Source organism: Eleutherodactylus coqui, chromosome 8 (genome assembly GCF_035609145.1).
Source record: "Eleutherodactylus coqui strain aEleCoq1 chromosome 8, aEleCoq1.hap1, whole genome shotgun sequence".
NCBI lineage: Eukaryota > Metazoa > Chordata > Amphibia > Anura > Eleutherodactylidae > Eleutherodactylus > Eleutherodactylus coqui.
This window is the reverse complement of record NC_089844.1, coordinates 16,558,392-16,630,480: the sequence shown is the minus strand read 5'-3', so window position 1 is coordinate 16,630,480 and position 72,089 is coordinate 16,558,392. Positions and strand designations below refer to the sequence as shown.

The 72,089-nt window shown below is 50.3% G+C and overlaps 1 protein-coding gene across 1 annotated transcript; it reads left to right on the top strand.

The window, feature by feature from the left end:
- Positions 1 to 39,427: 39,427 nt before the first annotated feature.
- On the top strand, positions 39,428 to 70,785 carry MMADHC (metabolism of cobalamin associated D). The gene is made up of 8 exons (XM_066575196.1): positions 39,428 to 39,517; positions 46,414 to 46,451; positions 49,925 to 50,069; positions 53,654 to 53,871; positions 58,245 to 58,353; positions 64,438 to 64,568; positions 68,712 to 68,798; positions 70,277 to 70,785. The coding sequence occupies exons 2-8, from the start codon at positions 46,443 to 46,445 to the stop codon at positions 70,469 to 70,471; spliced, it is 894 nt and encodes a 297-aa protein (XP_066431293.1). The 5' UTR covers positions 39,428 to 39,517; positions 46,414 to 46,442; the 3' UTR covers positions 70,472 to 70,785.
- Positions 70,786 to 72,089: the final 1,304 nt, after the last annotated feature.

The window sequence follows — 72,089 nt, the reverse complement described above, 5'->3', positions numbered from 1 at the left end:
AACGACGCTCGGCGGCACAAAGCATAGTGGCGCCTGAACAGGGGAATCCCTTCCCCTTTGCCAGCTCTTCAAACTCCGCACCATAATGCAGTATAGCGGCCGCCTGATCCTCCTCGCACGTAGTAGTCACTGGGGCGGGTCCTGGCTTTTCTCAGCCGCACAATTAACAGGCGAGAATCCTGATGGTGAAAATGAAATCACTAAACCCCATTGATATCAGTGGTTTCGTTTTGTCACGTTAGACGGTCGTGATTATCACCGCCACATAAGGCGAGAAAACAACATTGGTTTGTGTCCGCCCGTCAGTAGCAGACTGGGCTGTTCGGACACGTTAGTTGGAGCTCCAGCGTTGTAGTCAGCTGACTGTGCAGCCTGTTGGTAAGAACGATTCCTGACATCCTCCTCCGACCCCTTTCAGTGACAAGTTAATCTAGCACCGATAACCGCTTCTCGCTGGAAGTCGCTCCGATCGCTGGATTTTCCCATTTAATGTGGATTCACACTGAAACTGATCCACGGAAAACTTGTCACGTGATTTTATGCGGCACTCCGGGGTCACGGGGAGAATTACCGTACAGGGAAGCGCCAATCATGAGGGCTCTAATAAAGGGCGGATGTTTCTGATAAAGGCTGCTGTCTCTAACAAAGGGGTGAGGGTTTAATAAAGGGCCATTCAGTGCATTTTCTGTTACTCCACACCGCCTCTCTCCGCACTGCACAGATAAGGCAACCTTAAAGGGGTATTCTGGGACTTTACTACTGATGCTCTGAATCCCTGCCAGGGAGGGGGAGGAGGTGAGCTGTGACATCACCTATTGTGAATGATGGATCCTGTGTTATCTATATAGGCGTGTTTCCTCTCAGTGTAATCCTGGCTGTGATGATAATGAGGTGACAGATGAGAAGTTTTACAGTTCCATGTCCCAGTTACACGTTACATTGGGCAAATTACTTTTTCTAAGCAAAATTGTCTCCCAAGTGTAAAACAAGTGATTGACCTAATAGATTCCTATAAGGCAATAGCTTACAATTTAATTACCTAACGTAGAAGCAAACAGTTACTAATGAGGAACCGGCCCTTTAAATGAGTTAAATGGGTTTTACCACAATAGACTTTTATCATATATCAATAGGAGATAGATGATAAAAGTCTGATGATTGTGCAGCGTCGTCCCGTATGGTGACTCAGGACACGGGGCACGCGCTGAGGAGCTGGGAGGGTAAAGCTGTCACTTGTCACGGTGGCACTTACCAGACTCCTCCCCAGAGGGACACGCAGCCTCGGCCAGAGTATCGCTGGGCCTCTTCTGGACACCCATAGGGGAGGGATGGCCAATATACATGCCAAAGAACTGTAACTGGTCAAGTGACGCCACCGTTCCTTTACTCACTGGAGTAAAGAGAATTCACACATGTTTTTGTGTTTAAGTACCTCAGTCCCCGGGATCGGTCAGGGCCTGGCAAAACTTTACTGTAAACTTTAACACTTTACAATTCAATAACACACAGGTGCAGGCAAGACAGAAGAAGTGAGGTCAGGGAGAAACTCAGGATGATGCCGGCTTTACAGTCCTCGTTATCTGTATAGTACCGCTCCTGGAAGGGGAAGGGCAAACTCTCCACAGACACTCACTTATGAAAGTACCTCTGCACAGTGGTCTTGGCCTTCTCTACTCCCCTCGCTCTCTCTTAATCTCTCTTTCTCCTTACTCTCTATTGGCTCCTGGCATTGGGGTTCTCAGGAAACCTCTCCTTCTCTTCCATTCTCTTCACTACATGAGGGTTGAAAGTACCCCCATGTGGCTGGCATGCTCACTCAGGAACCCAGAAGATGATAGACTACCCTTTCCCACTCATATTTATAATCTCTGGCAGACCACATGACAGGACATAAATTGATACATTTGTAGGCATCTCTTAGTCCCATGCAGACATTAACCTCTCACCCGCTGCAGCTGTGCAATACATATAACGGGAGACAAGACACTCAATACAATCTGACGTCCCTGCAGGTAAGTGCAGGGATCCCGCAGTGAGGAGTAGAGGGACACACAGGACCCACATTCTCGGGATCAGCAGAGGTCACAGCAGTGAGACCCCAAAGATTAGAATTGTACCACCTAACCAATGGATAGATGATAAAAGTCTTTTTTGGTACGCCCCCTTTAATATCCCAGACAGGGCGTGTTATTGGTCCATGGGGGTTTGTCTGGCCAAGAATGGGAGTGGATTCCATCTCACATCACATATAAAGACCCCAAAACTATGAATGAACTCTAATTCAAACTCCTTTTCTTTCTTGACCCTGCATCCCCTTTAAGGGTTCAGCTGCCCTCAATATGGCGGAAAGTTACATAAACATGGAATTAAAGGAAAAAACGGCAAGATTGGGTAGAAAGACTTATTTACTAATTCTGGTACACATTCATTGCATGACGCTTGTTCATTATAAAGGCTGGTCTCTGTTTCATCAATGGTTCCGTCCAGCGGTTCAGTCTTGGGGGGTTTAGATGTAAGACCTGACGGAAAATCCCGTCCCTCACTGGGTTTTGCGCTGCACTTTTACAGCAGGGTGATGGGACCAGCAGAGGTTTCAATAGAAATGAACTAATAAAAGGGAAAACTACGGTGACCGCAGGGTGAGGATTGACCGCCATGGCTGTACTCAATACGGCGCGCCGCAACATGACCCATTGTTCACTGGAGACAATACAATGGCTGCAGGGAAATGAAACATGGGAACAAAGATGGAAGCAGAATGTAAGAACCGTAAGAACAAACCTGAGCTGTTACCTCAACAAAGGACCATTGTGTGACGGCCAGCGGGCGGATATATAGAACACAATGCAAGACGCCATCTGGACGCGATATATTATACCAACAGACCGGAAAAGACCGAATATACAACGTCCTCAACACGACAGGACGCTACAAGGTAACGCTGGAAGCTGTCAAGGGTAAATGTAGTTATTAGGGTAAAACACATTAGATGGGAAAATCCAGCGATCGGAGCGACTTCCAATGAGGCCGGTCATCGGTGCTGGACTAGCTGGGACCGTAACGCCAACCGCGGGGGGTTCTCATGTATCGGTGTGGAGAGTATACAGAGAATAGCGCGATCGAGGAAAACATCCAGTGAAAGAGGATCCTGTGGACGGAAATAACTTGCCACCGAAAGGGGTCGGAGGAGGATGTCAGGAAGTATTCTAACCAATAGACTATACAGTCAGGAGCAGCCGAATACAACGCTGGAGCTCCAACTAACATGTCTGAGCGCACAACTCGCCGTTTCTTATCACGGATGGACTGTAACAGCAGACGACCAGTTCCAACACCATTGTGTGTAAGAGAAACAGAAAGACGAGACTCCAGCGAGCAAAAGAGCGCAAAACTTGTATCACTGAGCAGCGGAAAAACATCCCCTGGTCAGATGGAGCCAGATATCTGTTGCTTAGTGCTGATTGGGGAGGGAGAATTTGGCGCAAGCAGCATGAATCGCTGACCCCTTCCTGTCAGCTGGTGGAGGTGCAGTAATGGTATGGGGAAGGTTTTCTTGGTGCTCCCTGGGTCCTCTGATATCAGGGATGGCCACCACAAAAAATTGCCATGGTTCTGAAGGCCAAAGGAGGTCCAACCCGCCACTAGGTGGAGGTCTAATAAAGGGGCCATTTGGTGTAGAGAGATAGATTACAAATCCATAAATGCAGCAGGTGACGTGCGGACGTTTTGTTTCCTGCCTCCCGCCTACAGCGGAGTCGCACGTAGCGGCACACGTAGCGGCATCGATGACACACTGTGCCCCTCCGGATGACGGTCCTTCTACATGTAAGGCACATGAACGTCCCGTACAGACCCGAATTCCCTGCTATCCTTCGCCTTCACATTCATCTTCCCCCTCGCGTCTTTCCTACCACCCCGCACGCTCTCTGTAACTCCAGAGGAACAGACATCAATGGTTTCTGTAAAATATTTGCGTTTCCTCCGTTTTCACGACTCTGGCAGGAGTTCCAGGATACGAACCCCTCAGCCGGCCGTGGGTTTCAGTCGGTGAAAAATGTAATTTATTTTATTTAAAACCACAATATAAAGAGGTCGAGGAATTCGCTTTCGACTTCAGAGGCGTTGATACTTTTATTATGACAGATGTGGAGGGGGTGCAGTACGGTTTTCTGGCAAATGGTCAAACTGCTATAGTGGCCCTTCTACAGGACTAGAGGTGCGTGCAAAGCAATGTGTGGTCAGTGTAGGTTGCAACCATTGGGGCACAAGAGAAACATTACGTTCCTACAGTGCTGGCCTTACATTACATGGCACCTTGGGGAGAACTTTTGGAGGGTTTCCCAAGAAAACTATATATATATACATATATATATATATTGCACTGATAGGTACTCTGCCTGCGCAGAAAGTAGCAAGTTAGCAGCATATCTATACCAGAACAGCTCAGTACATAAACACAGCACCAGAACCAGGCTCAGTACATAGATACAGCACCAGTAACAAGCTCATAGCATAAATACAGTAACAGAAACAAACTCTACATAAATACATCACAAGTATCAAGTTCATAACATAAATATTGCACCTAAACCAAGCTCAGTACATTCATAGAACACTAGAACTAAGCTCAGTGCATAAATACAGCACTAGAACCATGCTCAGTGCATAAATACAGCACTAGAACCAAGCTCAGTGCATAAATACAGCACTAGAACCAAGCTCAGTGCATAGATGCAGCTGCAGAACCAAGCTCATAACATAAATGCAGCACCAGAAACAGGATTATAACATAAGCACAGCAAAAGAAACAAGGTCAGTACATAAACACAGCCCCAGAATCAAGCTCCTAACATAAAAGCAGCACCAGAACTAAGCTCATGAGATAGATACAGCACCAGAAAAAGTTCAGTATATAAATACAGCACAAACCAATCTCAGTACATAGATACAATGCCAGAAACAAGCTGATAACATAAATACAGTGGCAAAACAAAGCAATTGTGTTGCAGGGGTGCCATTGGGCTAACAGCTACACCTCGGAACCTCATATGGGAAGAGACAGAGCCAGGAGGAGGAGGATTCACGTAGATTCACAATGCGCTGTAGCACAGACGATGTAGATCATCTGGTCTGGCAAACCTAAGGAGACGATTGCCTCCAACCTGCTGGCTGGTGCCCCCCCTTACAAGTTGTGTCCACCGCTTTGTGCAACCGCACAGCTCGCACTTAGCTAAGACCGGCCATGCTCTTCCAGTAGGCAGTATACATTGTATCTCACTCAGCCAATCAGAACCTCACTTTCTACTGACGAGGGGCAAGAACTAAGAACCACATTGTCATGAGAGGGGTGTCTCTGGTCTGGCTGCCAAGTTTAGTCCATGTTCCTTAGCTGATATTGTCTGGAGTGGATGGGAAAAACAAGGACAGAGCGCCTTCTGGGGCCATGAGTGATGTGATTAAAGGTGTGCTAATTGGATTTTGTAATCAGGTGCATATAGAGAGTATTGGTGCATGAATGATGGAGGTTCTGCCAGCCTAGATTCATCACACAACCCATCATGTACTACAGAAGAGTTTACCATGTGAAACTACAACTCCCAGTGTGACCTTACAATGGTAAGAAGATGCGGAGAGGTGTAGTATAGAAAACCAGAATGCTGCAGACTAGAGATGAGTGAGCATGCTCGTCCGAGCTAGATGCTCGATCAAGCATTAGCATATTCGAAAGTACTCGTCACGAGAGAGAGAGAACCATCCCCTATGCCGAGCATGGGGCACCTTGAAAAATGCCTGAATCTCCCATTGACTTCAATGGGGTTCGTTACTCGAACTGAGCTCTCGAGCATTACAAAAAGCTCAGCTCGAGTAACGAGCACCCGAGTATTTTGATGCTCGCTCCTCTCTACTGCAGACCCTACATATGAACGTAATACTAATGTGACGCCATCAGAGCCAGAACACACAATCACACTGAGTGACTCACAGGTGAAGTTCTCTGTACTTCTTCCTTTTCTTCTCTATCTGCCCCAGACCGTCATGACTTCTTCCAGCTATGACTTGTTTCTGTGGAGTGCCTGGCCCAAATGTCTTTGGCTTCTTTGAAAATAACAGCATCACCCACTGGTGCACCTGAAAATAGCACAACTCATCTACACTGTGCCCCCCCAAAATCATATAGTGTGCCCCCAGAAATAAATGATCTTCTTTTCTTCTCTATCTGGGACAAGACTGTCATGAAGACTTCTTTCAGCCACAACTCCTCCACAAAATAGTAATGCCACCTATTGTTGCTCCCACATTAGATTCCTCTCTTCAGGCCCCCTCAGAAGATTCCCTCATTGTGGACCCCGCAGTAATTAGATTACCCCTCCACTGTAGCCCTTACTATACTTAGGCCGGCTGCACACGAACGGATTTGCATGGTGGAATCCGTGGTTGTCGTCCGCACCGCAGAGCCGCAGCAGATGCCGTTCGGTACATGCTATGTAAAAGTGATTCTTCTTGCACAATAGCAATTTCCACGAGTGGAGGAAAAAAAATCGCAGCATTCTTCATTATCCTGTGGATTCCACATGGACGGCTTCCATTGAAGTAAATGGAAGCCGTCCGACCCGCGGCCCTTCCGTAGTTGACATTGTGGAAAGGTCCCAGATTCCATATCATTGCTTAGTGACAGCGCAGGAATACAAAAGATTTTGAAAAAAAATCTGTACCGGGCACCTTGCATTTGCAGGCGGCCTTAGATCCCCCCACCCTACTTCCATTCTCCATTTGTGATTCCCACAGTAATTACAATCCCCACAGTTATATGATTTCTCCTTGTGCCCCTCTCACAGTATTTCAGTATTAGAACCCCCTTATGCCGCCTTCTCCACAGTACTCAAATTACCCTTCTGGCTGCCCACAGTACTCAGACTTTCCTTGTGGCATTCCCTTCCTCCCCCCCCCCCCCCCCCACCCAGTGCTCTATTTCCACTTTGTGCTCCCCCCCAAATGCGCTGGACCTTTAAGAGAGGGTCCGGAAGCTCATGATGTGAGCCCCACAAGAATAGACCTGAAAGCAAGCAGAGGCATAGAAATGCTATGTACCATGCGAACAGCGGCGGCATCCAACCGCAACTCCGTGAGCAGTTGAGATGCACCATGTAGAATCCTAAACCTGCGTCATGGTACCATCTCCCGCAGCGGGAAGACAATCACTGGGATTCTGCAACATAGCACAAAGGTAATGCACACAAAAATGTCACCATGTACCCGTGACCTCACAGCATTGGAATATAAACATATAATGATGTCACACGCTGGAGTAGAGCAGACATGATGTCACGGTGCAGGATTGATGCAGAGAGTAATGCGGCAGGCAGAGAATACGCGTCCATGGGCGACCGTAGTCATGACATATCACCGTACACCACATCGTACACCGCTGTCTCCCAAGGGTTATCTGGTTCATTTTTCTGCTCGTAGGCAATGAAAGAAACATTGTGGGGTTATGTGCAGACAGACACACCTCGCATGGACATTCCTGGCCAGGAGAACATTCACTATGATGTTTAATCACTCTGACAACACATGAAATGCGCGGCTCCATGGAGGATACTTCACAGCTCCACATACTTCCACCCTGACATATTTCATCTCTGCCCAAGAGACTGGGAGGAAAGAGAAAATACGGAGGAGAATTTTGGGAGAAAGTCCAAAAACAATGTAACTCAGAGGCTCCGGTGGTGGAACTGAAACGCGTTGCCTGAGGAAGAGGAAGGAGGCTTTCACCACCAGATAGTGATCCACATAGGAGGTCTGGAGCTGTTGTTACAAATGGTACTGACTGAGGTGGACGGGGGAGCTTTATTTTATGAGTCGTCACCATAACACATGATGTTAATCCCAAATGGGCTTCTATGTAAGTGGGGGGCACGGAAAACCATTTTAGTGTCCAATGGAGAAAAACTGCACTTGAAAACCATTCAAGAGCTGAAGGTGTTATCTACAGGTTATGCAGTGCTGGATCGGTCATTTAAAGGGGTTTTACCACAAAAACAAATTGCTCAGATGTAGCGAATTTTAATGCTTTATGACAGCATGCTACAATGTACCATGTAGAGGGGCAGCCCGTCGGCATTCTGACCCAGCTAGGAAATATTACTAGGAAAGGGCTGCCAACGTGTGAGCGGTCATGTTAAATATGTTCTATTTCTCTCAACGATATATGCTCTTTGTCAAAAAAACTAAAGCCCCCAGAAAAAGTTGTTTTAAAGCAAAATGCGGCATACGGTTCCATCTGAGGCAGATCTGTAAATGATGAGAGTTGTGGTGATTAGATGAACGGTTTTGTCACCTGAGACTCTAAAAGTGGTTCCCCCTTGGCCTATAAGAGGCTCTCGGAGGCTCCTTGTGTGTAGTGACCTCTTCTTCCTCTTGTAGAGCTTGTTGGCCACTAGACGCCTCGACGACGCAGAGAAGAGACTTCAGCCCGTTACCAGAGTCTGAGAGGGGCGCATTATTGGGAAGTGAGAAGCTGGATGGTCGTATCGATGAATTGTCCCCCACCGGCCGTTCTGACGAGACTGTTAGGAGGTGTTGGGACCAGTGGATGCGTGAGGCCACGCAAGGTGACCGGGCTCAGGATTCCCCGACAGACCCCAAGTAGAGAGGAGCATCTAATCGTTCGACAAGCACCAGCAGCTCCAACTGTTTTATTGTCTTCCATCCAGAGACGGGGCGCCATCGTTATACCCCTACGTCTGTCTGAACCATTTCCAGGCACTTGGCTGAAAGACATTTCGTCTCACAGCCCCCATTACATGTACCGCCTCTGACACCCACCGTCACCTCCATTTGCAGTGTTGTCGTGAATTACGAAACTTGACACTACGGAGGGGAACCACGTTGTCTTCAGCAATGAATCCAGGTTTAGTTTGGCCGCTGATGACGGCCGTGTTCATGTCTGGAGACCTCGGGGTGAGTGCCTCAAGCCTGCCCCCACTACTAGTGTGATGGTCTGGGGGGCCATTGCATAGGACAGTCGGTCCTCCCTAGTAGTGGTACGAGGGACAATGACAGCTTAGCGATATGTTCAGGACATCCTGCAGCCACATGTTGTTAGAGATGGGGTCACCACTAGGGGCGCCGGGGTCCGGTTGGTGCGGGCTGCTCATCCTGGAGCCTGGGGCCTGGGCTGGTGGCTCTGTCTGGGGTTCCCCCACTCTGGTGGTTGGTCGCGGTTGCCGGCGGCACGTCCCACGTCCTGCGGCATGCAAGTCCACTGGGCAGCCGCGCGGTGTTCAGGTGGGAGCGCGACGCCTGGGGGAGGTGGCTTTATGACTCCCTACAGTCATCATGTGAATTATCCCCGCCCGTCTGGGCAGGGAGGTTTGCATATAAACCCTGCTGGCCCAGACTATAGTGTGTATGACCTCTGCTTGCATTTGACTCTGCTTCTGTTTTTGCCCTCCTGTACTCCGCTCGTGACTTTTTGGTTTGACCCTGCCTGTTGTCTTGACTATTCTCTGGTCGGCGCATCGTTGTCCTAGTCAGCTCACGGTTCCCACCTGTCGGTCTCCCAGTCTCTCCTTCTTGGGGTCCCTGACACTAGTGCAGCGCAGGGTCTGTTGCCCAGTTGTCGCCCTGGGGCCTAGCCCAGAGGGGCAAGTAGGTAGAGACACGGGAGAGGGCTGGTGTAGGGATTCCCTGTCCATCTGCCCCTGCCAGCCGTAACAGAAACACTGGCCATATTATTGCTGGGAACCTGTTTCGACTTTCCCGTTTGAACCCAGATATAGAATATTTCCATTCTATATGGGTGTTTCCACCCTTTTAAGTGTAGGAGGTTTAGAGTAACATCAGCCAAGTAATAGTCCTCCTTCCTCTGGGTATAGACTCCTGGAGCCCCAGCTCCCGCGAGTCCCATCTGTTCAGTAGAGCAAAATGCAATAATGGAGGAGCCTCGGAGGAGGTCAGTCCATTCTGGAAGGGAAGAGGACATTGATTTCTATGACTCACAAGTAACATCACTCGGAGGAGAACGCTTCCAATTCCCTAAAAACATCCTGAGTGATCGACAACTTCCGGCAACCCAGATGAAGTGGTGAGGTCTTTACTGCTGATTAGCCTCCGCTGCTCGTGTTGTGTCATTATCTACATGATGGAGGAAACATTAGAATTAATCAATTATCCCCGAAGGTCCCTCTATTACTGCTAATCTGATGTCTTATATATACAGGATGTGGTGAAAAGGCCGGATCGGCGCTATATTCTGGTGTCCTACACGGAAATAACAATAGAGTACTTGAATAGGAAGACATGGATGCACGATACATGCATGGAGCCGGTGCTGGACCTCCGCTCATTCCAGGGACTCGGACCGCCTGCAGACGGTGATGACTTCCTGGATGATCTGCCGCTGTCCTAGTAGATGGAGGACACTTCCAGTCAACTTTCCTTACTTCAGTCATAGCAGCGGTACCCCCAGACTTAGAGAGACGCGGAAAGCAGAAAGCTTCTCACATGCTACTCCTTCGCTTTACAATATGGTTTTCCATGTTCTGGGGCCCCCAGGAGCCTGTGCGCCATTCCATCCTGTATCCATGTCTTCCTATTCAAGTACGGTATTATTTCACTGTAGGACACCAGTAGTGAGATATAGCATTAGATTTCTGACTACACTCTGTATAGAGGTAATATACACTGAATAGACCCTTTATTAGACCCCCGGCTGTTTCCCGATTGGCGCTTCGCTGTATGGTAATTCCTCCCGTGACCCCGGAGTGCGGCATAATATCATGTGACAAGTTTTCCGCGGATCAGTTTCAGTGTGAATCCACATTAGATGGAAGATCCAGCGATCGGAGCGACTTCCAACGAGGCCCGGTCATCAGGGCTGGACTAGCCGGGGCCTCACCGCCAACCACGGTTGGGGGGATGACGTGTAACGATATAGTGAGTGTACCAAGAATGACGCGATTGGGGAGAAAATCCAGCAGAAGGGGATTGAAATTGAGGACCACAATGTTTTGGGCAGGCGCTGGCTATGAACTCCTCTACAATTCCCTCTTAGGCAAGTTTCACACAAGGCGATCGCGATTTTCCAGCGAGGAAACCGAGGCAAAATCGCGTCCTTATTCACATGAATTTTGAGCATCAGCGATGCTTTCTTTGGAGAATAATCTCGCATGGCATCGCGGACGCATGATTTTTTATCGCGAAAGTCAATAGGGGTTCCTAATGTTAAATTCGCATGGCAGCGCGCGTTTGTTGCGCGGCGATTAAAAACAAGCCTCCATAAGGAAACATGGGAGGTAAAAAAAAAAAAAAAATCGCAGAAAGATAGAGCACGCCGCGATTTTTGTTTTCTCAACATCGCAACAATGAAAACATCGCAGATGGGAAGGAAAGCATTGTAAGTCATTGGTTTCATCTTCAGCTTTTTTTACTGACTATCGCATCAGGCGAAAATCGCGCGATTTTCTCGCCCGTGTGAAACCACCAAAGCAGGATGCCTTCACTCTTGCGATCGCGATATCGCTGTGTTTTTTTTATCCCAAATGTCAATAGGACTTTCTAATGTTAAAAACGCATCGGACAAAAATCGCAAGTTTGTGCTTTGCGATTTTTGTCCGATGCGCTTTTAACATTAGAAAGTCCTATTGACATTTGGGATAAAAAAAAAAACGCAGCGATGTCGCGATCGCAAGAGTGAAGGCATCCTAAGGGTCTTTTATATGGTTGGTAGTTTACTAATAATGAGCGCTGCGTGGCGATATAGCACGCCAGCAGCAACACCTATATGCTGCATTTATAATGCTCCCCGGTCCGTTCTTTGCTGCCTCCTCCCTCCCTCCAGGACGGTCGGCGGCGCAAATATACAGTAAAAAATACGTTGTGAATTTATATAGAGCTTGAAACGTAAGCCCCGCCTCTGTTCAGCTCAGAATTACAACCCCAAACTACACAGCTCCACCCCTGTTATATAGATTTGCATAAAATCCATCCCTTCCGCTGGTCAGTCAGCAAATAGGTATATACGTTGGAGGGCGGTGTGATTACAGACCCCCATCTAGTAGCGTTGGACTTCTTTGGCCTTTAGAACGGCAGCAATTCATCATGTGATAGATTCCACCCGGTGATGGAATGGTTCTGCAGGAATATCGGCCCCTGCGGACAGGAAGCTTCCTGTAGTTGCCGCAGATTAGATGGCGGTGCTGACATGTTCTGACCAGCTGACAGGAAGGGGTCAGCGATTCATGCTGCTTGCGCCAAATTCTGACCTACCATCAGCAACAGAAATCTGGATCCATCTGACCAGGAGATGTTTTTCCGCTCTTCAGTGATACAAGTTTTGCGCTCTTTTGCTCGCCGCAGTCTCGTCTTCATGTTCCTCTTAGACACAATGGTGCTGGAACTGGTCGTCTGCTGTTATACCATCCGTGCGGAGGAACGGCAAGTTGTGCGTTCGGACACGTTAGTTGGAGCTCCAGCGTTGTATTCAGCTGGCTGTGCAGCCTGTTGGTCAGAACGATTCCTGACATCCTCCTCTGACCCCTTTCAGCAATGAGTTGTCTTTGTCCACAAGAACCCCTTTTCGATGGATGTTTTTCCTTGATCACGCTATTTTTGGTATACTATTTACACCGTCACATGAGAACCCCCCCGCGGTTGGCAGTGAGCCCCCGGCTAGTCTGGCACCGATGACCGGCCTCATTGGAAATCGCTCCGATCGCTGGATCTTCCCATCTAATGTGGATTCACACTGAAACTGATCCACGGAAAACTTGTCATGTAATTTTATGCTGCGCTTTGGGGTCACAGGGGGAATTACCGTACAGGGAAGCGCCAATTGTGAGCAGGCCGGGGGCTTTAATAAAGGGGCTGCGGGCTTTAATAAAGGAGCCGGGGGCTTTAATAAAGGGGTCGCTCAGTGTATCTTTGCTAACAGATTCTGCTTATGTTTTTATATGTGAAATCCGCATTTTCACTGACATTTAATATAATAGACGTAAACTGAGATTTTCGGTAAAATATCTACAAGCAACAATCTGCTCGGATTCGGAGGCCACGGCGCTATTATTACTTTTCCATAATGTGATTCTTAAATAGTTTACAGGCAATTTGTTTTTGTCATAAAGCAGCCGCAGAGCGTTCCCCCCGCTGCCCCCTGCGGCGCCATGTTAATAACCTGCTTTACATTCCCATTAGAGCGGAGTGTGGCCGGAGCATCTCAGACGACGCGAGGATCTCCCGGTGTGATAAGATAGTTATCGCTCAAGAACCAACTATGTAGAATTCATTATGCTGAAAGCTTTTCTTCTCCGGCCCTTTGTTTTATTTGTACACATTCCCAGGAACTGGAAACCAGAGACGTGACCAAGAGTCGCCGCTACTAATAATTACATGATTGTGATAGCAAAACACAGCAAATGTCACCTGTAACCCCAGCAGGGTCCTGGACGGGCTTTATTAGCTACTTTATATTTCTACCTGTTAGGTAATTTGTAGGGGGATTAAGGGAAATGTCGGCTTTGGACAATCCCTACTAAGAAGGGTAATGAGCTGTTAGACCCCCAGTGACCAGCTGCCATCGATAGATGTGACTAAAGTTGTCACTACTAAGTTTTCATCTTGCTCCGAGGGATAGAATAGGATAAATATGTGTTTAGTGTCTTCCGTGTTCTGATGGTTTAATATCTCTTATATCCTCCTTCTTCGGCCCGAACTGATGTCTAGATTGGAGTTGGTGGCTGGAAGATAAAGGCATTTAGTATTAGTATCTGCCCAGTGTATTCATCTAGCCCCTCGGCTCTGTGCTGCTGGAGGACCAAACGTTTATAGAAGTTAGGCCGCTTTCACACGGGCGACAAAATTGCGCGATTTTCCCGCGATGCGACAGCGTGAGAGAACGCGTGATTGTGAAACCCATGCTTCCCAATGGTTTCCTTCCTTAGCAGCACATCGCCTGTCCCGGGACGGAGACTGTAATAGTAAATGCATGCACTGAAAGGCAGAGTCCCAGGACAACGACTACATCTATAAACCTGCAGGCTCATGAAAATTACCTAGTGGAATTAGGAACAATAGCTGTAATACAAAGGCCTCAGCTGTTCCTAATACACAAATTACCCCGGATAATCCAACCTGGAGGTCCATTTGCATGTTGCCCCACTGGCGGTATTTTTCCCAAACCTCCGCAGGGTTTTCTTTTATTGTTAATGCATGTAATTACATAAGTCCTGATTAACCACATTGCTACCGCTCTCAGCTACACTGCTGAGTACAGGGCCCAGGGCAGTGTGATTGGATGGCGCGGCCTTCTACTCCACCCTACCCCACAGCGCTTCAATGTATGAGCGAAATGCAACACGAGTCACTAATCCGAGAGATGAGCGTCCTCACAACCCCATGTTTGGGCAGCAGGAACTGCTTGGAACAGGAGCCGCTAAGCATGGACCCCCATGTGCTTGCTAGCGCCTACATCATGCTGTACATTATTGTCCAGCACTTCAATGTGGGCGCTGACTGTGAGTGTGCCAGTAGCTGCTCTCCGCTACACTGGTGAGTGGGTGGGCGCATCGTTTTCCCTCAACCCCCGGCTGGTGAATACAGGCCACAGCATCCTCTATAGCATAAACAATTGGGTGTCAAATCCCCTTCTATTGGCCTATATATACTCTTTGTCAAAATAAACCAGACCCTAGAAGAAGTTGTTATTTTGCTGTAAATCCCGTCCTGCGGTTCCATCTCAGGCAGATCTGTAAGTGATGAGTTGTGGTGATTAGATGAACGGTCTTGTCACCGGAGGCCCTAAAAGTGGTTCCCCCCTTGGCCTATAAGAGGCTCTCGGAGGCCCCTTGTGTGTAGTGACCTCTTTTTCCGCTTGTGTAGAGCTTGTTGGCCACTAGACGCCTCTACAACACTGAGAAAAGACCCCGCTACCAGAATCTGAGAGGGGCACATTATTGGGATGTGAGAAGCTGGAGGGTCGTATCGATGAATTGTTCCCCACTGATCGTTCTGGCCAGACTGCTAGGGGGTGTTGGGACCAGTGGATGTGTGAGGGCACAGCAGGGGACCGGGCTCAGGACCCCCTACAGACCACCAGTAGAGAGGAGCATCTGACCAGACTATTAGGAGGTGTTCAGACCAGTGGATGGGGGCACACAAGGTGGCCGGGCTCAGGACGCCCCCTATAGACCACCAGTAGAGAGGAGCGTCTGACCAGACTGTTAGGAGGTGTTGGGACCAGTGGATAAGGGTACACAAGGTGACTGGGCTCAGGACCCCCTACAGACCACCAGTAGAGAGGAGTGTCTAACCAGACTGTTACGACCACTGGACGGGTGAGGGCACACAAGGTGACCAGTCTCAGGACGCCCCCTACAGACCACCAGTGGAGAGGATCATCTGATCATCCGACAAGCATCAGCAGCTCCAACTGTTTTGATCTCCTCCATCCAGAGACCATCGTTACACCCCTGTATCTGTCAGAACCATTGCTAGGCGCTTGCCTGAAGGACATTAAATCTCACAGCACCAATTACATGTTCTTTAAAAAAAACCAGCTCGCCCCACTGGTGACATGAATGGCAAAACTGGACTGCTACGGAGTTGAACCGGGTTGTCTTCAGCAACGAATCCAGGTTTAGTTTGGCCGACAGCCGTGTTCGTTTTGGAGTCCTCGGAGGAGCACCTCAATCCCATCTTTGCTGTAGAATGGCACGCTGCCCTCACTGGTGGTGTGATGGCCTGGGCGCCATCATATACAACAGTCGGTCACCCCTCATCCCAGAACTGAACACAGTATTCCAGATAAGGTCTGACTAAGAAAGAGTAGAAAAGGGATAATTACATCTACAGCTATGGGCAGTATTTGCTGCGGAATCCAGATTCCGCAATGCAAATCCGCCTGTGTGCAGCCGGCCTTACCTGCCAACTACCATCGAGTTCAGTATTTGTAGTGCTCTCTGAATGGGGTGACGTTTGGCCATGTACTGTAGGTGTTGCGGTAAAATTGCATTTTGTCTATTGAGTCTGCCTTGATCATCAGGATCGCAGGATCAGACTACAAAAGGTTTGTTTTCAGCTAGCTACCATGGAGACACAAAGCTCTGTATATAAGCTATAGACACAAAGCCATTATATATTTTTAATTAAGTCTGTTTCCACAGTTGTTTGAATTTCATAAAATCTGCTGTACATGTATAGCGGGTGTCAGAGTATGGAGCTGGCTCACGGGGCCATCACATACAACAGTTGGTCACCCCTCATCGCAGAACTGGACATAGTATTCCAGATGAGGTCTGACCAAGGCAGAGTAGAGGGGATAATTACCTCCCGTGATCTAGACTCTATGCTCCTCTTAATACATTCCAGAACTGTGTTTGCCTTTTTGGCTGCTGCATCACATTGTTGACTCATGTTCAGTCTATGATATATTAGTATACCCAAGTCTTTTTCACATGTGCTGCTGCTTAGCCCAATTCCCATTCTGTATGTGCTTTTTTCATTTTTCTTCCCCAGATGTAGCACTTTGCATTTCTCCTTGTTAAATACCATTCTGTTAGTCGCCGCCCACTGTTCAAGCTTGTCTAGATCTTTGTTTCCTCTGTCTTTTCTAGTGTATCCCTCTTAGCTTTGTGTCGTCCGCAATTTGATCAGTTTCCCTTCAATTCCCTCATTGATGAATCTAGGTTTAGTTTGAGCGATGACAACATCCGTGTTCGTGTTTGGAGACATCGGTGTGAGCGCCCCAATCCTGCCTTTACTGTGGAGTGGCACACTGCCCCCTGCTGGTGTGATGGTCTGGGGGGTCATCGCGTACGACAGTCGGTCCCCCCTAGTGGTGGTACGAGGGACAATGACAGCTCAGCGATATGTTCAGGACATCCTGCAGCCACATGTGTTCCTCTCATGGCGGCTTCCAGCAGGATAATGCTCAGCCGCACACACAAGGGGGTCACAGGAGCCCCCACAACATTGTCACACTTCTGTGGCCCACTTGGGCCGCCAGATTTATCGCCAATAGAACATATACGGGGCCATCTGGGACTACAACTTTGACAGCCTACAAGTTTTCACTGTCTAGAGGCTCAGTTACAGCAAATTTGGTGTGATACGCCGCAGGATAACATATGGAACCTGTATAACTCCATGTCCGCCTGTATCATATCTTGTATCCAAGCTAGAGACGGTACAACAGGCTACTAGAGCCGCCATGCCCGCCTGTATAACATCTTGTATCCAAGGTAGAGGTGGTACAACAGGCTACTAGAGCCTCCATGCCCGCCTGTATAACATCTTGTATCCAAGCTAGAGGCGGTACAAAAGGCTACTAGAGCCTCCATGCCCCCTATATTGGATCTGGTTTCCAAGATAGAGGCGGTACAACAGGGTACTAGAGCCTCCATGCTTCTCGTATCACATCTTGTATCCAAGCTAGAGGCGGCACAACAGGGTACTAGAGCCTCCATGCCTGCCTGTATGACATCTACTATCCAAGCTAGAGGCAGTACAACGGGGCACTCGAGCCTTTATGCCCACCCATATTGCATCTTGTATCCAAGCTAGAGGCGGTACAGCAGGGTACTAGAGCCTCCATGCCCCGTATCACATCTTGTATCCAAGCTAGAGGCTGTACAACAGGGTACAAGAGCCTCCATGGCCGCCCATATCACATCTTGTATCCAAGCTAGAGGCGGTACAGCAGGGTACTAGAGCCTCCATGCCCCGTATCACATCTTGTATTCAAGCTAGAGGCTGTACAACAGGGTACTAGAGCCTCCATGCCTCCCGTATCACATCTTGTATCCAAGCTAGAGGCGGTACAACAGGGTACTAGAGCCTCCATGCCCACCTGTATCACATCTTGTATCCAAGCTAGAGGCGGTACAACAGGGTACTAGAGCCTCCATGCCCACCTGTATCACATCTTGTATCCAAGCTAGAGGCGGTACAACAGGGTACTAGAGCCTCCATGCAGCTTGTATCATATCTTGTATCTAAGCTAGAGGCAGTACAACAGGGTACTAGAGCCTCCATGCCCCCCCATATCACATCTTGTATCCAAGCTAGAGGCGGTACAACAGGGTACTAGAGCCTCCATGCCTGCCTGTATCACATCTTGTATCCAAGCTAGAGGCGGTACAACAGGGTACTAGAGCCTCCATGCACCTTGTATCATATCTTGTATCCAAGCTAGAGGCGGTACAACAGGGTACTAGAACCTCCAGGTCCGTGCATACCCGGCAGGCGCTGGCTATAAAATAAGGCATCCCAATCAGCCACCCAACGACAAGATAACAGGATATTGTTCAGTTGCCATGGCAGCCTGGACCGTAATCAAGGCACCCAGGCCTGCCATGGATTTCCACCCACTAAGCACTATCACAGGTAGGGCTTAATAGGCCGACATAAAATGTAGAAAGTATTGCAGTACATTGTACAACTAATTGGACAATCTCAAGTTCAAGTCCTTTATAGGACCTAAAAAAATGATGTGGTCCGAAGATGGCGACTGAAAGCTAATTTTTTAACTAGAGGTTTTTTGTAACTAGAACAATGTGAAAATAAACTGTATGAATTTGGAGTCTCTGTAATCCTACGGACCCCCAGAATAAAGCTAACACCTTATTTTTACTGCACTGGTAAGTGAAGTAGAGGCAAACATTGTTCCTAAAGTAGCACATTTGCATTTTCCTTAGATTTCACCCCAATTTTTTTACGTTTTTCAATACAGATGTAGCAATTGTTAGCATTATAGGCAGTTTAACTACAATGTATTACAATGCTGTAAACTGAGTTATTGTAATTGCAAGTTATGATTTTATTGACAGCGCATAGGAAAAAACTACCAAAAAAAAGAAAAATGGCCTGAGCAGGAAGGGTTTTCAAATTTTTTTACCCCTTCCCACCCCAGGACGTATGTTTATTTTCTGGCTGGGAAGAGGTTTCAAGAAATGAACGTAAACTTAGGCCCCCTGTCCACGGCAGTGATTTCGCCGGCAGTAAACCGCCGGCAAATCGCGCCGTCTGCAGCTTTCCATAGCATTGCTATGGAAAGCGCCGCCCCCCTGTCCTCGAGCGGAGAATCATTGCAATTCTCCGCTCGCGGCCGGCAATTCACAGCATGCGAATTGCCCCGATTCTCCGCGGTCAGCCTATCTATCAGATTAGGCTGATCTGCAGAGATTTGTCTGCGGCTCCTGCTCCCGGGTGGTGGTTCCTGTGGCGGAGCTCCGCCGTGGGATACCGCAACGCCCCTGGACAGGGGGCCTTACTCTGAAACTAAGCGCGTGCGATCTGCAGGGGGAGCTGTCTATGACTGACAGCCGGCCTCCAGCCGCAACAGTGGGAATAGGTGAGAACATTGTGTAATCATGGAGGGCCGATGAGTTGCAATAGTAACTGGACACCAGACAATGGCCTCCCGGTCTGCCGTGGCCTGTAATCCCTATGAATGTATTGTCAATGTGATCGTAGGATTGCAGGTTTGAGTGCCCTGTAAGGGTGTCTTCACACGAGCGTTTTGTGCGTTGTGAGGGACTAGCATTTAGGATCGGTAGCAACCTGGGCATAAGCAGTCAGAGACAGTGACACATAGGATAAAGTCTTTAGTCCAGGCTTTGCCTGGGTTTATTTCCAAGCAAACAAAGCAAAATACAGGCCTTTACATCAGGCAAACATAAAGTAAATCCTGCTCGTCTGAGCACTTACTATACATGTAGCGTCCTTGTCTACGTACTGGTAAACAAATGGCTCCTGCACACAGCCAGCCAGGACTCTCAGACCTGCAAAGGTCTCAGCTCTCCTGCTAGGCCCTGTAGGCCCAGGCTTTATAAGGCCTGGTACCAGCCCCACCTGGTACGTGGGAGTGACCATCCCACCCTTCACTTTGGTCACTCCAGGAAAAGCCGGCCCGGATTATGCGGCTTGGAGCCACCTACTTGCTACAACGTGTTAGTAGCTTAATGCTACTAACACTATACTGCCGGTTTCCTCCACTGAGCCCAGGCTGCTCGGTGGCACGTATCTGCCCAAGCGCTCCCCAAAGCAGCATAGGAGAGCATCCTAGACGAGATATACCTGCCCTCCAGCACCTTGCCGGTCACCGTCTCACAGCGTACATAGGTGCGTACATAGGTGCGTACATAGGTACATGCAAAAACTCGCGTGAATGCAGGTCTGTGCATTTTTTTCAACAGAGCCGTGGCTGCTGCCGGCAGCTCCATTGAAAACAATGGTCTGCCGGCACCCCTGCATTCTTTTTCAGGGAAGGGCTTTACATATAACCTCTTCCCTGAAAAAGAAACATTTTAGTGTAAAAATAAATAAATAAATAAAAAATATACTTACCCCTCCGCCACTGCTGTGTCCCCTGCGGGTATGAAGGACACATTTGCCGCATGCGGCAGATGTTTCCTTCATCCCTGCTAGTTAAAAGAATTCCCTGCTGCTACATCTGCTACATCTGTGACAGATGCAGCAGAGGAATTCTTCAATTCTCTACCGCAGCTGTCACACATGTCAGAGGACTCTGCTGCCGGCAATTGATTTCAGGGGAGGGCTTTAAATATAAGCCCTTCCCTGAAAATCAAGTAAAAGTAGTTTACAAAACAAAAAAAATAGACACTTACCTTGCTTCAGCTGCCGGGGCTCAGCCGTGTCTTCTCCTGCTGTCCCCTGCACTGTGGTGCTGATATATCAGCAGGCGAGGATTTAAAATCCCCGCCTGCTGAAAAAGCTGAATGCGATTGGCTGATATGCTCAGCCAATCACAGGCAGCTCTCCCCGAACGAATATATATATATTTTTTATTTAACACTAATATTTTTCTTTTTCAGGGAAGAGCTTATATGTAAAGCCCTTACCTGAAAAAGAATGCAGGGAGGCGGCAGACCATTGTTTTCAATGGCACACGCCTGTAAAGCACGGACATGTGAACACACCATAGGGAATGCATTGCTGCAAATAGAAGTGTGTTTTTGTGCATGCGTATGTACGCACAAAAACACGCTCGTATGAAGCCATCCTAAGGACATAAAAATATTTTTAAAAATAAATAAAAATGTTAAAGAAATAGAATGCAAAAAACTTTTTGTGCACTCTCTCCTCTTTGTTTAGGGAGAAAAAATTGAAAAACCCAAGTGTTTGGTATCGTCACATCCATAACAAACTGAACAGACTTTTTGTCCTGTATGGTAAATGCTATAAAAAATATTAAGAGAAGAACCAAAGTGCTTTTTTTGTACATTTCGCCTCCCAAAAAAATGCAATAAAAATGATTAATAAACCATATGGCTCAGGTAGCGGCTCAAGGTTGACTCAGCCTTCCATCCTTCTGAGGTTGGTAAAATGAGCACCTAGCTTGGTGATGGTGAGGGGGGGGGGGGGGGGGGGGGTTAAGGGAAGACTGTGGAAGGCAATGGCAAACCACCCCACAAAAATAGTCTGCCAAGAAAACAGCACGAGGTGACATTGCCCGAGGAGTCGGTCATGACTCGGTGCTCGCAGCAGGGGACTTTACCTTTGTCCACCCCAAAATAGTACCTTAAAAACTACAGCTTGTCACGCAAAAAAACAAGCCCTCACAGAGCTCCGTCCATGGAAACATAAAAAAGTTATGGGACTTTGAATGCAATGATGCAAAAAAAAAAAAAAGTCCCAAGAAAAAACGGATTTTATTGTGCAAAAGTTGGGGGAAAAAAGGACTTTTGGTATTGTTGTAATCGTACCGACCCGCAGAAAGACGTGTGATGTCATTGATGCTGCATTATTAGCACTGTGATGTCATTGATGCTGCATTATTAGCACTGTGATGTCATTGATGCTGCATTATTAGCACTGTGATGTCATTGATGCTGCATTATTAGCACTGTAACAAGAAAAAAACAATGGCAGAATTGATGCGTTTTTTCCCGCTGCCGTTCAAAAACAATTAATAAAAGTTGTACAAAAATTAAAATGTATCCAGAAAACGGTACCAATAAAAGCGGCGGCTCGCCGCGCAGAAATGTTTTGGCTTTTAAAACGTGAAGATCAAAATCACGAAACAATCTCCACATCTATAGGACCAAACTAGGGCGTGTCACTAAGGGGTTAAACAGATCTTCCCACCGGCGATCCATCCTTCATCTGTCACATCCTGCCCATCAGATTGCGTTCCGTCATCCTGTATGTGGCGGCAGGAGCCGCGATTACCTTTTTATCCTGCTAATCATCTGAACAAAACGAAAACCGTACATTTAATGAGCGCCATCATGACATCTCGTCCCGCCTGTCAGGTCGCATACGGTTTTCTGCCCATATTTATGAAGGGTTGGGCGGCTAATTAGAACCATAATGATTTTCAGGTGGTGCCAAGATGTCTGCGCTGTATTTTGTGATGTATACATCTAATGGAAACCAGACGCGTCCGTGAAACATGTCAGCCGTCCGCGATGTGCGCCGCGCCACAGCTTACTGGATGACTCAGGAATCTCGTATTACATGAATGTGCGCAATGTTTGGGGTGGTTTGCTGTTGCCTACTGGGTACCGTACATGGGTCGGGGCCAATACAGCGCCCACAGGGACCGGCACCCCGTTATATACAGACCCTGAATGGCACCTAAATTTGTAGTGTTTAGTATATTCACACTTGGAAGTTAATCAGCGCCATATTACTGTGATTACTGCAAATATTTGCACCTTTCCTGTAATTTTGGCTAAAAAAAGCATTAATCGCAGCAATAAACCATGATTTGATGGCCCCCTATGAATGTACCCCTGACCCCGCCCCGGCTGGCTGCACACCAGCAGTTCGCAGCGCCGCACCGAACGCAGACACCCGATATACAGACTCACACGGCTCTAGCTAAAGGCTCAACGGCCCTGGTGCAAAAGTTAAGCTCGGCGGCCCCCCTTCCCCCCACAACTTTTATGCAGGGACCTTTCACATGGCAGGGCATTGTCGCAGGACGCAGTGCAGATGCAGATTTTGTCAGTTGGTGCAGATATTGTTGCATTATTAACTGAGGAATTCATTCTGCAGAAAGTTTTGGGAATTTCTTGCATTTTTGTTTTTTTTTAGCAGGATCATTTATTGTAGAGAACCGACCCCTTGTAGGGAGGCTCTAGTACCCTGTTGTACCGCCTCTAGCTTGGATACAAGATGTGATACGGTGGTATGGAGGCTCTAGTACCCTGTTGTACCGCCTCTAGCTTGGATACAAGATGGGATACAGGCAGGCATGGAGGCTCTAGTACCCTGTTGTGCCACCTCTAGCTTGGATACAAGATGTGATACAGGCGCGCATGGAGGCTCTAGTACCCTGTTGTACCACCTCTAGCTTGGATACAAGATGTGATATGGGCGGGCATGGAGGCTCTAGTACCCTGTTGTACCGCCTCTAGCTTGGATACAAGATGTGATACAGGCGCGCATGGAGGCTCTAGTACCCTGTTGTACCGCCTCTAGCTTGGATACAAGATGTGATACAGGCAGGCATGGAGGCTCTAGTACCCTGTTGTACTGCCTCTAGCTTGGATACAAGATGTGATACGGGGACATGGAGGCTCTAGTACCCTGTTGTACTGCCTCTAGCTTGGATACAAGATGTGATATGGCGGGCATGGAGGCATACAGGTTCTGTATGGTATCCTGCAGCATATCGCTCCACATTTGCTGTAACTGAGCCTGTAGATTGTACAAACTCATAGGCTGTGGAAGTTGGTGTCCCAGATGGTCCCATACATGTTCCATTGGCTATAAATCTGGTGAACGGGCGGCCATGGTAGTGTGACAATGTTGTGGGGGCTTCCTGTGACCCCTTGTGTGTGCGGCTGACCATTATCCTGCTGGAAGCCGCGATGAGAGGAACACATGTGGCTGCAGGATGTCCTGAACATATCGCTGAGCTGTCATTGTCCCTCGTACCACTACTAGGGGGGACCGACTGTATGTAATGGCCCCCCACACCATCACACCAGCAGGGGGCAGTGTGCCATTCCACAGCAAAGGCAGGATTGGGGCACTCACTCTGAGGTCTACAAACATGAAAATGGTCGCCATCAGCGCCCAAACTAAACCTGGATTCATCAATAAGGGAAGCTGATCAAATTTGCCAACAACTCCAGGCTGGGAGGGATAGCTAACACTAGAAAAGACAGAGGATTCAAAAAGATCTAGTCAAGCATGAACAGTGGTCGGCGACTAACAGAATGGTATTTAACAAGGAGAAATGCAAAGTCCTACAGCTGGGCAAGAAAAATGAAAAAGCACATACAGAATGGGAGGAATTGGGCTAAGCAGCAGCACATGTGAAAAAGACTTGGGTATACTAATAGATCATAGACTGAACATGAGTCAACAATGTGATGCAGCAGCCAAAAAGGCAAACACAATTCTGGGATGTATTAAGAGAAGCATAGAGTCTAGATCACGTGAGGTCATTATCACCCTCTACTCTTCCTTAGTCAGACCTCATCTGGAATACTGTGTCTAGTTCTGGGATGAGGGGTGACCAACTGTTGTATGTGATGGCCCCGTGAGCCAGCTCCATACTCTGACACCCGCTATACATGTACAGCAGATTTTATAAAATTCAAACAACTGTGGAAATAAATTAAAAATATATAATGGCTTTGTGTCTATAGCTTATATACAGAGCTTTGTGTCTCCATGGTAGCTAGCTGAAAACAAACCTTTTGTAGTCTGATCCTGCGATCCTGATGATCAAGGCAGACTCAATAGACAAAATGCAATTTTACCGCAACACCTACAGTACATGGCCAAACGTCACCCCATTCAGAGAGCATTACAAATACTGAACTCAATGGTAGTTGGCACATAAGGCTGGCTGCACACAGGCGGATTTGCATTCCGGAATCTGGAATGGGCGTCTGCCTCTGGATTCCGCAGCAAATACTGCCCATAGCATACTATAAAAAGGCGTTTTCCTCTACACGAGCGGAAACCAATTGTGATTTTCCACTCATGGAGGAAAAATTGCAGCAAGCTCTATTTCTGTGCGGATTCTGCACAGATGGTTTCCATTGAAGTTAATAGAAGCTATCCAACCCGCAGCCCCTTCACTATAACATTGCAGAAGGGTCATGGATTCCGCGTAATCACCTAGCAGCGACACAGGAGAAGCAGTGGTCTTTTTTTGTAAAAAAACTGCACTGCGCCTGTCCGACGACTCGCTGTGCAGACCATCCGCACTACAGTAAAGAAGAAATATCAAGTACGCGCGGATGCCGGCTGGGCACAGGGTCGGATTCTGCTGCAGGCTCCCGACCTGGACAAGTGCAGCCGTCCTTATACGGATGCTCTTTATGGCAGCACTCCAATCTAGGTATAAGGGACCTGGTTTTAGGGTTGTCCTTAGAAAAACTTGTCAGTGTGAGATTGCCTGGATCCTACTTCAGGTACCCCCAGACATCGATCAGGGTCACCCCTACTATGAGCCAACGTGGGGGACCGCAGAGGCGTGGCGGCAGCGGGTTGCCATTCGGTCAATAAGTTACTGACCCGCACGGCATTCATTTTTTTACCGGCCGTATTAATGTCCAGTAAAAAATAATTGCCAGCTGCGAGCTAGCTGCACAGCAGCCCGACAGGCACTTCATTCATTCCATCTGTAGCTTTGCCCTGGCCGCACTGCTATCATCAATCTGTGACCCCCGACCTCCCCCCTTCCTGGTGTCTGTTGTTTTTTTTGTGGTGGGGGAATGCCATTTCGCACTATGCCTTAAGGCCGATTTAAACGCAACGATTATTGCTCAAAATTTGAGCCATCTTTTGAGCGATAATCATTGTGTCTAAATTTTTCAGTTTTCTGCCAAATAACGATTTACAGTTCTGCTTGAAAACCATTGTTCCGCAGAACAGCTGATAAGCAGGACCGCACACTGTCTCTGCTGTCCATGGAGCTGAATTCTCCACGGGGAGCTAGAGATTACATAGTTTTCTCTTAGCAGCCCATGGCTGAACAATGGAACTAGTTACAGAGCTCAGACCTCCTGCTGAGTTTTGCAGCAGCTCCCAGAAGCAAATGAAGCTGATAAAGTACTAATAGCAATTAGTGCCTAGTAGTACTTCATCCAAAATGATCACTGATCTTTCAATCTTTTGAAAACTTATCTGTCTGTGTAACTGGGCCTTTAGGTAGCATAAAGGCGTGCGCCCCCCCCTGTTATCAGAACTGGTATCCCTTTGTAGCGGCCCGGAGTTGGGGTTCCCACAGCACTTATTTATCTACCTCATGTGGTGTGTATATGTTTGTCTATGTCCCAATGTGTATATGTGTATTAACACTTGTCTTTGTGCATTGGCCGTGTCTGGTTACTAAACAGTTAATGTCTGTGTCTGTTTTGTCTGTCTGCATGACTGTGCAGAATTCACCCTGTCGTCTGTCAATCACCCCCATCCAGTCCTGGGATTGGATAGAGAGTTTTCCCCTTAGTCGAGGATTGGTTAGTGGGGATGGTATAAAAGACGGCTCTGAGGTGGAATAGAGGAGAGGAAGGGAAAATGGGAGAGAAGAAGAAAATGAGAGAGGAAGAGGAGAGAGAGATAGTGAGGAGTCCAAGCTAGCCCAGGCTGTGGGAGTGCCTGGCCTTGGCTCGGATGCAAGCTATGGAGGGAGCCTAGCCATGGCGTTGCTCAGAGGGGAGGAGGGCAGAACGGGGGGGGGGAGTCATCCATAGTCTTCAGCAACCTTGTCCTGAAGGAACATAGCCAGGAAAGGTTTGCATGTCAGCGGGAAGGAAAGCAGCCACTGCAATCGTGAGTTTAATCTGTCCCCGTTCAGTCAGAGTGGCTACATAAGAGGCTGTCCTGTTCCCTCCATTCCTCCACGAATAACCTCCTGAGCCTAACTGCCAGATAACTTAGCCTGGCTACCTCATGTCCTGTCTCCCATCAAGAATTTGGAAATAATTGTATGTGGTTGCCTGTATTGGACTTCCTGTTCTCCAAGCTACAAGTAAACTGTGTGCCTCCAGTTTCACTAAAGAGCTTGGGACTGTTTATTTTATCATCGCATAACTCTAAGAGGCACTGGCATCACATCGGACATACACTAACGACCGGGTACTGGGTGCCCTGATGAGGGTCCTTTTGCAATCCACCAACTGCACGGATAGCCAACACCGTGAAAAGTTCACTGCACCTATTGCTTACGGCACAGCAGCATATCTCTACATGAAGCTGTGCCTGGTAGTTACAAAAAAGGGACATTCCTCAATGTGTGGTCAGTGGTGGTCTGAACCCCACAACACCAACAATTATTGTATTAATGGCCTTATTCTTCACTTCTAACCTTCTTTTCCAAATCTTAACCAACCAAGACATGAAGTGACAACCACTCTGAGAACATCCCTGGCTTAGAAAAATTGGTTGTCATTTTGCTAGGTCTTTTTACCCAGAGCTCTTTAAAAATGTTGTGCCGCGATGTACAACTCTGCCCAGAATGTGGAAGCGGGGGCAAACAGCTGATCACCTTGGCAATCACCTGATTTTGCCAGGAGAGGCACACCAGCTACACAGTTCTCCTGCAGCAGCCACTACAGGGTAAATGTAGTATTACAGGACAGCCGTTCACAAGAATGGTCATACTATAACACTAGATTGTTAGAGAGTCCTCCAGAATGAGAGCCGCTCTTACTGAGCATCTGTATATACATTCATATACCCTAACGGGACACACAAACAGGCGATGCCGTCTTCACCTGACCCCTTTAACCACTTAGTGAAGCGACCTATTTGGGGAATTTCATCTCCACTTTTCAAAAGCCATAATTTCATTATTTTTCCATCGACCTGTCCGTATGAGGGTGAAAACCCAGCCGATATACGGTGTCCCTCTCTGCAGGGGGAGGAGGCTGGAAGAGCCACGAGCAGTGCTCTGAGCTCCCGCCCCCTCTCCATCCCCCTGCACTATTTTCAATGAGGAGAGGTGGGGTGGGGCGGAGCTAATTCCCAGAACTTAGCCCCGCCCCACCCAGCTTCCTCTCATTGCAAATAGTGCAGAGGGGCGGAGAGGGGGTGGAGAGGAGGCAGAGAGGGGGCGGGAGTTCAGAGCACTGCTCTCGGCTCTTCCAGCCTCCTCCCTCTGCAGAGAGAGACGCCGTATATCGGCCGGCGTGAATACCTGGCCGATATATGGTCGTCTGAATGTGCCCTGAAGGTGATTTTTTGCAAAGCGAGCAATAGGTTTTATTAGTATTATTTTAGGTTAGATATAGTATTTTTTAGAACTTAAATTCTGAATTTTGACATTTTTTTTTTTTAACCAGCGTTTACTATTCAGTATAAATGACATAATATCTTTTTTTTGAAGGTCGGTACAAATACGACAATACCAAAACGATAGATTTTTTAGGTTTTTCCACAAGGGTTTTTATTGGAAAATAAGTTGTTTCTTTCATCGCTGCATTCAAAGTCCTGTGATTTTTTTCCATGGACGGAGACCTGTGTTGACTTTTTTTGCATGTGATTAGCTGTAGTTATTAAGGGTACCATTTAGGGGTAAATATAACATTTGAAATCACATTTATTGCACTTTTTGTGAGGCAAAATAAACAAAAAAAAAGCATTTTGGCTCAGTTTTTTCGTTTTGTTTTTTTTTAAAAGCGCTGCTGTGCTAGATACAAAGTGCTTTTAATTTATTGTATGGATTGTTACAGACGCAGCAATACCAAACCTATGGCTTTTTTTAAAATCAAAACCAAAGAAAGGAAAATGTGCGTAAAAAATGTTTTTGTTATAATTTTTTTTTCACTATTTTTTTCACCTTTTTTTACATCCCTTCTGATCATGTAGATAATTCACTGCAGTACTTCTGTACTGCAGTGTATTATGTTATTTACATGCCAGTGCTTGCTATAGCAGATTCAGCAGATTGAGAGGCCATCGGTAGGCCTCCGGTTGCCATGGCAACTTATTGGCTCTCCCATGGCGGACGGCTGAGGATGTCACAGAGGAAGTGCCCTCCCCCTGTTAACTCCATACATGCTTCCATCAATCTTGATCATGGCATGTAAGAGGTTTAACAGTGGGGATCAGTGTTCTCGCTGATCCCCGCCATTGCAGCGGAAGGTCACCTGTCAAGTCACAGTTGTCAACTTCCACTGCGGATTGCACTCCTGCGCCCGCGCCATCCATATGACGTAATTATATGTCTTTTTGCATGAACCTCTTCTTACCCAAGATGTGTATATACACCCTGGAGGCGGGAAGGGGTTAATCTAAAATGACTACTGAGATGGACAACATATGACCGCCTTCCCTGAACTCTGAACCACCTAATTTGCATGAAAGAAGAACCGATCCTGACCACCTCCTGAAGCTAGAAGAAGGAATTGTGGGTAAACAGACCCCGCTTGTCGAGCGTCGGCATGAAGAGTCGGGTGCAAACTGTACCAACCACAACATGGCAGGTAAACGAGTATTTCATGGAGTGAATCAGGAGGGAGAGGATTGACAGGAGCTACAGAGCCTGACCAGTGCCGATGTCAAGATCGCCTAGAGTGCCCGTACCCGCTGGTGCCAGATGTGGGCAGAGCTTCAAACTGACGCCAACGATAGAAGATAATACAAGGGAGGAGTGCAGCGAGGCGCCGGCGTGAAGGAAACCATCGAAAATCATTGGTTTCAAAATGCTGCCTTTTTACTCACTTCCGTATCACGCGCTTTTATCGCCCGTGTGAAGGCAGCCTTAGGTTGCTTTCACGCGCCCATGAAAATCAGGCGAGATTTGTGCGTTGCCAGACGTGAGAACAATTTGTGTTCTTTATTTTCACGTCTACCAGCGTATTATTCGTGTGCAACGTCATTTTGTAACAAAGTTTGGTGAAGCTCCGCCCATCGGGCGCACAATTTTAAGGAGTACCTGCACTTTCCCCTTCAAAGCGCTTCTGCTCTGTCGGCCGTTTTCAGCTCCTGTTGGCAGGGATACCAGGGGCTATAAAGAGCCAGAAACGGCCGACAGAGCAGTAGCGCTCCAAAAGTGAGAGTGCGGGGGTTCTTTAAGGAAAAATGCTGCATCTGTAAGCGAAAATCATTTGTCTGCCAGTAAGCGCGAAAAACAGCGGGGCGTCCGTGGAAGTTTCACATGAAATCCTCAGAAATCCACCATTAGAGTGAGCAGAGAATTATACATCCCGCCGCCGACCGTGTGGGAACTTTTGCACAAACATTTGTGATGTTATCCCTACGGATTACAATTGTTACCGACCCTGCGACCGGACGACTGAGCGCGGCGACGGTCGTTCCGCAAACTGTAATGAAAAGCGACGGTTTCATGGAGTTTTTAGTGTTTAGTGATGAAGACGCCTTCCACCTTTTGGGTTGTAAGAATGTGGGGGGTGGAGACCCGCCTGTCTACGTGGAGCGTAAGGACTACTCCCCCGCGGTGAATGTGCTTGGCGCTGTAACCTGTAGGAAAGTGTCCGGCCCCTTCTTCTTCCAAGAGGGAACAATCTCGGGAATTTCCTACCTGAAGGCTACAGATACAGCTTCTGCTGCAGCCGGGACAGGAAATCCCACCAGGACGGGGCGCCCCCACCATTATCACAATGACATCAGAAGTGAGCAGTGATCACCAGACAGATGGATCGGCCATGCCGGTGGTGAGCTTCTTCCTCATCCTCCACGTTCCCGGACTTTACACCGTGTAGTTAGAGTCCACATGCCACCCTTACCGCTTATCATGACCTGCGACTTCCCAGAAGCCATTGCATCCGTTAGTTGTAATCCACTACAACGTGTGCGGCAGGAACGTGACTCCAGGCTCCTTGTATGAGACAAGGTGGGCCACACCAACACTTCTGGGGGGATCTATTGCTGATGTTGGGCAAGAAAACTTTTTGAGTTTCTGTTTCCATTCATACGTATCACATTTCTGTCTCCGAGTGTCATTAATCAGGAGTTCTGGGGGTTTCACATTGGGAAGAAGATTTGTAATAACCCTGTATATAATAAAAGCAAAATCTAACACAATGACGCCTTAAACATCCAGAAGGTATAAACCGGCCCTTCACTCTCCTCACAAACACAGGCATGTAACACAGTAACGTGTTATTGCATGTTGATAGACGCTCTGCGTCCGTCCGCTGCAGACTATTTTCCTGCAATGTTAATCCAATATAATTAAATGTGTAATTCCTCGTAAGGCAATCACCTCCGCCGGACTCGGACAGACGTCTTAGATCACTGGGGGACAAAAACTTTTTGACAGCTGCCGGTATATGGAGCTATCAGACACCTCCGGTGATCCGGGTCTAAGGAGGAGGGGGACATGCCCTCACATGTCTGCTCCTGCACTGTCTTCCGTGGCCAGCAGGGTGACGGTGGAGCTGCTCCCATACACACAGGGTTGTGCTCGCTCATACACTGACTTATATCAACAAAATGCAAAATGACTGAAGAGAAGTCAGTATTTGGTGTGAGCGTCGTTCACCCTCGTCAGTCAGGGAGTCTCTAGGGTTATGATTAACCGATTATACCAAACAGGAATGGAGGGACACACCAGCTGAAGGGTATCCGATGAGTGTCTGATGTCATTAGGGCCAATGAGCGTTCCGCAGCAGATACTGTTCATAGCATGCTATGGGGGGTAGGGTTGGGGGGAATCAGTGCATCTTCTAAAACAAATGTGCCGGTTACTATAGCAGGGTCTCATGTCCTTATCACACAGCTGCCGGCCGGTTCGGCTCCACCGCAGAGGAGGAGAGCGATTCTCTTTCTCCTCTGCGCTGCCGCCCGTACATACCGCTGATTGGTGGTGAGCGCCGGCGAATCAGCTTGTCCCACGAGGGCCGCTGTTACAGAGCGCCGCTGCCCCTGCTGTGGAGAAGACAGGACGGGAGTAAATATGTTTTTGCAGATGCATATCTCTTAAATCAGAAGGGGGCTGAAACATTTCACCAAACGGTGGGAATTATCCTCAGTCTACCTCTTACTGTGTCTTCTGCTTCGCAGGCCGGCCGCGGCGCAACGCAAGGTTTTTATTATACGAGATCTTCGAGACGGTACTGATGCTCTTTATGCCTTTAGGAAAGTGTATTTTTTAAAGTCCTCAATACTTTTCACCTCTATCCACATCCCAGTTGGCACCGCTGGCAGGGGCCCGGGTGCTAGTAGGGGCCCCAGTGCAGATGCACCAGTTACCCATGTCCTGTCCCCCCACACAGCACAGGGGGACATAAAGGGTCTTGCACTGAGTATATGCAGGTTGCATGATGGGGGTTTCTGCCGCACATGTATTGTCTAGGAATTCAATTCTTTTGGAGCCAGTGTTATAAAACATTGCAGGGGAATCAGATGGGGGAGAGGGGGGCGCTCCTAAATGTGTGGTTTCCAATCACTTCCTCTGTTGTGTTTAGCTGCACACATTTGTCTTTGTTAAGGCTCACTATGTGCTATTATTGCAGGAATGAGCCAGAGGGCATCCCTAACACCATACATGGGATTACAATGCAATATGCCTGACATCTATCCTCTCAGATTTGTGTCATTTTACTGGAAGCACAAGAGCGCCCCCTAGCAGCCACAGACTGTCACGGCCCAGAAATAGAAGGTGCTCTGCTTTCGCTTAGAGGAGTTTTGTCGCTGCTAAATACTTTTTATAAACTTACTTCTGAACTGCAAACCCCCCCCCCCCCCCCCATCCAGATGTAATCGGTGCTCTGAGATTTCCGAAAGGTCACGTGACCGCACAGAGTCCTGAGTCTTCCGTTTCCGATGACGTAGCATACATTATGTGCCTTTTATTTCCGGCCGGGGCGATGAATGTTCTGTCACTACTGAAGTAGCATTTATTCCCTGGCCAGAACTGCTGAATCCTTGCAGTCCCAGTGGACATACGCGGAATTGTGCAGCCCAGGCGCATGCGCTGACAGCAGTGATGGCTCCGTAGCTTCTTGCGCTTGCGCATTTGCTCCCAGTAAGTGGTAGAATTGGAAGGGACCGCCAGGGTCATTGGATCCTCTGGTCCTCCAGGGTCATCGGGTCCAACCCGCTGCTCAATGCAGGATTGTTTGAGGACTTCCATTGAAGGAGAACTCCCCACCTCCCGTGGTAACCTGTTCCACTCATTGATCCCCCTCACTTTCTAATATCTAATCTGTGTCGCCTCCCTTTCAGTTTCATCCCATTTGGTGCTCTTTTTATCTTATGAGCTTGGTTCTGGGGCTGTATTTATCTTATGAGCTTGGTTCTGGGGCTGTGTTTATGTTATGAGCTTGGTTCTGGGGCTGTATTTATGTTACAGTCTTGGTTCTGGTACAGTAGTTATTCACTGAGCTGTTCCGGTGTGAGTCTGTTATGTTGCTGCTTTCTACACCTCAGAACATCAATACAGTTACAGAACCAAGCTCATAGCATAGCAGTAGAACTAAGCAATGTGTTGCGGGGGCACCGATGGGCTGACAAGGGCACCGTGGAACATTCCAGAAGAGAAACAGCCAGGATGAGGATAATCCATGTACCACCACAAAATACTGCTGCACGGAGGAAGAAAACCTAAACGGGGCGATCGCCCCCAGCCTACATTTGCTTGGTGCTTGGTGCCCTCCCTACATGCTGGTGGCCGGCACCCTGCATGGTTCGTACATAGCCAAGGCCGCCATGATCCTGCGCACTGAGGCTGGAAGCTGTTAGTTCTAAGGTTCTTGGCGCTCAGGCGGCAGAGCGCTGGTGTTCTAGGGCCCCGCATGGCAGCATAATGTCATTATTAGGGCTCTAGACCAGCAAATGTCAATCCCTGAATGCCGGGTGTCCTGATCACAGCGGGCGAGTAATCTGGGCGATAACGGAGCCTCGTTATTCATACAGCACTACCATATTGCATTAGTTAGGCTCTAACTCTGGGGATCCCACACATTTACTCACATTGTGCTCATCGCTGTTTCCCACTAATGAATTTGTATGAAATTTTCCCGTATCCATGGTTACATAATTACTAAGACTGGCAAAGGTCCATGAAACTTCGCCTTTAATTGATGCTTATCTGCATCTGCCTAAACTAACCCCCCTCCCTCTGCCGTATATTTGCTTTGTCCCCCAGTGTGAGTATATATACACAATAGGTAACCTGACCGGCTTCATTCGGACAACAACTCCCCCCATCCTACCAGCTAATGAAGTTTATGGGCGAAGCAGAAAGCAGTTGTCAGGGGCAATACTGCCACCTAGTGCTCGTTCTGGGAACTTTATTTGGCAATTACTGAAATGTCGCTCAAGAGAAAGGAAACCGTTTCCAATCGCCAGCAGTAATCCCGTAAAGTAAAGCACTTCTTCGCAGTTTGTATCTATTAGCGTCAAGGTGGGAATAACATAATGTGAGCTTCGTGACCTGCAGCAGACAGGATAGAATACGCCGTGCGGAATCGGATGTACCCCAAAGTGCTACCACTGAAAAATACACGTCACCCCACAAAAAACAAGCCCCCAAGCCGCTACACTGACCGCCCCTTTATTAGCCCCCATCTAGTAGCGTTGGACTCCTTTGGCCTTCAGAACCGCAGCGATTCGCCATGATGTAGATCCCACTCTGTGATGTAATAGTTGCGCTGGACTATCGGCCCCTGCGGACAGGAAGCTTCTTGTAGTTGTCGCAGATTAGATGGTGGTGCTGACATGTTCTGACCGGCTGACAGGAAGGGGTCAGCGATTCATGCTGCTTGTGCCAAATTCTGACCTCCATCATCTGACCAGGAGATGTTTTTCCGCTGCTCAATGATACAAGTTTTGCGCTCTTTTGCCCCCTGAGTCTCGCCGGTCTGTTTCTCGTACGGGGGGTCTCACACAAACAGATTCTAATTGCGAATTCCACAATTGCCGTCCGTCTAGGCTTCCCATGGTAAATGCCGGCATTGTGAGGCACGTAGTGCTGATTTTTCCTTCACACTCACAAATATGAATTGCGTATTCCGTGAACAATCGCAGCGCGCTCTCCTGTGCTGCAGACTCCGTACAGACGGTCTCCATGGAAGTCAACAGAGGCGTCCGACCCGCAGCCCGTACTCAAGTAACATTGAACCCCTCATCCCTCCCATTAACATTTAGGATGGGCTGCGGGTACCTGGGTCATCGCTTAGCGACGGCACGGGAAATGCAACAAAAAAAACAAAAACCGCTGAGCTGCCACGGTCATTCGCAATACAGATAACTCAGGTGTGCAGGGTCACCGGCCGGGCTCACAGCTGGAATCCACTGCATGCATGCAAATTCCGACCAGTTTGTGTGAGCCCGGCCTTAGACACAACGGCGCTGGAACTGGTCGTCTGCTGTTATACCATCCGTGCGGAGGAACGGCTAGTTGTGCGTTTGGACACGTTAGTTGGAGCCCCGGCGTTGTATTCAGCTGACTGTGCAGCCTGTTGGTCAGAACGATTCCTGACATCCTCCTCCGACCCCTTTCAGTGATGAGTTGTTTCCATCCACAGGATCCCCTTTCTCTGGATGTTTTCCTCGATCGCGCCATTCTCTGTATACTCTCTGCACCGTTACACAAGAACCCCCCCACGGTTGGCAGTGAAGCCCCCGGCTAGTATAGCACCGATGACCGGCCTCGAGGGAAGTCGCTCCGATCGCTGGATCTTCCATCTAATGTGGATTCACACTGAAACTGATCTGCGTAAAACTTGTCACGTGATTTTATGCTCCGGGGTCACGGGGAGAATTACCGTACAGGGGAGCGGCAATCGTGAGAGGGAGGGGGCTCTAATAAAGGGGGCCACTCAGTGTTGTGTCAACAGAAATATTACAGTTAGGGCTCTCCGACTGCAGCGACGCAAAATCAAAACATTTCCAGCAAAATGGGTCCGGTAAGTGTGCCCCGCTCTGTGTGATGCATGGGGGCGGACAGGAACCCCCCACACACACACCCCCACCACCAGCCGTTCACCGGCCATAGTCATGGAGAAATAAAAAGGCGCAACAGACAGGGGACAACTTACTTTCCATTTCACTGACAAAACTCAAAAAACATAATTTGGACAACCCTGGGGGGTGGAGGGGGGGGGATGAGGCTGCTTCAACCCCTTGGGGGTAGTCTCCCATGCCAGTAATACTCGGCGACTTGGGAACAGTCATTTGAGTGCAACCAAATTTCGCCGTTCTGTAGCAGAAGAGACACAATACTTGTCACACTGATAGCACGGTGCGGCTGCCGGGGGACGGTGCGGCTGCCGGGGGGACGGTGCGGCTGTCGGGGGACGGTGCGGCTGCCGGGGGGACGGTGCGGCTGCCGGGGGGACGGTGCGGCTGTCGGGGGACGGTGCGGCTGTCGGGGGACGGTGCGGCTGCCGGGGGGACGGTGCGGCTGCCGGGGGGACGGTCTTCATGCTGCCGCACCGCTCGTCCAGAGGTAATGTGCTCACAGCGATGGCTCCGGCACCAACTAACACTCCGGGTCACTACATCACACTCCACCCTACTCACTACTCTGCCTGGGCAGGAAACCAGCTCCATAGGGGTTATTACAGCTCGCCCCCCGGTGTGGCCCCCCAGAACCCCCATTAATGACACTCGGATACAGAAATTTGTATCAATGGAAGCAGAAACTCAAAAAGTTTAGTTGCCCAACATTAAAAGGTTTCCCCTTCAGAGGTGTCAGTGTGACCCCCTTTGTCACCGGACACACATGGAGACGGGAGTCACATTCCTGCCGCACACATTGTAGCCGATCTCCTGCACAACAAACGCATACAAAAAGCAAAGCATGGCAATAAAAAATGAACCCCTTCCCGCCCCACGGCGTACATGTATGGGCTTTCAGAATGTGCGGCGTCTAGATGACGCCCGCTCAGAAGCTGCGACCGTGCTATCCGTAACAGGATCCAGCCGTCACTGACGGCCAGGGTCCGGCAGAACACTATGATCAATGTGATCGTGGCATGTAGAGGTGTGAGCGCCCTCTGTGGTGTCATCAGCCCTCTACCAGCCAATCACAGAGGACCAAATGGTTGCCACGGCTGGTATACTGAAAGACAAGAGATAATACTCTGCAGTACAGAAGCACTGCAGGGTATTAGCTGAGCGATCATATGATCGCAAGTTCAAGTCCCCTCCAGGGACATAAAAAAGCCAGAAGCCTCCCCATATAAAAATATATAAAGGTATATATCATCATTAGTATACAGAATACGGCCTCATGCCCACGGCCGGGTCGGATACCGACTGCGAAATCTCGCAGCATAATCAGACCTGGTGACCCCCACAGACCCTGTACTCACCTGTACAGATTTGCCATGAGTGTCTCGGCCGGCGAGCTAGCGCACATGCGCAGTTCAGTGCAACATGCGCCGCTGCTGCACTATGACGCGGATTCCCGCGATACTTCCGCAGTGCTCACTGTAAAATATCGCAGAACGGACGTCTTCTATTGACTGAAATGGAAGCCATCTGTGCGATTTTCCACGCCAAATAAAACATGCGCAATTTTTCCCCGCGAGCGGAAGATCGCAGTTGAGTTCTGCTTGTGGGCACGGGAGAATCTGTTAACGTGGCATGTCTGTGGGCGGACACTGCTGCGGGCGTCTGGCCAATGGCATAGGCATTGAGTCTAAACACTCGCACGTCCGATCAGATGAGCGCACAGCGACCGCAATCTAAAATCGCAGCATGTCCTATTTCTGTGGGAAATCCGCACAGACGGCCGCCATTGAAGTCACTGGAAGCCGTTTGACCCGCAGCCCATCCGTAGTTGACACTGTGGACTGTCCGCTGTCATCACTGAGCAACGGCGCGGGAAAGACAAATGTTTAAAAATAAAATCCGTATTGCGCATCACTGGCGGCGAGCGTCCGCGGTCATCCGCAATGCAGAAGAAGAAGGTACGCTGGTTCGCCGGCCACGGTCAGAGATGGACTCCGCTGCGCGCTCCCGCATGCAGAATCCACCGGCCTAAGAGACGCCATATTACCCGGAGCTGCTCTGCCCCCCTTTGTGTGCAGCTGATGACTGTGCCCAGTGAGGGGAAAAACAAAACGGTCCAAAAATCCATATAAAAAATAAGAAAAGGAACCACTTTTTGCGCACTTTTCTTTTTTGTTTTTGGTCTTGTTACATCCGTAACGATCCGCGCAAAAAACGGAGCGCGCTTTTTACTGTACGGCAATTACTGTGAGAAAAAGCAAAAAAAAGGAATTAAAATCCTTTTTTCTATTTCCGTCCGCTCCCACCGGAAGGCTGACCGCATTTTCGCACGCAGTAAATATATCCCGTTGATTTCAAAAGGTTTTGTTCACATTTCCCGGTCCCGCTCGGTTCTGCGTATTTTTGCGCACCAAAGGTCCACATAGAAGTCAATGGAGGGCGCACGGACGTACAGACAATACGCGAGATGCATGAAGGACTGTGGAGACCCCCGCCAATCAGCTATTGATGACCGATCTGGAGGAGATGTGAGCAATAGAATTCTCCCTGCAAATCCCTTTAAGGGGTTAATCGATGCCCGTGGTAAACGCGTTCGTCACAACATGCTATTTTAACCCTTCACGCTATTGAGCTTAAATATACGGCCTCCAGCATCAGAGTTTGTACGGAGCGGGGGATGGGGGAGCTGATCATGCTACTTACTGACACCCAGTGGCAATAGTCATGATTAGCGCTCAAGCCGATCGCGTCTGTTAACTCTTTAAATGCAGCTGTCAATTCTCATAGCGCCATTTAAATGCCCTGATTGGAGTCGAATGAGATGGGGAGGTGCGGTCTGGGTCCCATGGCAGCCGGGGCCTCATGAACAACCGCCATGGCCGCCGGGGGCCTCATGAACAATCGCCATTGCCGCCGGGAGCCTCCCGAACAACCCGCTGTGGCCTGTCCTAATAGAAGGCCTTCAGAAATACTACATATTGCAATACTGAAGTACTGCAGTATATGGTAGAAGCAATCAAACGACAACAAGTTCAAGTCTCCTGTGGGGGCCAAAAAAAAAATCTGAAAAGTAACATTTTTTAAAAATTATTATTAAAAATAAACCATAAAAAAATAGGCAAAAAAACTTTTCTCATATTTAAAGGGGTTGTCCCGCGCCGAAACGGGTTTTGTTTTTTTTCTATTTTTTGCTATTCCAGCTTCCCCCGCTGCGAGCGCGGCCATCTTTTCTGCACAGAACAGATGATTTGTATGCATTCTACCTAAATCCTATTTGCAGAGCTACAATACAAATATCTTCACAGGTATTGTTGTGTAATATGTGTCATGCACTACTACAGTTATCACTCTGTGGGGTCACGTGAGGACGCAGCCGCCATGTTTACTACTGGCAAGCGTTGCAATCACTACCAGCGTCAACGTCGTCGCACAGCAATAGCACGTCGTCTATTCTGAGCGTCTATTGGTTTGTAGAAGTGTCCGTCAAAGCTAACAGCCAATCAAATGCCAATGCGGCAAGCGCTTCCGTGTTTTCAGCCAATCACAATGCAGGTTATGATCCAGGGAGAGGCGGAACTTTAATGGCCAGTCAGAGGACGAGTGTGGCGGACGGGGAACGCGGCTGGTGGGCGCTCTGATTCCTGGAGTGGCGGCGTGAGGACAGGTGGGTGAGCTCTTCCTTCCAGTAGGACTCCCCCTAGAGGCGGGGAGCGGGCGGTGCTGCCATTAGCGTCAGGTCGCGTTCACACGGGTGACTCTGCTGCGGTTTTTGCGCCGGACGCGACACGGAAGAATGTGTGATGATTACGGAAGCAGCCGAGTGGAGGAGGCTCGTGAGACATTGTCCGCAAACAGCGGGGAAAATCTGCGCAAACCGGCGGAATAAACCCTGGAATGATCCCCGTGAGCTCCGCCTCAAAAACTGCGCCAGAATCTGCGGTGTTTGACACAAATCTGCGTGCGGCTGTAGCTCCGCCGGTGAGAATGGAGATCTGAGGCGAGAGTCGTGTTTCCGTATCTCGCCGCGACTTCTTGACGCTGAAACGCGGGTTTTCTTATGCTGTAATTTCCCCGTGGGGTCTGCCCGCGGACAGGCGAAGCCGCGCAAAAACCACCGGAGAAAACGCAGAATCGGATGTGTTCTGTTTTTGTTCTTTCTTTGTCTGCAATTGCTGCAGAAACCCGGCGACCGTCCCTCCGCGTGACGACCCTTAACCCCCCCGGCGACCGTCCCCCCGCGTGACGACCCTTAACCCCCCCGGCGACCGTCCCCCCGCGTGACGACCCTTAACCCCCCGGCGACCGTCCCCCCGCGTGACGACCCTTAACCCCCCGGCGACCGTCCCCCCGCGTGACGACCCTTAACCCCCCCGGCGACCGTCCCCCCGCGTGACGACCCTTAACCCCCCCGGCGACCGTCCCCCCGCGTGACGACCCTTAACCCCCCCGGCGACCGTCCCCCCGCGTGACGACCCTGAACCCCCCGGCGACCGTCCCCCCGCGTGACGACCCTGAACCCCCCGGCGACCGTCCCCCCGCGTGACGACCCTGAACCCCCCAGCGACGGTCCCTCCGCGTGACGACCCTTAACACCCCCCCCCCCCCCGGCGACCGTCCCCCCGCGTGACGACCCTTAACCCCCCGGCGACCGCCCCCCCCGCGTGACGACCCTTAACCCCCCGGCGACCGCCCCCCCGCGTGACGACCCTGAACCCCCCAGCGAACGTCCCCCCGCGTGACGACCCTCAACATCCCCCCCCCCCCCCCCCCCCGGCGACCATCCCTCCGCGTGACGACCCTTAACACCCCACCCCCCCCCAGGCAACCGTCCCCCGCGTGACGACCCTCAAAGCCACCCCCCCCCGGCGACCGTCCCTCCGCGTGACGACCCTTAACCCCCCGGCGACCGTCCCTCCGCGTGACGACCCTTAACCCCCCGGCGACCGTCCCTCCGCGTGCCGACCCTGAACCCCCCGGCGACCGTCCCTCCGCGTGCCGACCCTGAACCCCCCGGCGACCGTCCCTCCGCGTGCCGACCCTGAACCCCCCGGCGACCGTCCCTCCGCGTGCCGACCCTGAACCCCCCGGCGACCGTCCCTCCGCGTGACGACCCTGAACCCCCCGGCGACCGTCCCTCCGCGTGACGACCCTTAACCCCCCGGCGACCGTCCCTCCGCGTGACGACCCTGAACACACCCCCCCCCCGGCGACCGTCCCCCCGCGTGATGACCCTGAACACCCCCCCAACCCCCCCCCCCCCGGCGACCGTCCCTCCGCGTGACGACCCTGAACACCCCCCCCCCCCCCCCATCCCGGCGACCGTCCCTCCGCGTGACGACCCTGAACACCCCCCCATGCCCCGGCGATCGTCCCTCCGCGTGACAACCCTGATCACACCACCCCCACCCCCACCCCCCCCCCCCCCCCGGCGACTGTCCCCCGGCGTGAAGGACTCTTAACACCATCAAACCCCCCCCACGGCGACCGTCCCTCCGCGTGACGACCCTGAACACCCCTCCCCCCCCGGCGACTGTCCCCCGGTGTGAAGGACCCTTAACACCCCCCCCCACCCCCCCGGCGACCGTCCCTCCGCGGTGACGACCATTAACACCCCTCCCCGGCGACCATCCCTTCGCGTGAGCGACCCTTAACCCCAACCCTAACCCCTCCCCGGCGACCCTCCCTCCGCGTGACGACCCTGAACACACACACACACCCCCCCCCGGCGACCCTCCCCCCGCGTGACGACCCTTAACGTACCCGGCGACCGTCCCCCCGCGTGACGACCCTTAACCCCCCGCCGACCGTCCCCCCGCGTGACGACCCTTAACCCCCCGGCGACCGTCCCCCCGCGTGACGACCCTTAACCCCCCGACGACCGTCCCCCCGCGTGACGACCCTTAACCCCCCGGCGACCGTCATCCCGCGTGACGACCCTTAACCCCCCGGCGACCGTCCCCCTGCGTGACGACCCTTAACCCCCCGGCGACCGTCCCCCCGCGTGACGACCCTTAACACCCCCCCCCCCCCCCCCCCCCCCGGCGACCCTCCCTCCGCGTGACGACCCTGAACACACACACACACACCCCCCGGCGACCCTCCCTCCGCGTGACGACCCTGAACACACACACACCCCCCCCCCACGGCGACCCTCCCTCCGCGTGACGACCCTGAACACCCCCCCCGGCGCGACTGTCCCTCCGCGTGACGACCCTAACCCCCCCCCCCCCCCCCCGGCGACCGTCCCTCCGCGTGACGACTATGAACACCCCCTCCCTCCCCCGGCGACCGTCCCTCAGCGACCCTTAACACCCCCCTCCCCCCCCGGCGACCGTCCCTCCACGTGCAGGACCCTTAACACACACACACACACACACACACCCCCCGGCGGCCGTCCCCCGACGTGAAGGACTCTTAACAACACCACCCCCCACCCACCCACCCCCGGCGACCGTCCCTCCGCGTGGCGACCCTGAACACACCCCCCGGCGACCGTCCCTCCGCGTGATGACCCTGAACACCCCCCCCCCCCCCCCCCCCCGGCGGCCGTCCCCCGACGTGAAGGACTCTTAACAACACCACCCCCCCCACCCCCGGCGACCGTCCCTCCGCGTGACGACCCTGAACACAACCCCCCACCCCCCGGCGACCGTCCCTCCGCGTGATGACCCTGAACACCCCCCCCCCCCTCCCCGGCGACCGTCCCTCCGCGTGCAGGACCCTTAACACACACCCCAACCCCCCCCCCCCCCCCCCCCTCCCCGGCGGCCGTCCCCCGACGTGAAGGACTCTTAACAACACCACCCCCCCCCCACCCACGCCCGGCGACCGTCCCTCCGCGTGACGACCCTGAACACCCCCACCCCCCCCCACCCCACCACCCCCCCCGGCAACCGTCCCTCCGCGTGACGACCCTGAACACCCCTCCCCCCCCCCCCCCCCCCCCCCGGCGACTGTCCCCCGGCGTGAAGGACTCTTAACACCACCACCCCCCCCACCCACCCCCGGCGAGACCGTCCCTCCGCGTGAAGGACCCTCAACATTTTTGGGGGACGTCCTGTAGTTTCCGTTGCTACCATTTTGAAATATATACGGCTTTTCATTGCATTTTTTTTCTTGGAGACCGGACGAGCAAAAAAGCGCATTGCTGGTGTTTTGTTTTTTCTGGATGACTGTCGCCGTATCGGGTAAATAATGCGTTACGTTGTTCGGACTCTTACGGACGCGGCGATACCAAAATACTTTTTTTTTTGTTATTTAGATTCTTTTATTATAAATATGATATTTTTTTTTTTAATGATTAGTAAAACTTTTTCTTTTTTTTTTCCCTCAGAGGGGCCACAACTAGTGTCGCTCTGATCGCTCCTGCGGTGCGATGTAATGCCGTAGCAGGCAGTCTGTGAAGCCACCCCACGGGGATGGCTTGATGGGCATTCTGCCATGACACCCGCACGGCTCCCTGCCATCTCACTGCGGGGCCCCAGAACATCGTTCAGGTTTTAAATGCCACTATCAGAATTGACGCTTATTGGAGCTGTTGCCGGCTGGTGTCGGCTGTTTGCGATGTAGTGAGGGAGACCGCCGCGGCTGCGGGACGTAAGCACACGATGGGCCGGTCACTAAGGGGTTAGTGGGTAGAGTCTGCCGGCAGAAGTCCGGGTGTGAATTCGTGTTTCTGCGGATTTTGTGGTTTTGTTTTTAGAAGCAGAATTAACACGGATAACTCTGCGGCGCCTTGTGCGCGGCGTGATGGCGGCCGGAGCGCACGGTACGTGCAGGGTGTTTGGTGCATATTGTGCGCGGCGTGATGGCGGCCGGAGCGCACGGTACGTGCAGGGTGTTTGGTGCATATTGTGCGCGGCGTGATGGCGGCCGGAGCGCACGGTACGTGCAGCGGATTTGGTGCATATTGTGCGCGGCGTGATGGCGGCCGGAGCGCACGGTACGTGCAGCGGATTTGGCGCATATTGTCCGCGGTGGAACGACATCACTGTTGCAGACGCCATTTTTGCTGTAGGAATGATGCGGCGTTTGGTGCGGATCTTGCGCTGTAGGACGTTCGCACCTCTTTGTGTGAATGTACGGTTTTTGGATCTGCAGTGCGTCGGCGAGGCGCAGCCGTTTGGCAGATTTCTGCGGTGGAGGGGGCGGAGTCACATGATGCGCTTTGCAGACCTTTTCTCTTGTCTCCATAAAAGTGAGTAGATTCCCTGCGGGGCGGATGGCGCTCCGGCGGCCGCCGCCAGCTGCAGCGTTATCTCGCTCCTGCAGAGGGTCGGGTGGGTTTGGTTTTATTAACCCCTTAGTGACGTGGCCCATTTTGGACCAAATGATATGACAATTTTTGGGGGGTAGATTTTCATCTCAACTTTTTAAAAGCATGATTTTTTTTTTTTGTCGTTCGGCGAGGCCGGTGGGGGGGGGGGGGGGGTCTGCGTGGCGAGCGGAAGGGTTTTTGGTACGTTTTTCGGGCCCATATAATGTATTCCATAATGTTATTACATTTTGTTTCTGGAGGGCCGAGAGGAAAAAACCCCTCCGTTCCGCTGTTTGTTCTTTGCTTTATTTATTTTCTGTGTGAACGATACGTTTTTCTTCGCCGTTGCGTCCGCGCTAAAGTTTATCCTATATTTATTTTGTTTTTCTTTGCCTCGCTGCATCTGACGTCCCACAACCTCTTATATCTCCACGGCCGGCGCTCGGGGGGGGCTGCTTATGTGCTCAGCGAGCTGTAGCTTTGATTGGTACCATTTTTGGGGTGCATATGGCCTTTTTGATCACTTTTGGGGTGCTTGCCCACTGGCGATAAAATCGTGCGCTGCAAGAAAAAATGCAGAATTATGAAGCCAATGATGTAAAAACTTTCAATGGTTTCCTTCATGTCTCCCTGCGGCGGGGAGTGCGGCCCGGGTCCGTCTCCCACGTTTCCCTGTGGAGCCGCTTCTTTATCACAAGACGCCATCTTTTTAAAAAAAATATATATATATTTTTGTTTTTTGCTGTACAGGATGAATAGTGTGTTCAGCTTCTTGTGCGGGTCATTATGGACGCAGCGATGCCAAACGTGCATTTTTTTGGGTTAACAGCGGGGATCTGTGTCCTCACCGATCCCCGCTCTTGTAGCAGGAAGCTGTCTGTCAGTCATAGCCGGCTTTCATTACGGCCAGGCGCAGTACTGGGCACCCAGGATGTACACTTGTGTCAGAGCATTACGGGGTTAATGTTTAATGTTTTTCCCTGTGGATGTCGCTGGCGGTCGGCCTGAATGTCGTCGGGCAAACCTTTTAGTGTCCTTTCTCCACCCTTGTAAAGTGCGGCCCGATGTGAGACAAGTCATCCGGTATTGGCAGTTGTGCGCGCCGCGGTCTGGAGGATGGTCCAAAATCTACGGGCATATATCTGACTTTTTTATTTGCTTTTAATTACATTTTTTCTTGGAGACCCGGCCAAATTCAGGCATTGTGTTTTTTTGGGTTTTTTTGTCTATATTTACCGTACGTGATAAATAATGCATTACTCGATAGATCGGACATTTATGGGCGCAGCGATGCGGAATGTTCGATTTTGGTTTTATTAGCAATATGGGAATTTTCTTTTACTTGATCTTTTTAATTTTTTTTACTCCTTTTTACATTTTTGTTTTTTGGCCCATAGGGGACTTGAACTTGCAGCAGTTTGTTCACGCATAGAGTAGAATGCAATACCCATGGTATTGCGTTGTACTGCGTTCTGACAGGCCGTCTATTGAGGGGTGTCACTGGCATGCCCCCAGGCCATGGCAACTAAGAGGCACTTGTGCTTTCACTGATGATGGATGGGGGAGGGTTGAGGACCGATCAGGACATTTACAATGCCCCGATCAGAAGGGTTAACGGCTGTGCCAGAGACAACTGGCATCGGCTGTGTACGCAGCGGGACTGGCTACTGTTCCGTCCAGGATGTCACCGTACTCCAGGCAGCCCCCACTACTGGTGCTGGGATACCCCAGGGCTGAAGCGGGAGACGATGCCTTTACCCCGGTAATTGCTGGAGCAGCTGCCATTGATTTCATCGAGACCCCAGCCTGCAGTTACATGTGTCGGCCATGACTCGGGTTGGCGCAGTGGCTTCCGCTCTGACCCCCGGTGTATCCCAGGTTCTGCCTGGAAGTCCCTTTAAGTCTCTGTAGGCTCTGGGGTGTTTGCCATGTGACTTCCCATGTGAGCAGGGCTGTACAACACACAGCTGCACCACCACTTGCTGGTTGGGATCCTTATTGCTTAGTACATGGGCAGCTATCTCCTTTGGGGTGGTCACTCTGCCGGCACGCTGCGCCCGCTAGCAGTAGTGCAGCCTCAGGCTTTGGGCCTAACATGTAGGATGTAATAACACGGATCTCCTCCACTTCTTAGATCTCGGCTTTCAGACCTAAATGTTGACCCAGACTGACCCGGGAAGATGTACCGCTATTTCTTCCTTATTTCATGAGGAGGCGCCGTCCGTAGAGAAGTGATGTCGCGGTTGACGGATCGCAGGTTGTGGCGACTTTCTGACGCTCCTGTTTGTTCTTTCATCTTTTAGGTCAAGGAAAATATTCCGGAAACCCCAGAATGGCTGCTGTGAGTAACCCTTACCGATCCCCACCCCGTCGCTGGAGGAGTAATAGTCTGCAGCTTGTCAGGCCCGTGCCTGGCTGGGAGTTGTAGTTACACAACAGGCTGGATACCGCTAAGAGCTCGCTCACTCGTGACGTCACCGCTGTATTATAGGAACAGAACGAGGACCTTAAAGGGCACGACACAGGATATGCTGTAAATATCTGCCCGGCGCGGATGCCACCTCTGGCGCCCCCTGGATGCGGTGGTTGGGAATGGCTAAACATCCTGCATGAGGCGGTTTCTGGAACGCTATACTAGTCAGGCGGGTTCGCTCGCCGTATGTGTAAAACCCTGAGAGCTGGCGGTGCGCCCGGCCTGTCGCCGTGCGGTGGCAGCGATATTGTACTGCGCAGGACGGCGTATCTCTCACACCGTTGTGCGCCGTCTCCCTCACATGGCGTACGCCGTCTCTCTCACGGGCGTACGCCATGTGATCGCATCTGGGCGGCGCGGATAGGGAACAATGGGCTCTCGCACACGGAATACGTGGCAGAATAGAAGACGCTGCGTCTTTATTTGCCGTCACATATCGCACAATGCTTACACGCAAGTGTGAGCAAAACCGTGTAGGGGCGGCGAATGATCACATATGTGCGCTTACATTCCTGTGAGCCCGGCCTCAGAGGCGTTAGGGGAGGACAGGGAGCTGCGCCAATTCCGTAACCCAGGAGCCGAGGGAATAGCGCGGTGCGCCCTGCTGGGCTGTTTGCAGCGCCGGCTCGGTGGAGTTCAGCTCTTACATCCTTCCGAGCACTCGGCCCTTTGTATTCCGCAGCGCTCCCGTTTCACCGTGTTTGTCAGACATGGAAATGCCCTTTTAAAAGCAGGTTGGCGCCGTTGACCACCATGATGTCCGTCCGCTTTCCGTCATGGGGTCCTCCATACTGCCGACGCGTAATTTATTTTTTCTGTGTTTTGAATGGATTCTGCAATGGAGACGCCTAGTGGAACCTCGGACCGCGATACGACCACGAACCGCTTCCCCACAAAATATAAGAGGTAGACGATCAAAACATTGTGCCCTTCAGGCCGGGGACAGGCAGCTTGTTCTGGGCGCACGTACAGCGGTCCGGGGGTCTTCGGATCCCCTCGCTGTTCTTCACATTTTGTTATTTTGTGACCTTCTTTCTCCATCATTCTGCCCTCAACGACTCCTAATGACAACGTGGCAGCAGGGGGTCAGAAAGCTTAGTTTATAATTTTAAGAAACTACAAACATTTTGCATCAGAATAAGTATCCCCTCCCCCCACCCCCCCACACCCCCCGCCTTTGCTATAACACGTGACGTTAAGCTCTGAGGGTCTCCTGTCTCTCTTGATCATCTGAGATGCTACTGCACCCTGATTGAAGTCACCTGTGGAAGTTCAGATGATATAAGACACCCCCACCCCCTGTCTATATACAGTCTCACCGCTCACAATGCATATCAGAGCCAAACCCAAGCCATGAGGAGGACAGAACTGCCTGCAGAGCTCAGAGACAGGATTGTGTGGAGGCGCAGATCTGGGGAAGCTGCAGAAACATTTCAGGTGTCCCGAATGCCAGAAATGAAGGCCCAGCGGCCCCCATAATACTTACATGGAAGAGCAACAACCAGGACTCTTCGTAGACCCGCCGACCCCCAAACTAAGTCATTGGGGAAGAAGGGCCTCGGTGAGTGAGGAGACCAAGAACCCATTATGGGGTCCTGAGTGCAGAATGATGGGGGGCATCAGGCCACAAGATGGCAAAATATAAGCGAGTGAGAGGGTCTGAAGATTTTCCAGCCCCCCTGTATGTGTCCCAGCCTGACCACGGGTTTTCTGACTTGAGCTCCGAGGATTATGGGAATCGCTTGTGGTCAGGAGACCCGCCGTCGATATGAATTGCATATTCCACGAGTGTAGAAAAAAATCTGTACTGCGCGTGACGGCGAACGGCCGCGGTCATCCGCATTGCAGAGTAATCAGGTATGCAGAATGTGACCCAGTTGTGTGGCGCCTTACAGGTGCGTACATGGGCCAGAATACAGCAGCGTGCGCCGGCGTTACCGCTACAGTCTAAACCATTTCTTTGCGGAGCGAGCTGGGAGACTATGGAGATATTCACGGTTTTAAATGGAAGCGGTCACCAGCTTCATGTTGCCTGAACTGCGGCCAGCATAAACCCGGGACAGGTAAGTACTCTGCACCTGTAGGTCGTACTCTGGAACACTGGGGTATTTCACAATGAACATCCCTTGACTCAGAAGAGCGCTCCGAGTCAGGGGGCCAGGCCGCGGACTTCTCTGCACCCCAGATAGTCAGAGGCCCGGCTCCTCTCTGCTTCTGGATAGGAGGGGGCTGTTACTCCAAATTAGCATTTGCCAAACTCCAGTCCGCAGCGCCCACCCGGTGTGATGATCTGAGGATATCATATAGAGAGACCGCCGGGGGCAATGTATGAAGACTGACCATAATGACATCACCTGTGCCACATGACCCGCCGGGGGCAATGTGTGAAGACTGACCATAATGACATCACCTGTGCCACATGACCCGCCGGGGCAATGTGTGAAGACTGACCATAATGACATCACCTGTGCCACATGACCCGCCGGGGGCAATGTGTGAAGACTGACCATAATGACATCATCTGTGCAACATGACCCGCTGGGGGTCATGAGGATGGAGTTTGGGGAAATGACCGGGTGTGGAGAGGCCTTGTCCCCAACAGCCTTTCTGGATAGAACATACTGGGGCGCGTGGTTGGCGCAGTGTGAACCTGGTGACGTGGTCCTGTAATGTACATTAAACATGCATGACCAGCACATATACATGTAAGCACACCTGTATGTGGCGTCTGCAGTAAGCGCCACCTGTAGACAACCCTCCGGCATTACATTAATAATCCGATGTTTTCGCTGTGAAGTCTGCAGAATAAAGTCTTACAGTTGGACCTTTTTGGGGACATCTGGCTTTACGGTCCCCGCTGACTGCCATGTAGCCACGAGACGCTACAGGCGGGTCACAGCTGTCCGCACCCAATCTAGGCTCTGCTCACACTTTGTCGGAGGTAGTGAACGTGACATGTAATGCGGTAAACGCCGGCGCAGAACTTTTCAGCAGTTTTCCGATGGCTTTTGTTGGATTAAGATAAATTGTTGCAGCAAGTGATCAGCATTCAGATAAAGGGTTAATCTGGGCTTTTTGAGCTGATGGGCGATCTGCTCCTGCAGATCCTTTAGCCGACAGTCGTCCCGTGGGAATGGGGAATTGACTATTCCTTACTACTGATGCCCTCCGTGAGGTTGGGCCCCCAGTAGTTGGTCGTTGAGGGTCCTCCGCCCAGAATCCTCACCCATCAGCTGTTTGCAGTGTAGGGCAGCTGCGTGGCGGTGGCCCCTGGGATAGGACCTCAGTAGTTGCAGCAGCCCCTCCGTGCTGTAAGTAATGCACTTGTTTGTGTCTTCCAGGCCATATGTAGCAGAGCCAGACTGGTCACCTACCTCCCCGGGTTCTGCTCTCTCCTCAGACGTGTGAGGGGCGCCCGATCCTTCTCCGCTGCCGGATCTTCAGGCTCCGACGAACCTTTCATTGCTGTCACACCGCCGGACTTGTGTAAGGCTCAGCCGTGTGACGAGGCTTTACCTCCTCTTCTGTTGCTTCACATCTTGGACTCCTTGCGTCCATAGCGGCCTTCAGACTCCGCTGGTGGCAGCGGCCTTCAGACTCCGCTGGTGGCAGCGGCCTTCAGACTCCGCTGGTGGCTATTTAACCCCTTCCCGCCGCAGGCCTTTCTTGCTTTTACTCCTCTCTTTAAAAAAAAAAAAATCCCATCCGCTCTGTCGCAGGAGGGCTTGTTGTTGGCGGGATGACTTCTACTTTTCATTTGTACCATTGAATATATCATAAAGTGTCTAATAGATTGTATCGAATATATTCCATCAAGCTTTTTTTTTTTTATTTTTACCCCCGATGAAGCTCTGCGGGGGCTTTTTTTTTTTTTTTGAATTACCAGTCGCAGTTTTTAATGGTACATATGGGTTTTTTAATCCCTTTTTTTTCTTTGGGAGAGATAATGACCCACAAGAGGGTGTTGTATGTATTGTACGGGCTGCTACAGATGCGATTATACCAAACGTGGGGTAAAAAAAAAACAAAAACGCAAAAGAGGCTTTTTTTTCTTTTTGTTCTTTCATCTTTTCAAGATTACAGGGAGGGGCGACGATGTCACGGAGGGAGGGGCGACGATGTCACGGAGGGAGGGGCGACGATGTCACGGAGGGAGGGGCGACGATGTCACGGAGGGAGGGGCGACGATGTCACGGAGGGAGGGGCGACGATGTCACGGAGGGAGGGGCGACGATGTCACGGAGGGAGGGGCGACGATGTCACGGAGGGAGGGGCGACGATGTCAGGGAGGGAGGGGCGACGATGTCAGGGAGGGAGGGGCGACGATGTCAGGGAGGGAGGGGCGACGATGTCAGGGAGGGAGGGGCGACGATGTCAGGGAGGGAGGGGCGACGATGTCAGGGAGGGAGGGGCGACGATGTCAGGGAGGGAGGGGCGACGATGTCAGGGAGGGAGGGGCGGGGATGTCAGGGAGGGAGGGGCGGGGATGTCACGGAGGGGCGGGGATGTCACGGAGGGGCGGGGATGTCACGGAGGGAGGGGCGGGGATGTCACGGAGGGAGGGGCGATGATGTCACGGAGGGAGCGCCCTCACTCTGTGAACCCGTTACATGTTATGGACAACATTGATCATGGCATGTAAGGGGTTAACGGCGGGGATCGGCACACTCTTTTTTTTTTTTAATCCTGTGCCATCCATAGGACATACGTGTACACCCCGGGGCGAGAACTGCGCAGGAGGGGGTTTATAAACGTATTGCCTTTGTCGCCATCTTCTGCCCCCCTCTAACTAGTTGTCATTGGTTTTGTTTACTCTTTCTGGTTTTCGGGGGGGGGGGGGGGCGGGATTCTGCAGTGGGAACGTTTATGATTTGCATTTTATTCAATTCTTTTAATATTTTTGGGAGCTGGGGCGACCAAAAACTGCAATTCTGGCTTTTTTTCAGTTTTTTTCCATCTGCGTTTGCTGGGCAGCACAAATAATGTGACATTTCCACAAGACACTTAGGCCGCCTGCACACGAGCGGGTCGGATCCGGCGGTGAGAATTCTCGCCGCGGGACCCGACCCGAGAGCCTGCAGGGACGAGCGCGTACTCACCCGCACCTGGCGGCCCCGGCTCTTTCATGTGCCGGCTGCCGCGCAGCCGGCGCATGCGCAGACCGGAGCCGGCGGCCGGGTGAGTGCGAGCCCCGCACAAAAATAGGACATGCCGCGGCTTGTTTGCCGCGCGAGATTTCGCGCGGCCAAACCGCGGCCGTCTGCATAGGAGTACGTATTGTAATGCACTCCTATGCAAACTTTCAGTGGCGGAAATCCCGCGGGAAATACCGCCGCGGGATTTCCACCCGTGTGCAGGCGGCCTTACAGTCACAGAGATGCCAATTGTTACTGCTTTTCACTGTAGTTTATTTTTCTTTTGCTCCGATGACGCAGAAACTGAGAAAAGTTTTGTTTTTTTCCCCAACTTTTAATATCCCTGTATATTGCTTTCAATAATTTTTAAAAAACTTTTTTTTTTTAATTTCTTGATCCATTAGGGGCTTGAAATTGTGATCGTCTGATTGCTTGTACGATATATTGCAACACTTTGTTTTTTTGGTTTTTTTTTTGATGCATCACATGGATGGGGATGTGGTCACATGTTTACAGTGAAGTGTTGTTTTTTTTTTTTTTTGTTGTTTTTTGTTTGTCTCTTATGATGGGAGCGGTGACTAAACTATGATAAAGTTCAAGACTTAAAGGGGAAAATGCTATTGATGACCTACCCTCAGAATAGGTCATCAATAGTTGATCAGTCAGGGTCTGCTGCTCAGGACCCCACCCTCAGTTGATTTTTTTTTTCTGCGCCCGCTGACAGTGCCACAAATACACAGGGGTCAGAGCGGAAGCAGATGCTCCAACCCCAGTTTAGTGGCCAGAGCTTGTAACTGCAGGCAAAGATCCTATTGAAGTGAACCCACAGCAGGAGTTGGCTGTGACTGATAGCCAGCCTGCTACTGCAACAGCGGGGATCGACAAGAACCGCTATTCCCTCTGTTAACCCCCTACATGCCATGATCAATGTACATCAGAGCATATAGAGGGTTCACAGAGGGAGCGGGCTCTCTCTGATGTCATCGTCATTCTGCGATGTAATCAGGGATGGTCAATGAGTTGCCATGGGAACCTGATGCCATACACTGATGTGCGGGCCTGCCATAGCCTATGATCCCTATTGTAAGGTATTGCAGTACAGAAGTATTGCAATGCATTATCAGAGGTGTCATAGCTGTTATGGTTCAAGTCCCCTACAGGGACAAAAAAATGCAAAAAAAAAAAAAAGAATTGTTGCAGACAGGCTTGCTTGCACTATTCAGCAGAGACAGAACATCTCTTGCTGGTAACGGAGTTTGTAAACCCTGCCTCCAGCAAGCGATTGCTCTGATTGGCTGAGCTGCAGCGCTCGAGAACCAATCATAGCCATTCAGTGTGATGCTGTGATTGGTTCATCGAGCTCTGCAGTGATTGGCTGAACTGCAGCACTCGAGAACCAATCGGAGTAATCGCTTGCTGGAGGCAGGGTTTACAAAACCCCTTTACCAGCAAGCGATGTTCTGCCGGCGCTGAAAACTGCAAGCACACCTGTCCGGAACTGCGGAGACCAGCGGGAGGGACCCGGATGGCGTCCATGGAAGACATTCCCTTAAAATAAGACACACTGCCTCTTTTGGGGCAAAATTAATATTGCAGGGTCTAATTTTTGGGGAAACCCGGTAATGGCAAATGCACTTTTGTGGGACCAGCATTTCTCACCGTTTCTCCGCCGAGTATGTCTTTTTCAAACAAATTTGACTTCCAATACCTGAAAGGACCCCCGACCCGGTCACCGTCTGCCTTCAGCCTTCCAGTTGCTAACAGTTTAAAAAAAAAAATTTCTGTCTGAGGCGGCCAGCTAAGTAAGCGGCCTGCAATAATCGTGGGCCGCCAGTGCCGAGTGCGCTGGATTGTCGCCTGATGCCTGCATGGTGGTCCGTTAGTGAGTGATGCCGTTCTTTTATCTAACCCCTTGGTTTTCTCTTCTCCCCTCAGTACCCCGGACAGTTTGGCCCGATGAAGTAATGGGCCCTTTCGGCCCCCAGGACCAGCGCTTTCAGCTTCCTGGAAACGTTGGCTTTGATGCTCATGTGAATGGAGTGAGCAGTCAGAGGAGAGTGGAAGTGCAAAGAAATCTACCAGACCTCCTGTGTGAACCAGCGGCCAGCGAGAGACACGAGTTTGTAATGGCGCAGTTTGTCAATGAGTTTCAGGTAAAGCAGTAGGAGCCGTTCACACCGGCGATGTGGTTATTTACAGAAAGCACGCTGTCCCATTTAATTAAATTAGTGTCTACAGACATGCGTTTTTTTTTTTTTACATGGAATGATATGCCCCATTTTGATCCGTATTCATGGACCAAGATCATCCATTAAAGGGGTTGTCCCGCGCCGAAACGTGTTTTTTTTTTATTCAATAGGCCCCCCGTTCGGCGCGAGACAAACCCAATGCATCAGTTAAAAAAAAAACCCGTTTAGTACTTACCCGAATCCCCGCGCTCCGGTGACTTCTTACTTACCTTAGTAAGATGGCCGCCGGTATCTTCACCCACGATGCACCGCGGGTCTTCTCCCATGGTGCACCGTGGGCTCTGTGCGGTCCATTGCCGATTCCAGCCTCCTGATTGGCTGGAATCGGCACACGTGACGGGGCGGAGCTACGAGGAGCCGCTCTCCGGCACGAGCGGCCCCATTCAACACGGAGAAGACCGGACTGCGCAAGCGCGTCTAATCGGGCGATTAGACGCTGAAATTAGACGGCACCATGGAGACGAGGACGCTAGCAACAGAACAGATAAGTGAATAACTTCTGTATGGCTCATAATTAATGCACGATGTATATTACAAAGTGCATTAATATGGCCATACAGAAGTGTATACCCCCACTTTCTTTCGTGGGACAACCCCTTTAAGGTCTATGGGTGCGTTTACAGAAATGAAATCCAGCGACCAGCATCTGTTTTATTAGGTTTTGTGTGTGCGCCCCTTGGGTTGTGACAAAAGTGACACCGCTTGGGCCACCTTGTGGGCAAACTGTGAGGGCACATGGATGCAACACGGACGTAAATAAACTAACCTATGAAGCAAAAATGCGCAGAACATGCAAATACACTCATGCTGTGAAAACTGCACTTGTTTACAGGCTGAGCGTGCATGATCGCGTGTGAATGAGCCCTAGTACAACTGATGCGTAGTCTGAGAGCAACCATGGCAGAAGCCAAGGCTGACACTCTGCTTCCTGTCACTGATTGGCACAAGGATTATCCCTGCTGCATTTCTGGGCCCAGTCTTTTGGGGTTTTTTTCTCATCTGTATCATTGGGGGACACAGCTGAAGACCACGGATATAGCTATATGGCATAGTCATCCCATCCAGCCCTTCCTGGTATCCGCTTGGAACCTCCATCCAAAGACAATAGTCAGTCAGAGGGCGACATGTCTGAGTCCCCCTCTGATGCTGATCTACATGAAGAACAGGCCTCTCAACTCTCCTCTATGGTAGATGGGCCTGATGGTCGCCGTGAAAGATATCCTTTAGGTATCCGATCAGATGCCTGCTGCGTCATTAGCAACGTTTTCCTTCAGACACCTAAAATGTTCTCCAAAGGCCTTCAGCCCCCTCATGCAGAGTTTGACCAAGGAATGGAACCTTCCTGACATGCTTTACTGAACCTAACCGTCTGAACCTCATGTATCCTTTACTTTAAAAGTCACCGTCTTCACCAGCAGGGGATCCACCGCTCTCCCTGTGGCAGACACTTCGTCTTTTCAAGACGCTCTTGACATATGGAGATTCCCTTGACAACCTCCTTTGAAGCAGCGGGTTTGGTGCTCAGGCCGCTTCCTGTCTCTATTTGGGTCAGTAAAGCCGCTACTGAATGAGCCAAGCAACAACGCACAGGCATTGTGTCTGGCTCTTCTCCAGAAGATTTGGTAGACCTTGTGCATCAGATGAGCCAGCAGGGAAGTTTTATTTATGAAGCTTCCCTGGATGCAGCCAGACTCCCAGCTCGCGCCTCGGCGGCTCTGGTAGCCACACGCCGCACCATCTGACTTAGAAGAGGCATCTGCAGCCCAAGATCTTAAAGGTCCTGAAGAAGCCTTCCTTACGTTGGCTTAAGACTCTTTGGTGCCAGACTGGATGAGCTCATCTCTGAGGCCACTGGCATCAAATGTTCGCACCTACCACAGAACAGATTCAGTAGTGCAAGAGCTCAGCCTAAAAAAATACCTCAGTTTCACTCCTTTTGCTGTCCCAGTCCCCGAAGCTCGGATAGTAAGAGAACCTTACATGAACCCAAAAACCAAGGCCCTCTTATAAGACCAGACCCTCATGGTGCGCATGAGCACAGCCCTCTAAGTCCCCTTCTACTAAGTCATCTGCATGAAGGGCAGCCCCCACCCAATCCAAACATGGTGGTGGGTCGACTTTCCCTAGTCAAGGAGACTTTGCTCGCCTGCGTCTTGGACTCCTGGGTTCGGTAGGCCGTTTCTTCAGGCTACACCATAGAATTCTTTTTCTACCCCTCCTCCAGATCGCTTCTTCAGTTCTAGGATTCCGAGGTCCCCTTCAAAGGCCAACAGCTCGGATGATAGACAACCTATATCTCAAGGCGTCATTGCTCCTCCTTCTCAACGCTTTACAGATTTCTATTCCAATCTTTTTGTGGCACCCTAGAAGGATGACTCTGTTGGATGCTTTCTGGACCTGAAGAAGTCAAATCCAGTATGTCAAAGCCCGACATTTCTGCATGGAGTCACCGAGATCCGTCATTGCATCCATGGAGCCAGAGAAGTTTGTCATCCATTGACTTCACGTATGCCTAACTTAATGTCCTCCTCTGTCAAGCGCATCAGCGGTTTCCTTTGCTTTGCCATCCGGTCCAATCGCTATCAATTCACAGACCTTCATTTGGGGTAGCATCAATGATGACTTTCCTCCACTCCAAGAGGATAGGGGGCATTCCTTATCTCGACGACATCATGGTAAAAGCCATGGCAGGTACTCGCCACACTCGTCCACTCTAGTTTGTCCGCATGGGGGTCTTCAGAGCCCATGGATTTGTGGAACCGGTCATTCAAACCATGATGAAGACTAGGAAAACCTCCTCTTGAGTTTATCATCACGTTTTGGGGAAAATTCCTTCCACAACTTCCACCCTAGACGTTCTTCGTTACCGCACCTTCTATCCTTCCTACAGGAGGGCCTGGATATGGGCTTGAGCCTTAGTTCCTTTTAAAGGGTCAAGTATCTGCACAATCCATACTTTTCCAATGCCCCCTGGCTGCACAATCGTCCGCCTGTACTTTTCTACAGGGGGTTGCTCATGCTGCCGCTCCATACCATTCTCTGGTACCACCTTGGGACCTTTAGTTTTGTACTGGATGTGGTAGTCTCATCCCTTTGAACTGCTGACTGAATTTGCAGCTCTGCTGACCTGGGAGATGGCCGCCTTGTTAGTGGTCACCTCTATCCGCAGCCTTGTCAGCCAAGCCTTCATTCACTGCCTTTCATCGGGACAAGGTGGTCCTGCGAGCTGTCCCCTCTTCCTACCTAAGGTGATGTTGGCATTCCACCTCAATGAACACCTTGTTCTGTCTTCATTCTTCCCTCTGCAGTTCATCCCAGAGAACGCTCTTTTCACAAACTGCTAACCTACCTTTCTCAGACGGCCTCTTTTAGACGCTCCTGATTCTTTTTGTGAATCAAGACGTGGTCTTGCAGCTTCCAAGGTGGTTGACTCGCTGGTTTCAATCAGAAGTGCAAGAAGACTACTGTGCCAAAGGCAGAGCGCTGCCCTTCTGTGTTACGGCACATTCTACTCGGGCAGTGGGTGCCTCGTGGGCAATAAGCTACTGAGCTTCCACTATTTAAGTGTGTAAGGCCGCCACGTGGACCTCTTTGCCTATCTTTTCAGAGTTTTACCCGGTTGGAGACCACTATAAACTGGACTATATGTGTCCTCCTCTACTCTTCCCGACCCCCAGGGATTGCTCTGGAACGTCCCACGGTCTTCAGCTGTGTTCCCCAATGATGCAGATGAGGGAGATTGTACAGCATGTACAAAAATGTTTAGTTTTTTTTTCTTCAGCATGTGAATCTGATCTAAAATGCCCTTCACTGGATGCAAATGGTTAGTGGATTTGATGAGGATTTAGGCACAGAATCTGCATCCAAGAAGTTGTCCCACTTCACTAAATGGTGAGACTCAAAATATGTCTTTACCGTCCAGACGATGGTGATCCGACCCCTAACTGTTCCTAAAAGGACGAGGCAGTGGCATCAGACGCTCAGTGGCCTCTTTCGGGATTTTTATTTTTCCTCCGCACTGTCCAACCTCCATCTGACACTGTGCAGACGCAGCAGTACTAGGCAGAGGCGCGCATTCACTGGCATTGTATAATAGTAAGGGCCGACCTACAGCTATGCATGGGAACGCCTCATGTTACAGTACCTGGCGGTCGTGGGGGTGCTACATGCTACAGCTGTGGAAGATTACCGTTTTATGTCTTTTTTTTTTTTTTTCTTTTCTCATGAGAAATACTTAAATATTAAAAACGTAAACTTTTTTTTTTTTTTTTTTTCAGGGTAACGAAGCTTCTCTTCAGCAGCAGGAAGTAAGCGGCATTGGGACGTACTTTGAAAATGCAAAAGTAGAATGTGCCATGCAGTCCTGTCCAGAACTACTGAAGAAAGGTACTGCTATATTACTGTAAGAAGGGGGACGTCTCGCTTATGTTGGAGGTCCCAGAGGAAGGACCCTCGCCTATCATATATTTATCACCTGGGTAATTCACACGTGCTGAAAATAAAGGGTAACTGTGGGCCGCCCGCGGCAACTACTGGTGGCATTCGGATGATGACAACCAGATGAGGGTTCTGTTAGGATTTGTTTTCTTACATATACCTAGCGTGGTGCCGGCGTGTCCTGGGCTGCCGTTGACGCTCTCCCTGTCTGTACGGTTCTACAGGGATTAGGTGGGGAAGTGGACCAACGCCCTAATAGAAAAGAAGAAAGATCAGGAAACCCACGGACTGGCTTTTAAAAAATAAATAATAATGCAGTACTCTCCTAGTGCTGACCCCCTTAGCCAAAGGATGGGTGCCAAGGTGCCTCACCTGTTGTCCCAATAAAGGTTCACAAAGGTTATCTTCCTGTGCCAATCACATCCACTGGTAAGGGGAGAGCAGCACGGAGTTCAGGGATCTCTTAATCCAAAGGTCCCCAACACATGAAAACGGAAGGGATAAATCCCAAATCAAAAACCTCCTGCGCTCCTAGGTAGAGTATATACTCAGGCGGAGCCAAGGTGGCACCCAGGATAAAGTAAGAAACATATCCCCCTCCTCAAGAAAGTGTCTTACGTTATCATTGGCGCACCTTGGCTGCCTCTGAGTATACTCTACCCACCAGCGCAGGAGGTTTTTGATTTTTGGATTTATCCCTTCTGCTTCTAATAGAAAAGAGGTTTATCTTGAAAATGAGAACAGAAATCACATTATAGGAAACTCAGTAGATTGTATACTTTGCTTGAATGCCCTTGTGGTTTACAATCTGTGGGCCGCACTACAATTGGCCTCCGACCAAGGACAGCCCTCCAGCAAACATCACAAACGACTTCTTAATCCTCGGTGTCTCTCAACGCTCTATAAACGATCATGAAGGTGCCTCCTTGATGCGCTTGACCCCATTAGCACGTTAGCAGAATTTCCCCCCCCCCCCCCACACACACTTCCCCCGGCGGACCCTCCAGCGACACCAAGGAGATGATGTGGATCCGTCGTCTGGATACTTTGTCTTCTGGGGGCTTGAATGAAGTCCTTGAGCAGATCTAACCCCCGGCTCTACATGTCTGTGTTCTCCCTTGGCCTTCTTACGGCCTCTCTGTACCCGGCCGCTCCCACGTAGGTTTATACATCTATATTTAAGGTATTTTTAAGGTTATATTATTCTTCTCTCTCCCCCCCCCCCCCCCCCCCCAAAATCCATTCTAAACATTGTATGTAATTTTTCCAACCTACTTCTGAGATCTCGCCTATCCCGCTGACTGGTGTGGTAGAGCGTGCACGTGCTTTTACGATTGCGGTTATTCACAGGATATAGAATGCGCACAAATTTGCAGTCGCCAAGTGACCTATTACTTCCGGAGTGCAGTGTTCGTGTGAACGCTCACGGCAGCCATGTCCTTCCAGCCACATGTCTTAGCGGGCAAGCATACGCACGCCATTGCAGATGCACGCACGTTCACTTCCAGCTCATTCATTTTAAATACCCTTGCCTATTGGTAATATGTCTCATGAGTTGTGCGTGATAAAGGAGGCGAACGTATGAATAAGTCCTCTGCAGCGCGGTGCCCTCTCCTGCGTCATGGATAAACTGGAGTTGTCCTTACTCCCGAATATCCACCTGATAAGTGAACATGGATGTCTGAGGAGGTTCGCTGCTCCTACTAACCCCTCACTCAAGTAATTGTCTTTCTTGGCTTTTTGCTACCACTCTCAAACCTGGAGCGCTGGGTTGTGTTACTTGTTTTCTTTAGGCCTCCTGTCCATCGGCGGATCGGATTCCACATGCAGCAGCCGACCGTGCCTGCGGCCGAGGACACTACGTTACCTGTCCAGGTCTTCTCTTTTCTGGTCTGTGTGTGCGTGTGGGCGCGCCGGCCGGCACGTATGTGCAGTACAATTTTCTTTTCGGGTAAGGCCTCTTCTGCGGTTTTGCCCATTATAATATATGTGTCTTCACATTCTAGGAGCGCCGGCCTAAGCCCTTGTTTTGTACAGCTCTCTTTTGCTTATGTGATATATAATATTACACACACTGACTATCCAGTGCTGCTAGCTCTATTCATTGTACCCGAGTGCAATTTAGACCTATTAGACCCCCATCTAGTAGCACGTTGGACCTCCTTCCTTTTGGCCTACAGATCTGATGTAATCCGTTGTGGCGAAGATTCCACTCGGTGATGGAATGGTTCTGCAGGAATATCGGCCCCTGCGGACAGGAAGCTTCTTGTAGTTGCTGCAGATTAGATGGAGGTGCTGACATGTTCTGACCGGCTGACAGGAAGGGGTCAGCGATTCATGCTGCTTCTGCCAAATTCTGACCTCCCATCAGCAACAGAAATCTGTCTCCATCTGACCAGGAGATGTTTTTTTCGCTGCTCAGTGATACAAGTTTTGCGCTCTTTTGCCCGCTGGAGTCTTTCAGTGACATCCTGACCCGGCTAGTCCAGCACCGATGACCGGGCCTCATTGGAAGTCGCTCCGATCGCTGGATTTTCCATCTAATGTGGATTCACACTGAAACTGATCCACGGAAAACTTGTCACGTGATTTTATGCCGCACTCCGGGGTCACGGGTAGAATGTCTGTACAGGGAAGAGCCAATCGTGAGAGAGAGGGGGCTCTAATAAAGGGCCAGTCAGTACATATATGTGGATGTATACTCGGCTCTTGTTTGGGTGGCTGAGATATAACATAAATGAATTCTGTTAATACAGTTGAAAATCTGAACGTCCGGCTCTGCCAGAAGCTCTGGTTACGCTGAATGACGTTCCTTTCCATAGATTATGAGGCGGCGCTCCCGCTGGCTGCCGTGTAGTTTTTGAGGCCACCTAACCAGAATGGATGGCACTCGCCGTCATGTCCGGCTGCCGCTGATCACTAGATTAGAGCCTTCCTGCACAGCGCTGTAGTAGGACTCCCGTTGACGCGCAGGAAGCCTCCGCTGGACCTCTGTGTCTCTTATTTAGTCCACAACGGCTAGTTTGCTGCTCCATCGCGCCCGTATGTGGATGCATTCTCCTGCGGGTGAAGGACAAGTGATACTTGGCACCGTTGTTGCAGGTTGAGCGGCACTAGAAGTGAGAACGTTCATTCTGGGAAATAGCGGTTTTGTTTCTCAGACGTTGGTTGGGCTAACACGGTCATAAGCGTAAAACCTCTTATAGCTGTGAGCTCGACTGTGATCCTGCGTATGGCAGCGACATTATACCGCGCATCGCCATGTAGCCGCGCACGCCGTCATGCGTAGTACAACTGTTCTTTGTTTTATATTTCCTGCGCCATTGTTTAGCATTGACTCGTATACGCTCCGATCCTTCTGCCTCTTTATGTAATCCCAGACTGATGTGAGATCCGGGCTCCGTGGGGCCAAATCATCACTTCCAGGACTCCCTGTTCTTCTTTAGACCAATTGCACACGGCTGGGTCCCTGTGCCCTGCGTACCTGTCTGCTGTCTCATCTGTGGTGCAGATGTGCCGGCCGGCGCACATGCGTAGTACAGATATCCTGCGCCATCACTAGGCGATGACGTGGATTCTGCTGTGTCTGCTACGGACGGGCCGTGGATCGGATGGCTTCCGTTGACTTCACAATTGATTTTGGCTCATGGACACGGAAAAGCAATATGCATGTTTATGATTAATACTTAAGGAGTCGTGGCAACATTTGGGCTTTGGCTACACCGTGTCCTTGGCAGTGCCGCTAAAGATGGCTGCATAGCCCGGTGACCTTGCACCGCCGTTGGACTCAGTGGAGTTGCAGCACAAGTTGTAGGTTGCAAAAAATCAATCAAGGTTAGATTGTTGTGACGATCTGCAACTCCATTGAGGTTATTGGGAATGTGCGCTACTCTGCCGCTGTTGACCTTGCCAAAGCCGCCGTGCAGCCCCAGCTTTTATGGTCTTCCCTTCTCACATGATAACTATCTGATTTTTAGTGGGGATCCAACCGCTAGGACCTCCACCAATACCAAAAACGGGGGTCCCAAAGGTCTCTGAACGAATAGAGTCGCAGGTGAGCAAATGTGCTGCTCCATTCATCTCTGCTGGACTCCCGGACATAGCGGGGTGCTTGAACCGCCATTCATTTAGGATCCTTCTGGACTCCTGTTCTCATGATCCGTGAAGGTCCCAGAAGTTGGGCCCTCATGATGAGAAAGTTACTCCCTATTATGTGGCTGTGGACTTTAAATGCCGGCACGGTCTCTTTAGTGCTGGCTGTTTCGTGGTAATGGCGCCCTCTGCTGGCGGAATAAGAGTTTACACGTTACCAAGGTTTTTCATATCGTTAACTACATATAATTAAACTGATGTGTGTGATGCTATATAATTCATGTAGTAAATGTAATAGTACTCTGTACACTGGAATCTCTTAGTGAGGACCACTCAAAGCTGCTTTTAACCCCTTAAAGGGGTTGTCCCGCGGCAGCAAGTGGGTCTATACACTTCTGTATGGCCATATTAATGCACTTTGTAATGTACATTGTGCATTAATTATGAGCCATACAGAAGTTATCAAAAGTTTTATACTTACCTGCTCCGTTGCTGGCGTCCTCGTCTCCATGGTGCCGACTAATTTTCGGCCTCCGATGGCCAAATTAGCCGCGCTTGCGCAGTCCGGGTCTTCTGCTGTCTTCAATGGGGCCTCTCGTGCAGAATGCCGGCTCCGTGTAGCTCCGCCCCGTCACGTGCCGATTCCAGCCAATCAGGAGGCTGGAATCGGCAATGGACCGCACAGAAGAGCTGCGGTCCACGGAGGGAGCAGACCCCGGCGGCCATCTTCAGCAGGTGAGTATGAAGACGCCGGACCGCCGGGATTCAGGTAAGCACTCTCCGGTTTGTTTTTTTTAACCCCTGCATCGGGGTTGTCTCGCGCCGAACGGGGGGGGGGGGGGGGGTTTAAAAAAAAAAAAAAAAACCCCGTTTCGGCGCGGGACAATCCCTTTAATGACAGAGCTGTTTTGTTTCTATTTTCTTCCACCACCCCCCCCCCCCCTTAAAAAATCGTAACTCCTTTATCCATCGATGTCGCTGTATGAGGGTTTGTTTGCGGGACGAGTTGTATAAACCCCTAAAAAATTCTAAGTAGAGAGAAAGAGGATGAAAAATGACATTCCGCCATCCTTCAGTGCGTCCTGTTTCTACGGTGCAGAAACTGCAACAAAAATGACCTGATAACTTTATTCTAGGAGTCGGTACAAGTACTAAAATCCCAAACTTATATTGTGTTTTTTGTTTGTTTTTTCTACTTGGCAAAACTTTGTGGATCTTATTTCTACTTTTTTTTTCCCATACTAGTCCCCTGAGGGGACCACAACTAGTGATGCTTGGATCGCTCCTGCAGTATGATGTAATGCCATAGCATTACATCATACTGCGATCTGACAGGCAGTCGGATGGATTGATAGGCATTCTGCCATGACAGCCCTGGGGCCTTTCAGAAGGCCCCCCAACTGCCATAACACACGCACGGCTCACTGCGCCCGAATCGTGGGGGGGCCGTACAGGACCCTCAAACAACGTTTTGGGGGGATTTAAATGTTACTGTCAAAACTGAAGGGTTAATAACCCCGATGACTCGCACAGCTTATCGCAGCTGTTGCCACCGGGTGTTGGCTGTAAGAAATAGCTTACACCCAGTATGTATGAAGGGAGGTCGCCCCGTGATCTCCCTTCATATACGTACAGCATCTGCAGGATGTAAAAACCCTATAAGGCGGTCACTAAGGGGTTAAGTGTTCTGAAGTAAGATGTGTGACACATGGCGGGACTGTACATTTGATCTCCATTAATATAAGTGCCCCATACGGTCCTCAGACGCTGACCGACATCTTCTGCACGTGGAGGATCTGTCTGCAGTCTACCAGGTCTCGTCTATGCCATGGGGAGGGCTCTTCACGCTGTCGGCCGTTGGCGTACGTGCCGCTGACCCGCTTGCATTGCCGTTGCACCCATTAAGTGATAAATGACTAATTACAGTTGTTACGTCTACAGATTTCTCCTCGATGTTCCCTGAGGTTCCTGGTAGTAACTTCATGGTCCTGACGGTGACGCAGAGAACTGTGAACGACATGACGATGTGGACCGAAGAGGTGGAGAGCGAAAGGGAATCGCTGCTGGAGAAGGTCAGCTTCCTGATGTCACGGCGGCCAACTAAACCCGGCAAAGCACTTCCATACCCTCACGTATCGGCCGTCGTATCCATAACCTGCAGGATTGTGGCAGGTAGCCAACGGCCGGTATAGAAAGCCCCATTATGGACCCAGCCGACCTCCAGAGGGACCAATTCAGTTCTGAAGTTAATAATTTTAATTGTCCCCAAAAAAACACAATATAAAATTTTCACAATAAATAATTTAGCGTCGCCGTATTTAGCGTCATTAACTTTTTTTTTTCCCGTCACGGAGCCGTATAAAGGCGTGACTTTGTTGCGGGGCGAGTTGACATGTTCATTTGTACCATATTAGTAGAAATAGGAAAGTCCCGCAGCACACCTAACACATGCACTTCAGTGCAGAGGTTCCAATCTGTGTATGCCAAGCCACCTGTGGGGTCATGAACCCAACCCCAAATAAATGCAATGGGGTCCAAGGAGGCGGCAGCATGCTTGACCCCTTTTAACAGTAATTGGTCCGTGAGCAGTCAGTTACTAGCGGGGACAGAACGCAGGCATGAAAATCGCCATGTGAATAAGCCCTGTCCAATACACCGCTTGCTTGTATGTAACTGACAATCCGCTGCAACGACCAGGAGCGGCGTTATCTGATTCCAGCCTTTTTAACCCATTAATAGCTATTGGCTGCCCTCTAAGGAGCTTGTGGGAGAGAGGGGCCCAAAGGTGGCCTGCAAAAACCACCTATGAGGTGCCAACTGGTCAGAGTGGTAGCCCGGAACCTCCCAACGGTCTGTCATAGGTATAAGCCACTGACGGGGGACAGGTTGTAGCATCGCAATGTAAAACGAAGAATCGGTGGACCCGGCGCTTTTTGTCTGCTGGTGTTTGTCTCGGGGCTCGTTCCGGTCTGATGCATGTTGCCGTTGTAATGTGGTCTAATTACGCATTAATTGTCATATTTCTCAGCTCATCGCCTCCCTGTCAACTCCAATCTAGCAGCGGCGGTGGTGTCTGCTCATTAGACGTAACCTCTGCGGCGAAGTTTCCCCGAGCTTCTGTTTCTCTGCGAGCCGAAGCGCCACTAAATAATGAGGTCATGTTACAACATGCTGAACCCGCCGCACTTCCATCGCATGAGTTGATGCGTTTAGTAATTGACTGTCGACACGGATCTGGAGAGCGGCTGCAGAATAATGAGTGAGGTCAGCGCCGAGCAGTAATTACTCTCCACCACACCATCTTCTAGTAAAGTGACCTTGCAGGATCCGCCCGCCCTCCGCCCCCCCCCCCCCCCCCATCATCCGCTCCCCCACTGGGGCGCACGGCTCCATATATATGAGTTATCGCCATCACACGGTTTCTCGCTGTTGACGGACTGGCTTGTGTTTCTCTATTCTGTGTCTTCTACAAGCTGGTGCACAACAGGCAGAGGTACACCGTTAGGCCGGTGACACCCCAACATGTTTCGGACGTGATTTTGTGTTCGTTACACGGACGTGCGTCCCGGCCCGACTGCGGGGGCTGGTCTGAACTCCTGAACATCATACATAATTTATGCTTCAGAGTCCAGGAGAAGCGCGGTCCGGCCGGGCCGCACGTCCAGATTACAGACTCAAAATTGCTTCAGAAATACGGCGGTTGCTTCAGAAATACGGCCTAGCCATAGGGGTCGCAGCTACAACCTGAAGCCAAGGTGGGCCACATGCCCCTCACGGTACTAATGCTCACTCTTGCCTCTTAAAGCTTTGAGTACCAGTACACTGTAGATATGAGCAGCGCACTAATGTATGCTGCTTACTAACTCTGCCCCCCTTCACCTTGCAGAATGGGTCATGTGACTCCGCCCCCGTCATCAGCGCCTCCCACGCTCCGCACCAGTTTACTGCTAAAACGCAGCAGAATTATTGTGCAGTTCACATTAGTAGGTTTCCCATCATGTGAACATGGTGCACGGTCTTGTGCTTTTATTTAGAAGGGGGACAACCCCCATAATGATGTCAGCGCACCCGCGACCTGCTCACCCTGATCATAGAGAGAGTATTGTGTGGCTGTACAGTTACAGCGGCCGACCACTCTATCCCTTCCCTGCACTTATCTCTATGGTCCATGTAGGAGAAAGAGGAAGTTACCACGAGAGCAACTCTGAAGCCTAGAGAGTAGCCGCTGGACCCAAGCTATATAGCATTAACCCTCTCACTACCCACCACCGCGAATCTTAACATTTTTTTTCATTAGATTGCGCTGAGCCTCCAGGGGTCCTTTCATTAATTTCCTCACTACCCTAGACCGCCGGGAATAGTGAAATTATCCCCCCTCCCTATCGTACACCACCAGAGATCTCTACATTAAACCCCTTCACTGTCCTAGACCATCAGAAATACTGAAATTAACCCCCTCACTACCCTAGACCACCAGGGATCTCTACGTTAAACCCTTCCCTATCATAGACCACCAGAGCTCTGCATTAAACCCTTCACTATCATAGACCATCAGGAATACTGAAACTAACCTCTTCAGTACCGTAGACCGCCAGGGAAATCCTCACTATTGTAGACTACCAGACATTTCTACATTAACCCTCTCACTGCCCCAGACCACCTAGAATCTTTACATTAACCCCAAACAACTGTAGATGCTTAGATTAACCCCTCAGTGCTTTAGATCATGAAGTGAAGAGACCACAACCTTCACTGTGTGAGAAATGGGAGATAAAAACAGTTTTGGTGCAGTTTCTGAAAGATGAAAACACGTGAATTCAAACTCCTTCTAATGTGTTTGAGTGTAAACCTCTTCCTCCGACTCTTGGAAGGTATACAAGGAGTCGATGTGAGTGTAGCTGTATCCCCACCCTAGATGGTAGACCTTCCATCCGTCTGACAGTGGTTCTACCTCCTAAACACGTGTTTAATGCAGAAGTCAGGTTTTACTTTTTGGTTTTGAGTCACGTTTTTTTTTTTCACCCTAAGAGGTTGTGCCGCCATCTGGGTCGTATTTTTTTTTTTTTTTCTCGCATGGTTTTAAACGCCAAACCCAGGGCTGTGGACGGCGTACCGTTGGCCAGCAGCCACTCCCAGCACACTGGTCTCTTAGCTTGCACTTGCTGTAAACTTCCCCTTTTCCATGCAGGCCACCATTGGCGCTCTGCTGTCGCCCTTATCTGCACCAGACCTGCATGGCGTAGAATACAATGTGGCGCCTGCTGCTGTTTATCTGTATATTCTGGTGCTGTAGGTTACTACTTAGTTCACACGGTTCTGTAAATTGTCACTAGCTAAAAAGCCATTGGATGGGGGGCAAACTGCCCTTCGAGGGGCAGAAGCAAAACTGCAACCATAGCCTAAAAGGAGACTGGAAGGTTTCAGACAGTTGGACTTTGCGGCTCCAGTTTTATTTGACAATTATTGGGGTTTTCCAATCCCAAATTTGCAGGTTTGAGGAGGCGGTCACAAGTTCTTGCTGCATGGATCTGAAAACTAATCACATCCCCCTTCACAACCAATTTTTGTTTTTTCTCATTAGCATTGAAATGTAGCTGCAGATATCGGTTGCCATGGTAACAGACTACAAGCACAGTGTTGTCTGATCCATAGTTGCGCTTCCTTCCATCTTTCTCTAATTCTTGCTAGCTGACATTCGGTGGGTTGGCAAGGATCAGAGGATGGCTGAATGACGAAACCTCTGCAGGATCGGACTACACCGTTTGCTTGTGGTTTGTTGCCATGGAGACCCATAAGTCACCATAGGAGCTGTAGACACACAAACCGATTTACAGTAGCAGCATTATATGGGCGACGCCACCTTTCTTTATATCCATTTTTATGACTTAATGTGGGCAGTGAAGCTTCGCTGACCCTTTAGTCACTGGTGACCCGTGAGAGAGTCTGTTACTTAATACTGAGGCTTACCTTTATCTTCTCGCTCGTTCCAAGCAAAACCACAAGTCTGGGAACGTTTCCAGAGCCGAAGCTCGGCCGCATGTTGTCTGATGAGCTGTAATCATGTCGCTGGCTTTATTTTTCAGTAGTCGCTGTTCCGGTTGGTATCTTTTGCGCTCTTTACATGGCGTTTCCTGCGCAGCTATGAAGGCAAAGTTTTCCTTTTGATGCTATTTTAGGTTCAGACTATTAACTTTTATGTTTTCTTATCATTCTAGTTTATTAATGGTGCCAAAGAAATTTGCTACGCCCTGAGATCGGAGGGTTACTGGGCGGACTTCATTGACCCAGCGTCAGGCCTGGCGGTAAGTGAGAATGCCTCCGGAGCGATCTAATCCGTACCGAACCATAGCTAGGCTCCGATTAGCGTATGTTCACACGGTGGACTTCTGTGCCGATTCCATGCTAAATCTGTATCCCATTCATTTTGGTATATAAGATAGGGAAAAAAGACTGTACTCTCCCTTTAAATGCACCCCCCCCTTCCTCCAGCACAGTTAGGCCCATCCCAGAAGCCCCTCCAGCGGCCATGTTGTTTTATCACTCACATGACCGCTCCTCCAACCAGTGGTCTCAGCGGCCGACTCTGCATGTATAACACATGACCAATAACGCTCCTCCCAGTGCTGTCGCTGCTCGCTAGCTCAATACAAAGTCTGCAGGCCCGTCCTTGGCTAGCGAGCAGTGACCGTGCTCGGGCGAACGCTGCGGCTGATTTGTTTTAGTGATTGCTGGGGGTCTCGGCGCCAGACGGTTTAAATGTGTAAACGTGTCTACAAATGACAATTACACTTTAAGGGATTGTGCCAACATGCAGAACGTGGGGCCCGGGCGATCAGCTGAGACCATTGAGACACTTCCCTTGCAGCAGCCTCTGCAGGTGAAATGTGGTATTACATGAGGGCTATGCACATGAATAGGCATCCTGTGTTTACAAGGACCACCCAGATGGGAGTGGCCCCCTGTTTAGGCCATAGAGAGGAGTCCCATAGGGGGGATTCTGCTCTGATATTCATATGCCATAGCAGGGCAAGGGATGCCATTTTGGTACAACTTTCTTAAAGGGGTTGTCTGGGCCACTTTTCATTTTTATCATCATCAGTGACCTGTCCTCAGGACCGCTCATCAGTAGATCATGGGGTTCTGCCATTTTCAATCTTCGCCGATCAGCTGATTACTGTCACCTCTATCACTTGGAAATGCCGGAAGCGTCTCACACTGACCGCATTGCAGGGGCCCAGCTTGGTATTGCATTGAGAGCTGCTGGCCGCTATGGTCAGCATGATGTGCTGCTTGTGCTTTACATAGTAACCGCAGTGCCGCTAGTCAGCTGATCAGTGGGGATCCGAGCGGCAGACCCCTACCCCTATCTAGTGATGACCTCAGGATAGATAATCAATAGAAAAAAATCCCAAAAGTCCCGGATATCCGCTTTAAGGGATTATTAGTCATGGCTATAAATAAGGAGGATGGAACAATACCTCTGCGGCGCCACCTATTGGATGGCAGCATTCCTGCAAATCAAGGTATGACTCCTTAACAAGTCTGTTAAACACGGATTGGGAATTGGAAGCCAAGCCAGAGCCCATGCACAGACAGCTGCTACGGGGTGTTTGCCCTCATCCATGTGCAGGAGGCTTCTGGCTTGGCGGGTGAGAGGCCTGGGCCGCGGGCCGGAGGGAGGGGGGCCGCCTATCACTACTAATAATCGAAGCTTCAGTTGTGCAAAATTTGTGACATAATGTCGGATTCTCTTCAGCCTTGTATTTCTCGTTCTCTTTAGTACTTCGGGCCTTACACTAATAACACGCTCTACGAAACCGATGAACGCTACCGCCATCTTGGATTCCGAGTGGAGGACCTGGGCTGCTGTAAAGTGATCCGCCATAATGTCTGGGGAACGCACGTGGTGGTGGGGAGTATATTCACCAACGCACCTGCGGATAGCACTGTCATGAGGAAGTTGGGGGAACTCTGATGCCGAGTGTTACCCCCCACGACCATCACCTCTGTACTTGATGCTTTACCTTCCTGACAAAGGGGCGGACCTCACGTCAGAATAAACTGAAATCTATTTAAGTGATCCAATCCGATTTGTATATTTATGAGAAGCGGGACGGCCGCGGCTGATGGCGATCCGTGTAATTCTATGACGGGTAAAACAACCAACCGCTGTGAATGGATTCAAGATATGAAAGAATCGCATCTGTAATAAAATGCTTTACAGGTTCAACGGGCAGAAACTGATATATATATAATAAATCATGGTATTTGTATAGCGCCAACTTATTACGCAGCGCTTTCAGGTAATTATTACTTATTTCCCCCCCACCAAGCTGGGTTCTCATTTTACCGACCTCGGAAGGATGGAAGGCTGAGTCAACCTTGAGCCGGCTACCTGAATCATGTGGGGATCGAACTTGCAACCTTCAGGTCGTAGGCGAGAGCTTACACTCTGCGCAGGGATGGATGGATATGGGATGGATGGATGGATATGGGATGGATATGAGATGGATGGATCCTTGGGGGAGGGGTTTACTGACAGTGACTATTTTGTTTGATGAAATTATGAAAAATAATTATAAAAAAACAGACAGATTGGTATACTTGTATCTTGATGCCACCGGAAGCTAGGGGTTTGACAGGACGTGCATGGAGAAATGCCTGTATCACTCCCCTAGCTCCCAAGTGGCTGAATTCTTGAAGGTCCTTGCAGCGTCTGTACTGATTCTTGGCTGCCCTGCAGGGTTAAGGTTAGTTTTGCTGTTAGGCTTACAGTATTAGCTCATGTACATGTTACACCTGTAACATGGAAGCATGTAGAGCTAATTGTGTAAGCCTAACAGCAAAACTAACCCTAACCCTGCAGGGCAGCCTAAAATCACTACAGTCTGATTGGCTTGCCTGTCCCAGCTGGCCTGTCGGCTCTGAAGTGCCGTACACATAGAGATCGGCGCCCCACCACTGGCAACACTGTCGTCCTGCCCACGCCACCGCAGCCAACACTGTCCTGCCCCCGCGCTGTAGCAGCACTCAGCACAGTTGATGATGCCCTTCAAATGCTCTCCTCCGCACTTTCAGGAAATACGGCCGCTGACGGCTACTCCACTCTCCTGCCTCCTCTCCCTTCAGCAGCTGTCACCGGCGCCGCTGCCGAAAGGCGAATGGGGGGCAGAGTAGCCCTCAGAGGCCGCATCTCGCCGCTACAGCAGGGGGGAGCCGAGCGGCAGGGAGGCCACGGTGGAGGACAGAATAGAGAATTCACCCAATCGGGAGCTAGGGGTGTGATGGGCGTTCCTGCATGCAAACCCTGTCAAACATCTAGCTTCCGGTGGTGACGAGATACAATAATACCTTGCAGATTTTGTTAATCTTACCTCGGGGAAAAAAGAATAAAAAATTCCCAAAAATTGGATAAATTAAGACTAGAGTTCATCCTACAAAAAACAAGACCTCATAGAGCCCCGTTGATAGAAGAATTCCAAAACGTGTAAAAAAAAAAAAGATTCCATATCATGTTGAAAGAAAAGTGTTTTTAGCGTAAAAAAAAACAACCCAACTATACAAATCTGCGGAGTCGGGCCGCCCTGGGGCAT

Bases quoted from the DNA above. Each gene is read 5' to 3' on its own strand.
- MMADHC (XM_066575196.1), top strand. The intron at 50,070-53,653 runs GTAAGGCTCAGC...TTCTCCCCTCAG, and splicing joins TGTCACACCGCCGGACTTGT to TACCCCGGACAGTTTGGCCC. The intron at 64,569-68,711 runs GTCAGCTTCCTG...TTATCATTCTAG, and splicing joins GGGAATCGCTGCTGGAGAAG to TTTATTAATGGTGCCAAAGA.